A 61,822-nucleotide genomic window follows, 5' to 3' on the forward strand; every position below is an offset into this window, starting at 1 on the left:
TGCTTTAATGAGTGGTTGCGCTCTTCCTATTTATTACCATTAAATTCGGAAAGGCTTATTTGCGATAAAACCAGTCGATTAGCGATGTAGTCGACGGTTCTGTGCCTTCCCCCTCAAGTTGTCCGCTTGAGGGTACCAGTTTAAAACCCCATAGAAACTTTACTCTTTTAAATTGTGCATGCATCATTGTCAAATCTAGTCGGATCAGTTATGTTGTCCACATAATGATCCTTTAAGATAAGCCTTATCCAAAGTCCATCGGGTTTTCCATAATCCCAATAGACACAACCACGTTCTGTGCATTAATTTAGAGAACTAAATGTCGATATATTGATCATAAGTGTATAAATAGTCGAGTCTGGTGGGGGTAAGGTCTAACCCTTTTTGTTTTGTAGAAAATAAGGCACGAAGTCCCTGGATTCGGTATGGTTAGCAATATTCCTCCATTGTTGCTAAATTGGTGGGAAGATCTTTCCTCAAGTGACAAGAAGCATGTGAAGAAGCACCTGGGTAACTTGCCCTCCCTGCTAGACATTGAACCTAACAAGAAACTGATCGAGGCTGCCACCCTATTCTGGGACAGTGAAAGAGCCGTGTTCCGTTTTGGCGACATAGAAATGACACCGCTCCTAGAGGAAATAGGAGGACTTGCAAGGTTGACTTGGGATAGTCCTGGGCTTTTGGTGATGGAAAACCATACATGCAGGGGATTTTTGAAGATGATGGGGCTGAAAAAGAATGTTGACTTAGTGTGCTTGAAGGACTCCTACATACCTTTCGAATATCTTTATGAGAGGTATGTCCACAACAAGTCTTTCCGCACTTATCATGATGAGATCGCCCTCACTTCACTGGATCACATCCACTGCAGAGTGTTTGTGTTCATCGTGTGCTTATTGGGGATGATAGTGTTCCCAATGAAAAAGGGAAGAATCCACACCAGGTTGGCCATGGTCGCCAAAACTCTGATGGAGGGGATTAATGGGCAAACATATACCATAGTCCGCATGATCATAGCTGATATCTATAGGGCCCTGGAAGCTGTCAAAGAGGGTTCCAACATTTCGAGGGCTGTAACTTATTGTTGCAATTATGGTTGTTGGAGCATCTCCAAAAGGGTCGATATCGCCAAGAATTTCTGCGAAGGGCTTGGAACGACCACAGTGCTTTCCACCACCCTAAGCAGATGACCTACATTCCAGACAGATTTGCTCAGCCGGAAAGTGCCAGCAAATGGGTAGAATTCTTCGACAATCTGACCGAGGAACAGGTGCAGTGGATGGTTGAGTGGTTTCCAACAGACGAGTTCATTATCAGGTCCAAGAATGCCCCACATTTGGTGTTGATCGGGTTGAGAGGGATATATCCATATGTTCCTATATGAGTAATGAGGCAAGCAGGCAGAAAGCAGGTTATACCAAGGGTCGTCAAGATGAGCCATTTCAGGGAAGATTTCCAAGATGATGACATACCTTATAATTGCCAAGCTCAGCACATGTGGCACTGTAAAATCATTGTGGAGAAAAGCATGGTTGAGCCAGATAGATATCACGCAGGGTGCGAGCCTCTCTACCCTGCATGGTTGGAGGACAATCTGAAAGGAGCGGTGATACCAGGGACTGGTCGAGGGAACAGAATCATCGACGAGGAAGCTGAAGCCCAAGTCAAATACAACAGGCTGCACAAGAGAGTCCACGACTATGGGAATGAGCATCGGGAGATACATGAAAGGAACTTGAGGTTGATCGAGGAATGGAAAGATATGGCAGTCATTTCCAATAGGAAGCTGGAATACCTGGAGCGAGGAATAGTGGAGTTGGAGGGCAAAGTCATAAAAAAGATCGAAAACTGTCAGAATGTTGAAGGAGCCGAGGGAGGACATCTGGACCGAGCCTACTTACTGCTTGGATTGCGCGAGCTGGAAGACCTGTTTGATGGAGTCCGGAAGATCGAATCTAGGGAAGGTCCTTCTGGGACCAAATAGATTAGATTTACTTGTTTTTCTTAAATGTAATAAGGCCAAGTGCCAGTAGTGATTTGTCTTTTTTTTCATTATGTTAGTGCCATTTTGGATTCTCTATTTTATATGAAGAAATGAAGCATTTATTGGCATTTTTTTAGTCCTCCAAATTTATTTGTCGCTAGGCCTACCTTGGGCACAACGAGGCTCCCAAACTAGGATATGAGTTTATATCTCGCACAATGTGTTTAAATACTGCAAATATTTCAAGATCCCCACTAACTTGTCACCTTTTGTTTTTTTATTATTATTCCCACCCCCATAGGTTGGTTCATCTATACTGGCCTCATCAGCATATCATACCAAATCTAGAGGCCCTCCACCCCCTTCTCCTCCAAGCAACACAAAAAGTAGAGGGAAATCAAAGATGGACGACTTAAGTGGAATCTGAAAGGAAAATATTTAGAACGTAGAAACTTCCGATAGTCGTAGTACTCCGGCCCCGAATGACCTGGTTTTGAGACTCGAACAAAAGATACTAGAACTGCAAGGAGAACTTGAGCAGGTCCACAATTTGGCAAACTTGTCACTCACCCTCAATGTACCTGATATCCACCAACAGAACGCAAAGAACCCAACACCTTCTCAAAACACACAAAACCAACAGCCGCAAAATCCTACCATACCAAATCAATATGCAACTCCACCACAAAATATCAATCTATTGCCGATACCAACTCCGTGACAACAGCATCAACCAATTCCATACCCACCAACAACCACTTACCACACTCCCCAAAATATACCACCACTCATTCTAGATCCACAAAACTCCACCAATGACCATCACTATACCTAGGTTCCTGGCACCCATCAGAGCAACCCCATATACGTGGAAACTATACCACATTCTACCCAGCAAATCTCCTATACAACGGAACCCTCCAAAAGGGACCTGCTCATTAAGAACATGGCTGAAGAACTTAAGAAGTTAACAAGTCGGGTTCAAGGAGTCGAAGGCGATAGGGGAATAGAAGGTTTAAACTATGAAAATTTGTGCATACAGCCCGATGTGGAATTGCCAGAGGGGTACAAACCTCCTAAGTTCAAAATGTTTGATGGTACGGGTGATCCCAGGGTTCACTTAAGGACTTATTGTGACAAGCTTGTGGGGGTCAGAAAAGATGAAAAGATCTGGATGAAGCTCTTTATGAGGAGTATTACAGGGGACGCATTGTCTTGGTATATTATCTAGAACCCCAAGAAATGGTACAGTTGGGTAAGCATAGCATCAGATTTCATGGACCAATTCAGGTTTAACACAGAAAATGCACCTAATGTCTTCTACATCCAGAATCTCAAGAAGAAGCCCATTGAGACCTTCCGTGAATATGCTACTCGTTGGAGGTCGAAAGCTACCAAGGTCAGGCCCCCTTTGGACAAACGACAGATGAATAAGTGTTTCATCAGAGCACAAGATCTGCAATATTATGAAAGATTGATGGTCATCGAAAATCATAAATTCTCGGATATCATCAAGCTTGAGGAAAGGATCGAGGAAGGAATCAAGAACGGGATGGTAACAAATTTTGAGGCACTTTAAGCCATGAATAAGGCACTCCAATCAGGCAGCATATCGAAGAAGAGAGATGTTGGGGCATTAATGGTGGCCCAGGGCCCAAAAACTCCACTCACATTTCAAATACCTCCACCTACCTACCAAACCTCTACCTACATACCAAGCATCACCACCTACATATCAACCTTCATCTCCCAGATATTCCCAACCAGGCGCTGTCCATCATACCTATAATTCCCAACCATCCCATTTCCAATCACCATCAACTCGCCAAAATTATCCAAGACCAAGACCCAATTTCGTCCGCAAGCCACCCAGATAATACACCGCCATTGCTGAGCCCATCGACCAATTGTACGAAATGTTAAAAGGCCGCAGGTTATATCACTCTTATTCCCACTGTGGCACTAGAAAATTCATCCCAATGGGTCAATCCAAACAAAATTTGTGCATAGCACTTCGGCATGAAAGGGCACACCACTGCTGAGTGCCGAACATTGAAGAATAAGATTCATACACTCATTGACAACAAGGTCATACAAGGAAAGGAAGCCGCACCTAATGTCCGCAACAATCCCCTCCCTGATCATAAAGGTAACGGTGTACATGTCATATAAACAAATGATGAATGGGACCCTGAGGGGTCAATCGGGCTTATCCGAGAAGGCAATGCATTTATGGTTAGGTTGCAGTTACACTTACTCCCATTGTGGTTCAGACTCAGGTACCTATTGACGTTGAGGTAACGACATCAGTTCCATTCGAGGTAGAAGTAGCTCTGCCCGCAGCCACCCCCGATCTATTTGAAGTAGAAGTGGTCATACCTTTTACTGTGATTGTGTCAACCACACCCCCATTCAACTCAAAGGCGATACCCTAAGATTATGTCGCCGAGGCTCGGCGAAAAAGGAAGGCTAAGATAGAGAAATCTGACGCTGCACAAGGGATGACTAGAACTGGAAGAGTCTACATACCTGAATACTTGAGAGGTTCAAGTAAGGATGCCATTGCTAGGAAGCCTGTCATTGAGACCGGACCGGATGACTTGTGGAGAAAAGTATAGGTGAAAGAGTATTCTGTTGTTGATCATTTGAACAAAGTCCCTGCTAAGATATCTATCATGTCACTACTACAGAATTTAGAGGCACAAAAGAACGCCCTGATGAAGGTATTGAGTGAGGCTTATGTACCCAGTAATATCATTGGGGGAGAAATGGCCAACATGGTTGGACAGGTGCTGTAGAGCCACAAGATTATCTTCCACGAAGATGAGCTGCCGCCCGAAGGTCTGAATCACAATCGAGCATTGCACATTATGGTACAGTTTGAAGATAAATTCATTTCCAGGGTCCTGGTTGATGGAGTTTCAAGTCTGAATATTTTTCCACTAGATACCCTGAAAAGGTTGGACAAAGGTTTCCATGAAATACGGACTGAAAGCATGAATATGAAGGCTTTTGGTGGGTCCTAGAGGGACACGATCGGGGAGATCAACCTTTGCTTGTAGATGGGACCAACTTGGTTCAACGTTGAATTCCAAGTGCTTGACATACCCGCCTCATATAATCTTTTGTTGGGCCGCCCATGGATCCATGCTGCTAGAGCCGTGCCATCCACACTACACCAAGTTGTGAAATTTGAATGGAACCACCAGGAGGTAATCATTCATGGAGACGGGAGTAATCTCATCTACACCAGTCATACCATTCTGGCCATTGGACATAAAAAAGGTTGGGAGGGGAAACTTATCATCACATTGAACGGGTCAATGCCGTCGAGAAGGATAAGTGATGGAGTAACAAAATAGAAAGCATACTAGCATGGTCCGGATATGAACCCGACAAAGGGTTAGGAAAGAACCTCCAGGGTATCACCAAGCCAATACGGCTGAAAAATCATGGTACTACCTTTGGGCTCGGATACCAGTATGCATAGCAGGAGTATAGGGAATGGTCGCCTCCATGGAATGGACCGTATTACCTTCTTGAGCAACCAATACCCCATTTGAAACAAGTTTTCCATCAGGTAGACACAATATAGGGAACCGCTGAAGAAGAAGCACTAGCTGGGCTGAAGGACCTGTTATTGGAAGATAAGGATATGGACTGCAGTGCCATAATTGAGGAGGAGGGGGAGGAAGAAGGCCTCTCCATTCAGACCGTTGCAAAGGTAGCCGTTCTCAGGAACTAGACCGTTACACCATCTCGAGCCCATCGAGGCCCTGGGTAGTTTGGCAGAATTTATACCTGTTCTAGGCATTTAAAGTTTTTCAGCAATTTTGTTTAAGATTTCTTTGTTTCAAAATAAATGCTCGATCCACCAAGCCAAGCTTTGTTTGAACAATTTTCTTATTTTTAATCAAATGCATTTATCCTTTATCATTATTCATTACTATTTTATACTTTTCCCTTCTACAATGTTATTATTACTTTTCCTGATGAACCAATGATTGTGACATGTAATGAGGCAACACATTAGGAGAATAGTGACTCAGAGGAAGAATATGAGATACCCGAGGAAATTGTCAAAGAAGTTGAGAATTTTGAGAACAAGCCTAAATCCAACTTGGACGAAACAGAAGCAGTAAATTTGGGAGATGTCGAGGCCATCAAAGAGACTCGCATCAGTATTCATTTATCACCAACAGAAAAGGAAGAGTACATCCATTTTCTAAAGGAGTATGGGGATATCTTTGCATGGTCGTATGATGATATGACTGGTTTAAGCACATCTAGAGCAGCTCACAAGTTGCCTACCAATCCTCTATGTCCGCTAGTCAAGCAGAAACTTAGAAAATTCAAACGAGACATGAGTTTGAAGATCAAGGAGGAAGTTACCAAACATATCAAAGCCAAGGTTCTCAGGGTGGTTGAGTACCCGATATGCTTAGCTGATATTGTGCCAGTTCCAAAGAAAGACGGGAAGGTTCGAGTATGTGTTGATTATCGGGATTTAAATAGATCAAGCCCCAAAGACGATTTCCCACTACCAAATATACATATCCTGATCGATAAATGTGCCAAGCATGAACTCCAATCCTTCGTAGATTGCTTCACAGGTTATCACCAGATCTGGATGGATGAGGAAGATGCCGAGAAGACAACTTTCATTACACCTTCGGGAGTATACTATTACAAAATGATGCCTTTTAGCCTAAAGAACGCAGGGTCCACTTACATGAGGGCCATGACAACCATTTTACATGATATGATACACAAAGAAATAGAAGCGTATGTGGATGACATCATTATCAAATCCAAAACGACCATGGATCACATAGCAGACTTGAGGAAATTCTTCGACAGGATCAGGAGGTATAATTTGAAGTTGAACCCCGCAAAGTGTGCATTCGGGGTTCCGGCAGGAAAATTACTGGGATTCATTGTCAGTCACTAAGGGATCGAGCTAGATCCGACTAAAGTCAAAGCTATTCAGGAATTACCACCACCCAAAAGCAAGAAGGACATGATGAGCTTCCTGGGTCGGCTCAACTACATCAGCTGATTCATATCACAGTCCACAGTCATATGTGAACCCATCTTTAAGATGCTGAGGAAAGAGGCTGAGACAAGTTGGGCCGAGGATTGTCAAAAAGATTTGACAAGATCAAGGAGTATATGTCCACACCGCCAGTTCTGGTCTCGCCAGAACCAGGACGACCGTTGCTGCTTTATCTATTTGTTAGATGGAGCCTTTGGATGTGTTTAGGGGAAATATGACGAGATAGGAAGAAAGGAGCAAGCCATATATTACCTGAGTAAGAAATTCACACCTTATGAAGCGCGGTATTCCCTGATCGAACGCACTTGCTGTGCTTTGACCTGGACATCCCAGAAGTTGAGGCATTATTTCTGTGCCTACACTACATACCTCATATCCAAGATGGATCCTCTGAAGTACATATTTTAGAAGCCCATGCTTACTGGAAAGTTGGCTAAATGGCAGATACTACTGAGTAAGTTCGACAACATCTATGTAACTCAAAAAGCAGTCAAGGGACAAGCGTTGGTAGATCACCTTGCTGAAACTCCAGTGAGAGGAGAATACGAACACTTGAAAACGTATTTCCTGACGAAGAAGTCTCATTCGTGGGAGAAGACATTACGGAAGCATATGACGGTTAGAGGATGTTCTTTGACAGAGCCGCAGATTTCAAAGGAGTAGGCCTTGGAGTAGTTTTGGTATCCAAAATGGGTCAGCACTATCCGGTATCTGCCATACTCAGATTTCCCTGTACCAACAACATAGCGGAATATGAGGCCTGCGTACTAGGGCTCAACATGGCAGTCAACATGAACATTCAGGAGTTGATGGTGATCGACGATTCAGATTTACTTATGCACCAGGTGCAAGGAGAATGGGCTACTAAAAATTCCAAGATATTGTCGTATCTGCACCATGTGCAGGAATTGAAAAGGAGGTTCACGAAGATAGAATTCCGACATATGCCCAGAATTCAGAATGAGTTCGCCGACGCACTAGCCACTTTGTCATCAATGATACAACATCCAAATAAGAACTATATTGATCCCATTCCAGTGAGGATCCATAATCAGCCAGCATATTATGATCAGGAGGAAGCAAATCACATTAAAAAAAATGCACGCTCCGGAGATTGTCAAATCACTTCTTCCACAATGGAGGGAACTTGTACAGAAGAACCCAAGATTTGGGTTTGCTAAGGTGCGTCAACGCAAAGGAAGCTTCTAAGCTACTTGAGGATGTGCATGCTGGGACCTATGGTCTGTAGGTGAATGGCTTTGTTCTGGCCAAGAAAATACTCAGGGCAGGTTACTTTTTGAAAACTATGGAGATGGATTGTATTTAGTATGTACACAAATGCTTTCAATGTCAAGTACATGCCGACATGATAAAAGTTCCACCAAACGAGCTCAATGCAACAAGCTCACCTTGGCCATTCGTCGCCTGGGGAATGGATGTTATTGGTCCGATCGAGACCACTACTTCGAACAGACACCGGTTTATTCTGGTAGCCATTGATTACTTCACAAAATGGGTAGAAGATGCATCCTACAAAGCTGTAACCAAGAAGGTCATCGCAGATTTTGTCAAGGATCGTATCGTCTGCCGATTCGGGATTCCTGAGTCCATTATCACCGACAACGCCGCCAACTTCAACAGTGACTTGATGAAAGCTATATGTGAAACCTTCAAAATCAAGCACAAGAATTCCATCGCCTACAGACCTCAGATGAATGGAGCCTGGAAGCCGCCAACAAAAACATTAAGAAGATACTAAGGAAAATGGTAGAGAATCACAAGCAGTGGCATGGAAATTTACCCTTTGCTATTTTAGGGTACGGTACCATAGTTCGTACATCAACTAAGGCAACTCCCTACATGTTGGTTTATGGTACCGAGACTGTCATCCCGACCGAGGTAGAGATTCCTTCTCTAAGAGTCATACAGGAAGCCGAACTCAGCGATGCGGAGTGGATAAAAAGCTGCTATGAACTGTTTGCCCTTATCGATGGAAAACGAATGAACGCAGTGTGCCACGGTCAACTATATCAGAACAGGATATCCAGAGCTTTCAATAAAAGGGTCAAACCAAGACAGTTCGCACCAGGATAGCTGGCGTTGAAGAAGATTTTTCCACACCAAGATGAATCCAAAGGGAAATTCTCTCCCAACTGACAAGGTCCGTATATGGTTCACAGAGTACTAACAAGAGGAGCCTTCATACTTGCAGAGATGGATGGAGAGATCTGGCCAAAACCAATTAATTTAGACGCAGTCAAAAGATACTATGCCTAGATTACTTCACATCTTCTTTCCCGATGTAATTGAACTACGCTCGACATGATTCCCGTTTAAGAGGTTATACGTAGGCAGCCTTATGGGTTCGGTCATATCATAATAAAAATTTAATTTCCCCAAAATTAGAAACTGGGGCATAATTTTGAGGAGGGTCCTCAAAATTTCGGAGCAAGTCCAGCCAATGCCATCACATGCCAGGAAGTTAGTCATTAGTCAAGAACTGGGGCAGAATTTTGACAAAGATTCTTAAAATTCCGAAGAAGATTCAGCAAAGTCCGCCATCCGCAAACAGTTAAAAAATCATCTACCAAACTGGGGCAGAATTTTGAGGAGGACCCTCAAAATTCCAATTTGAGAAAGCTGCAATGCATTTGAAATGTGTCACAGTTGCTAGTTCATCAAAATTATTTAATATATCAATATGCTCCCAAAACAATTCTATTTTCTTTTTATCAACAAATGCATATTTTTTGAAAATTATATTTTTTATAACGGTCAGGTCTACCTAGGGAAACTCGAATGGGGCTTCCAGAGCGGAGCAGAGCAAGGACGGCAGACAAAGAAAGAACCAACCTCCCCTCATGAAACTTATGATTTTTCTTTGAACGTAAACATCTTTGACAATAGCATCCGTACACAAAGCACATTCACCATCCATCCGGCCATTAGACGCTGAACCTATCCCAGATAAGATATACTCTACCCTTATCGGCTATTTTCTCTTTGCATGAGTCTAATCTCTGACTCCATTTACATGAGTCTAATCTCTGACTCCATATTTACATGAGTCTAATCTCTGACTCCATATTTTCATGGGACTAAGCCCTATCCCGCACCTTGTATGAGTCTAACCTTTGACTCCATATTTGTATGGGACTAAGCCCTGTCCCGCACCCTGCATGAGTCTAATCTTTGACTCCCCATTTGCATGGGACTAATCCCTGTCCCAAATCTTGCATGAGGTAAGCTCTACCTCTATATTTGCATAAGGCTAAGCACGACCTTCTCTCTGCATGAGACTAAGCCTTGTCTCCAATCTTGCATGAGTCTAATCTCTGACTCCCTATTTGCATGGGACTAATCCCTGTCCCGACTCTTGCATGAGGTTAAGCATTTGCATAAGGCTAAACACTGCCTTCTTCCTGCATGAGTCTAATCTTTGACTCTACATTTGCATGAGACTAAGTTCTGTCTCCAATCTTGCATGAGTCTAATACCAGACTTCATATTTGCATGAGGCTAAGCAATGCCTTCTCTTTGCGTGAGGTTAAGCTCTACCTCCATATTTGCATAAGGCTAAGCATTGTCTTCCATTTGCATGGGACTAAGCCCTGTCCTGAATCTTGCATGAGGTTAAGCTCTACCTCCATATTTGCATAAGGCTAAGCACTGCCTTCCTTTAGCATAACTCTAATCTCTAACTCCCTATTTGCATGAGTCTAATCCTTGAGTCCATACTTGCATGAGTCTAAGCCCTGACTCCATATTTTTATGAGGCTAATACTTGCCTCCCTATTTGCATGAGTCTAGTCCTTGACTCCATATTTGCACGAGGCTAATCCTTGCCTCCACACTTGCATAAGGCTAATCCTTGCCTCCCCCACTTGTGTGGGACTAAACATTATCCCTCTTTGTACCAATGTTGCTCTATTTTGTACTACTGTTTACTTGCTTTTCAATCAGGCTAAGCTCTGCCCTCCATTTCGCAAGACTAAACCTTGTCTTGTTACATCATATTATTGCATATCATAAGCTGAAACATCGCCAATCTGTCCAAAGGCATCATAGTCTAAAGGCACCATCCTCACCGCCTGAAGACACCATGTCATGGCCTGAGGATCTCTCAAATTTGCATATCATTATTCAAAGGCATTATGGTTCGGAGGCACCATTTTCATGGCCCGAGAACATTATTTCATGGCCTGCGAATCCCTCATTAAAGAATTCATGTCCCAGGACTTCATGGTCCAAGGATGTCATCTTTAACCGTCCGAAGACAACTTTCATGGTCCAAAGGGAATCTGCATCATGTTTAAATTTTCGCAAATACGTTTGTAGCATCTCTTATCTGCAGGTAACCAGTAAGCAACCGCTATCCCGGCAGGAGTGATCTCGCTCCAGTTCCCTCCAACCGTGCCGAACCTCAACCACTCATCATAGCTGCTTCCACATCTCATGTCCGTTCTTGCAGTAGTTTCATCAGCATACTCCGCAAGTGAATCCGAAAGTACACATGACCTGATTCCTGCAAAACCAGGGATATGTAGGTAACTCGAAAATCAAAGCTTGGCCTCTGTCTTTCAAAACATCCCTTCCGGTCAAAATTGGTCGTCATGTCTTTACCCGAAAACTCTTTCATCCTTCCCGGGTAAAGAGGGGCAGCTGTTGATACCCAATTTTTTCTTATCTATTTTAAATAAGCATAAATACCTTTAAAATAGCATATATATGCATATATAAGTACCAGAAGGCTTTATTATTTTTCCCATAATTTTTAAGGGTTTAAATTGGTTTATTTTCTCCCTTTTTACCCATAAAATTCCCAAAAATTATTTCCAAAATTATTGTTTCGATAATTCATCTATTTAATTTCTATATTTATGCCAAAATATGGCTAATATAAATTTTATGTATTTTTACAATTACATTTGATATTTTTAAAGCTAAATTGCATATAATTGCAATGTTAGCCCATTTTTAAGATTTAATTATGTTTTATATGCATAAAATTAGATTTTGTATTTTTAGATTGTTAGTTATGTATTTTAAATCATTTTTTCACCTTAAATCATTTTCCAGAAATTATCTATTATTTTTATAAATTAAAATAGGGAAAACTAGCTATTTAAATTATAGCAAAATCGGACCCCTATTCCCAGCCCACTTTTACAATTAAAAAACCGACCCACGCCCTATTAACCCTTACCCAAACCCGGAACCCACCTACCCGTTCTAATCCTGACCGTTGATCTCCCAGATCAACGGTCCAAATAATTCCTTTCATTTTTAATTTCCAAACGACCCCCAACCCTAATTCATTTCTCCAAAGGTGCCGCCTTCAGATTCTCTCTCATCTCCACTCTTCTCTCAAACCTAACCCTAGACTCCTCTACTCCCCACCATCTCCGGTCATCTCCGGCGACTACCCTTTTCAGCCCAAGCCTCCAATGGGTCTCTCATCACTCTGCTCATCATCTCTAAGGCTTTCAAGGATCATAGGCCATGTCGATTTGGACCTAGGGTTTCTATTTCTTTTACTTATGGGTTCTCCGGTGTGATTTTGGGCAAAATCACACCTTATATGTCACGATCGATGAAATTTCAATAAGTTCTTTTTTATTTTACTTGGGTTTCTTTTTGAAATCCCGACTCTCTTCTGAATCTCTCAAATTTGTGTTATTTTTATTCTTTAAGCCTATTTCCTTTTGTGATTTGCTTATTCTCGAGTTTTTTTCTTTTCTGAAAGACCTTCTACTCTAAACTATTTTTTTCTCCCTTTGAAAACTAGGGTTTTTGGAATTCTTTTTATATATGTTTCGACTGATTTCTTTATGATTAAACCTTTTTCCTTGTTTATCTCGACCGATTCTAAGTTCTTACTGCTTTTTAACTCAACTCTGTTAAAAAGCCCTAATTTCTTAAAGATTTTCTTTACTTGTCTCTATATGTTAGCTTGATTTTCTTTACTCTGCTTCTGTGTGTTAGCATGATGTTCTCCACTTTGGTTCTGTGTGTTAGCATGACTCTCCTTTACTTTGTTTCTTTGTGTTAGCCTGTTTACCTAGTTCTTGTTAATCTCTTGTGGTCACCATGCTTCAAATACGTTCTGTTGAATCTCTAGCCTACTTACATCACCTCTACATGACTGTGTTTGCTCATCTTTTGTTTCTTTCTGCCTATATAATCGACTTTGTTTGTTTGCTACTTCTGTTCAATCGTCTCTATTTATATGTTGAGGTATGCAGAATCATGACTCCCCATTATTGATTCTGATTCTCCTTAACTTTTAGTAATTGAAAGATTTTCCTTTAAAGTCCTGGAATTCTACTCTTCTATTTGAATTAACTGATTACATTACCTTATTTACTATGGTACTTTGTTTTACTTAGTTTGTCCTTAATTAGGTCCTTTTGAGTTTGGTCCTAATTGACTACTTTATGCCTACTGAATCTTGACACTTTCCTTATTTAATCATGCACCGATTTCCCTTCCTCCCTTATATGGTACTGAATCTTCCCGTTTGGCCCTAACTCCCTTAACTCAAGGAAGTACTTCCTTGATTATCTGAAGTGATTGATTCTGAGTTCTTAAATTAGTATACTACTATGATTTTCATCTTATTCCACTACCTACTTTCAGCTATAAATACTCTAAAGCTTTCACAAAGGACACACACACTTGGCTTTCAATAAAAACCCCTCTCTTACATAAAATCTCTATGTTATTCTACTAGTATTAGCCGGCTGCAAGACAAGGCTAATCATCTATACTCTCTAGTTCTTTCATTCTGCTTACTTTTATCCTCACTGGTATGTCCTAGTTAATTTAAAGTCTCAACAACAACATATTTCTCTTCTTGTTTCAGTTTCTGTTATTTCTAGCCTACTTTTACTTATGGTTTTGTTGTGAAGTTTGTAGTTAAGCATGCTAATATGACCCCCTTCCCTCTTTTGAATTCATGTACCCCCTTGTGTAATTCAAGCATGCCTGAACAATTGCATTATGTCACCTACTGTGCACTTACCACTTTGTGAATCCCAAACCCCTATTCCCTCTATTTGTTCATGAATGAATTGTGATTATGCTAGTGTCAAACTATCTCTGAACATGTCCATACCAGTCCTAACACTCCTACTGGGGTCATGTGTCTGCAGTCAATGTCTATGTATCCCCAAACCCCCTTAACTTCTGTGTGATTACAGAATTCATTCACTTGTTGTGTGTGGTTTTATCTTGAAGTGTCTGATCTTTGTTTACCAGTCCAACTTCTTTTCAACAAACTCTGTTACTAATTGCTTTCAAAACAGACCTTTTGAGTCCAGTCTTTAATAAACTTCTTTCAAACATGAGTCCTGCACTTTCACTCTACTCCTAGTTAATAAGTTCTGCCCCCTCTTGTATGTGTACTGCCTTAGGATCCTCTTGAGAACCCTTGGAACTCTAGCATACTGAGGCTGGCTTTCCGTACTACACTGATTCAATGCTTGGCTATTAAGTATAGGTGTAAGCATTACCCGGGGTCCTTGAGACCCTTAGAAAACTTTGATACACCTAGACTCTGATTTGTCTATGGAAATGAGGCTTGAAAGACCATTGGAGGCTTTGGGTAACTGTGGCCTGATAGCAGGCTCTCTATAGAATAGCTTCTTAATTTTTCATTTCACTTATGTAATTCATTTGTTGGCATGTAATAATTTGTAAATAGATTTTTGGGGTATTTAGTGAAAGGGTGGGTAGATGTATACCTTGTAGGGTAACTTGGGTAGAAATCCTGCCTTAGAACTTATTTGCAAATCTGCATGCCTCACTCGATAGAAAACATGCCTATAGGGTTTTTATTCCTGTTGAATCTGATTGCTTTTGCATAATAGAAAACATGCCTATAGGGTTTTTATTCATGTTGAATTAGATTTCATAATAGAAATCATGCCTATAAGGACTTCACTTTTAATGTCACTTGCATTAGATACAAACCATGTTCATAAATCCTGCATTTGTCATGTTAGAGATCGTGTTTCTAGGTTCCAGGTCAACATGTTTTTAATCAACTCAAATATAGATATCATGCCTATATGACACAATTTCGATTCAGTAAGTTTTTCACATGTTACTACAAATTGCCTAAAACCAATAATATGCCTAGATATCATGTCTATAAGGATCTAATTTGCAATTCTGTCTCGTAATTCTAATTAGCCTAATAGATCAATTGTATCTCACCTAGTTTACTTCTCAAAACTGGCTTTGTTAAGCAGCGACATTTCCTGAAACTGGTTCTTTCAACATTTCTCTAATCTCATTAAATATCCTGCCTATAGGATTAAAAGGGACTATTTTAAAACTTGTCTGTTTCTGCATTAACATAAATATTAGTTCTGCATATAGGCAAGCCTTAGGGCATTTTCAAAACTTGCATATCTCTGAAGCTGTTCCTGTTACTCAACGTTTTGAATTCTTATGAGCCTTTTTCAAGAGATCTTAGGAAACTAATAGGTTGTGACTTCTATATCTGAAAGTGGTTTATTCCTGCATAATCATTTAGAAATCCTGTCTTAGGACTTTGATTAATAAAGACCTTACTTGTGGTTGAGTTGTGTTGCATGTATGCTCGTTTGTGGAGGAAACTATGAGCCTTTAATTGCTCCACTTATGTGAAAGTCCTAAATGCTTCTCTTTGACTGTCACCTTAGATTTTTGCCTTTAATACCTTAGGGGTATGTCTAGAACTACCTATAGGTAGAGGTCCTAACTCCCACCGGGACTATTAAGAAGGGACGGGTAGCAGCAAACAATAGGAATCAGTGACCAACACTCGCCTTACATGACCAATAAGGGGATGGGAAGGGTAGACATGGGATATGATGACTACGCGTTAATGTCACGTGTAGCTCATCGATGAGGAGTGTTTGCTGGACATTGCGTGGGGTAATCCTATAGGATAAACAACCTAGGACCCCTCTTTACCCCAAATCTTCTCTTTGTTTAAAGCTTTCTTTATAATTTGTTCAACCTTTATTTCACTACTTGACTTGTTTAAACGTGTTGTACTTATTTGATTCAACTATGGACTAATTTGTAAATATGAGTTTGGTCGGGACCTACAGTTGTGGACCAAGAGGTGTTCCTAACACGTTCCCCTCGAGGTTATCTCGAGCCCTTACCCTAATCTCTGGTAATGCAGACCAACCCAAGGGTTAATCACTCTAGGTGCCCTAATGCACCATAATCCGTTAGGTGGCGACTCTTCAAATACCTAATTCCCAAAAGGAAATGAGTCATTGCACCCTATAGAATGTCGAAACCCAGACCTCTCTCCGCGATGAGGGGAAAAATGGGGCACGACAAACACTTACCCCAATACTTGTGATGAAAATTTCTCTAAAATAGCCCTAATCTACACTTGGAAATTTTAAAATGAAGCCAAAATCGCGAACCCTTGTATTTATCATTCTACCCAGCACTTCGCTTCTGCGCCACATTAGCCGCTTCTACGGCGTCGCTTTTGCGACATGAGCTACGCTTCTGTGGACTCCACTAACCAACTGACCCCTCACACCTGTGAATCAACATACGATTATGCGCAACCAAACACGCTCATGCGTTAAATCTCGCTCCTGCACCCAAGCTTTCGCTTCTGGGGGGCCGCAGATGCACCCTTATTCTCGCTTCTGCAATCAATTTCAACCAGGCCTTCCTTCACTTCTGCGATCAACCATCTGCATCTATTGACTTGCATTTGCGTGCATTCTTCGGCAGATGCAAAAACACCAGAATCAACAGCCTTCAGCAATAACAACATAAAGAAGAATGATCCGAAATCAAATTCGAAACACACCTGAGCCCCGCGGGAGCCCGTCCAAACATACCAACAAGTCACATAACATCACATGGACATACTCAAAGCCTCAAAACACATATAATAATATCGAGACGATGAATCGCACCTCAATTCTAAATTATTGAGCTTTGAAACTTCAAATTCCACAATCGATGTCAAAACCTATCAAATCACGTCTCATTGACCTCAAATTTCGTACACAAGTCACATTTGACATTACAGACCTGCTTCAACTTCCGGAATCAAAATCCGACCCCGATATCAAAAAGTTCACTCCCGGTCAAACTTTTCAAAATTACAACGTTTGCTATTTCGAGCCAAATTCTACTACGGATCTCCACTTCACGATCCGAACACGCACCTAAGTCCAAAATCACCCAACTGAGCCAACAGAACAATCAGAAATCCAATCCTAGGTGAAAAACTTAAAAGTCAAACTTGGTCAAACCTTTCAAATTTAAAGCTTCTAGCTGAGAATCATTCTTCCAACTTGAATTCCAGATAACCTGAAAATCAAAACTGACGATCCACATAAATCATAATACTTCATACGGAGCTACTCATGCCCGCAAATAACCGAGCAAAGTGCAAATGCTCAAAACGTCTGGTCGGTCATTACACCCACCAAATTTAATAAAAACTTTAGATAAACCAGTAGCAACCATGCAGATGGACGAAACTCACAATATATGCAAACATTATGTAGAGAAATCACAAATTAGCTTTATAAATACATATTTAGATTTCTATAAACCTATTTACAAGGTAGATAAAATTTGGGTAAGAGATTTAAATATAAATGTAAATTTTGTATTGGGATTAAGTTTTATATTACATAACAATGGTAGTTGTTTACTCAACAGAGATGGAGTAATAGTTTTTAAAAATATTACACATACACCAGTACAAACAATAGAATCTGAAACCAAGATAAGAACCCGGTTGAAACTAGACCAGAAAAACCTGCAAGAAAATTAGAAAGAATGTACTAAGGAATGAAAGGATAAAAATACATGTTGTAAGATTAAAGAAGAAGCTAAAACTTTAATATTAGAAGAAAATGAGGACAAAGATATACTAGAAAAATAATATACCTTAATAGACGTTGAAATAATATTATATAATTTTAAAACAGGAATAGAAAAAATAGGAATAATAAAAAATCAAAAAGATCTAGATAATATAATAAAAATACTAGACGAAATACAAATAATAGGAGAAAGACCTCTAAAACATTGGCAAAATAATAAAATCATGTGTAAATTAGATATAATAAATCCAGGATACGAAATTAAAACAGCTTCAATAGAAGCTATGAATCAAGATTTAGAAGATTTTAAAACTCAAATCAAAGAACTCATGAACTTAGGTGTAATAAGGAAACCTACTTCTAAACATAGGTCAGCAGCCTTCACGGTAAATAAATCATAGTAATAATAAGAGAAAAAGCAAGAATGGTAGTAAACTATAAGAGACTTAACGATAATACTAGAACAAACGGATATAAGTTACCTGATAAAATAGAACTGATAAATAGAATACAGGAAAAAGGATATTCAGTAAGTTTGATTGTAAATCAAGATACTAGCAAGTAAACATGCATGAAGAAAGTATATAATGGACAACATTTACTTGTCCAGAAGGGCATTTCGAATGGTTAGTAATGCCATTTGGACTGAAAACAGCTCCACCGATTTTTTAACGAAAAATGGATAGTATATTTGGAGAATATAAGAGATTTGTTTTAGTATATGTCGATGATATATTAGTATTTAGTAAAGACATTAAAGAACATTTAGGACATATATAGACAATTTTTAGATTATTTGTAGATAATGGAATAATAATTTGTAAAAAGAAAATAAAATTATATAAATTTTTAGGAGTAGTCTTAAGAGAGGGAAGAATTAAATTACAACCCCATATGGCTAAAAAGGCTCTAGAAATGTCAGATGAATTAGCAATACCAAAGAACTACAAAAGTTTTTAGGCATAGTAAATTATGCAAGAAATTTTATAAAAGACTTACGAAAAACAGCAGGACCTCTATATGCTAAGACAGGCTCTACATGACAAAAATATTTCAATACGGAAGGTATTAAATTGGTACAAAAAGTTAAAGAAAAAATAAAAAATATTCCTGATTTAAATATGCCATTAGAAACGGATTACTTAGTCATAGAAACAGATGAAAGTTTTGAAGGATGGGGAGCAGTGTTAAAAGCGAAACAAAATAAATAAATTGATAAGAGTACAGAAAAAATATGTGCTTACCAAAGTAGAGAATATAACAAAAAAGGAAATATAAGTAACATAGATGCATAAATAATAGCTGTAATCTATGGAGTAAATAGTTTCATGCTGTATATATTAAATAAACCAGAAGTAACGATTAGAACTGACTGTGAGGCCATAGTTAAGTTTCACCAAAAGATAAATACAAAGAATAGTAGTAGACGAAGATGGTTAAACTTTATTGATACTATATCAATATATAATTTAGTTTTTGAACATATTAAAGGAAAAGTTAATAATCTCGCAGATCAGTTAAGTAGGCTGAAAATTACTGTCAATTAATAAAATATATTTTACATGGACAGCATGAGACCAACAGTTTCCAAGACTGAAGACAAGGGAAAGGGCATTCAAGCCTCACCCTCAGACAAATATTTGTAGACAGTATTAGGTAATCTTCATTTAAGCCACAATCTTTTGTAGAAAGACTAATATGGATAGGATAAGTTTTGGAAAACATAATTTAGTATTTTTTCCGCCATTAAACATGTCATTCAGAATTTTAACAGAATGTGTTATAGATAGACCTATAAGATGTTTAATAGATAGTTTATGGATAACATATAATAAGAAAGACGCAAAATATTTTATAGCAGCTCTTAATGCTTTAGGACAACATTTTATACACAAAAATCAAGAAAAAAGATTTAAATATTATGTAGTTATACATGGTAAGACAAATGGTACTTTTCAGACATGGTTAAAAATACTAGACTCTACCAAAGATTTAGGAAACCGCTTTTTAAAGGCTTTAACGACTTTATTAAAGCATTAGACTACACAACAGGTATACTAGGACCAAATTATTATATTTCCCCAGCACTCAGAAAAAACTCAGAAAAAACCCACAATATAACATTCAAAAGGACAGATAAGATAATTTTTTGTGACCATTGCTCATCAATGACGGAAGCCTTCAAAAGAATAAACTAGAAGAATGAACTCCCGTTTGTCACGACCCAAAAACCAATGCAGTCATGATGGCGCCTATCATGGAACTAGGCCAGCCAACACATTCCCAAAATAGTTCAACATTTCATTAAAATATAAATAACAACCTTTCCATACTGAAATCCTCATAAAACTATAAAGTCAAAAACCAAAACACAGAAAAATAAAGCCTGATCTCGGGTGTCACTAAGTCATGAGAAACCGACGGTAATAACCCGCCAAACCAAGAAAGCTGCAAATCTCTGTGGCTGAGGACGGTCTGGGCCAACTCTGAACCGCCTCTATCTTCTTCGGATCAACCCGAATACCCTCACTGGACACCACGTGCCCTAAGAACGCAACTGAATCGAGCCAAAACTCACACTTGGAGAACTTTGCATAAAGTTTCTCCTGCCTTAACCGCTGTAACACAACCCTCAAATGCTCAGCGTGCTCCTCCTGACTACGCGAGTACACCAGAATATCATCAATGAATACAATAATAAATGAGCCGAGATAAGGCTGAAACACGTTGTTCATCAAATGCATAAATGTTGCTGGGGTATTGGTCAGCCCAAAATACATCACAAAGAACTCATAATGGCCATATCGGGTCCTGAAAGTTGTCTTAAGAATATCCAAGTCCGTGATCTTCAGCTGGTAATACCCTGATCTAAGATCAATCTTGGAGAACACTCTCGCTCCCTGAAGCTGGTCAAATAAATCATCAATACAAGGCAAAGGATACTTGTTCTTGATTGTGACTTTGTTCAACTACCTGTAATCAATACACATCCTCATCGTGCCATCCTTCTTCTTCACAAACAGAACAGGCGCACCCCAAGGCGACACACTAGGCTGAATAAACCCCTTATCAAGGAGTTCCTGAAGTTGCTCCTTCAACACCTTCAACTCCGCTGGTGCCATACGGTACAGTGGAATAGAAATAGGCTGCGTGCCCGGCACCAAATCAATATCGAAGTCAATATCCCTGTCTGGCTGCATGCTCGGTAGGTCTGCAGGAAACACATCCGGAAAATCCCTCACTATCAGAACTGAATCAATGGAAGGAGTCTCTGAACTGACGTCCCTCACAAAGGCCAAATAAGAAAGACTACCATTCCTAACCATCCGTTGGGCTTTCAAGAATGAAATCACTCTACTGGGAACATAATCCATCAAACCTCACTACTCAATCTGTGGCACCCCTGGCATAGCCAACGTCACTGTCTTAGCATGACAGTCCAAAATAGCACGACACAGAGATAACCAATCCATGCCCAATATCACATCAAAATCAACCATTATAAGCAACAAAAGGTCCACTCGGGTCTCCAAACCCCCAATAGTCACCACACACGATCGATATACACGGTCCACAACAACAGTATCACCCACCGTAGTAGACACACGAACAGATAAAACAAGATACCCACGGGGCGTATCCAAATAATAAGCAGAATATGATGACACATAAAAAAGTGGAACCAAGATCAAATAACACAAAGGCATCTCTGTGGCAAACTGAGACAATACTTGTGATCACAACATCTGAAGCAATAGCATCTGGTCTGGCCGGAAGTGCATAGAAACAGGCCTGGCCACCACCTGATCGACCTGCCCCTCTAGGGCGACCCCTAGCTGACTGTCCCCTACCCCTAGCTGACTGGGTGGGTGGTGAAGTAATTGGTACTGAAGTTGATGGCTGACTCCTCTACTGAGGTGGACCCTTATGATGACGAGGGCACTATGTCCACATATGCCCCAACTCTCCACACTCATAATAACCCTTTGGTGCTGGTGACGAGGACTGAAGGGAACCTCTAGCACCGGGATGACTAGTAGAAGAACCTGGCATGGAAGGGCCCTGAACTGATGAAGCACGGGATGCACTCTGAGTTGGGAGGGCACTAAGTGATGAATGGCCCCGATGAGAACTATGAGAACCATGGCCCGATGATGCCCAACGGTGAACTCGGCGTACTGACTGAGCATGTCTGAATAGACGGCCTCTACCGTGCTGAAATTGACCCCCATGAGGAGCACCCACAAAACTACCAGATCCATGAGGTCTCTTGGCCTCTCTCTATACTCGCTCCTGACGGAGAATCGACTCTATCTACCGAGCAAAGTCAACAACCTCCTCAAAAGAGGCACCAGATACCCTCTCTCGGATCATAAGAATCCGCAAATGGTATAAAAGGCCATTCACGAACCTCTTGATCCTCTCTCTATCTGTGGGAACCAACCAAATAGCATGACGGGCTAACTTAGAAAACCTCATCTCGTATTGCTTCACAGTCATATCATCCTGACGCAATTATTCGAACTACCTGCACAGCTCCTCTATGCGAGACTATGGCACATACTTCTCTAGAAAGAGAACAAAGAATTGTTGCCAGGTGAGGGGCGCTGCACCAACAGGCCTACGCCTCTCATAAGCCTCCCACCAAGTAAAGGCAGCTCCAAAAAGCTGAAAAATAGTGAATGAGACCCCACTAGTCTCCAAAATACCTATTGTACGTAGAATCCTCTAACACTTGTCCAAGAAACCTTGGGCATCCTCGCCCTTTGTACCACTGAAAGTCGGAGGCCGAAGTCTATCAAACCTCTCCAATCTATGCTACTCATCACCAGGCATGACTGGTACCACATAATCCTAGGTAAGTGCAACCGGATGGGCTGGTGGTGCCTCTGGTGTCTGCAGTCCCTGAACAACCTACTCGGGTGTACGAGCGGCAGGAGCCTGAGTGCCTCCCCTAGCCTGAGAAGTAGCTGCTACAGTAGAAACAACGACTGTCTGAGCAAGACTGGTGCATACGGTCAAGATCTAAGCCAAGGTCTCCTGAAGACTTGGAATAATAATAGGCACGGCCAGTGCCTAAGCTGGTCATGCTGGAGCATCCACAACTGGGACCTGATCATGAACCAGGACGACTGGTGAATCTGCAGGTGCTGCCCTAGCTGATGTGCGGGTTATACCCCTGCCCTTACCTCGGCCTCTAGTGGCCCCAACTGGTGGTACTGGTGGTTGTTCGTCCTGATCGGTAGCATGTGTCCTCACCATTTGTATGAGAATAAACTAACAGAAGTTTAGTTACCAGAATCAACAGATTCGCACGACAAGAGTTCAAAAATGTGAAGTTTTTTCTAAAGTTTCTACAACCTCTTGAAGATAAGTACAGATGTCTCCATACCGACCCACGAGACTCTACTAAACCCGCTCATGACTCTTGAGATCTATGTAACCTAGGCTCTGATAGCAACTTGTCATGACCCCAAAAATAACCCAATCGTGATGGTGCCTATCATGGGCCAGCCCACACATTCCCAAAATAGTTCAACATTTCATTAAAATATAAATAAACACCTTTTCATACTGAAATCCTCATAAAAATATAAAGTCAAAAACCAAAACGCGGAAAAATAAAGCCCGACCTCGGGTGTCACTAAGTCATGAGCAATACTACAATGTTCCGATACATAACAAGACAAAAATAGTCTGGAAATCAACTACTAATATCTATAAGAAGATAGGAGGGAGAAGGGCAAGGCTGCAATCTCCATGCAGCTACCTTGCCAACTCCAAGTATCCGCGGAGTAATGTGCACACAAGGTAACTAAAGGTAAATAGAGACTGAGCAGTAAGTAACCCCTGGATCTGCACACAAGGTGCAGGGAGTAATGTGAGTACGCCAACTCAGTAAGTAATAAAGGTAAATAGAGACTGAGCAGTAAGAAACACATAGAAACCACGTCATAAAAACTCAGTAAGCACAACATGATTTCAAATCAGTATATGAGTCAAATCATCTAGTTAAAATCCAGTTTTCAGTAAAAATCGTTTGAAGATGCTTTTCAACAGTTTCAACAGAAGTTCAATGCAATTTAGAATAAAACTGATGAAAATCATAACAGCCCATCGGGGAAAAACATAGTTCGTAAACAGCCCCTCGGGCAACATGAATCATAAATCGCCCCTTGGGCATAACATCACTCAGAATCATTCCCTCGGGAAAACCTCATAGTCACTCGTAACTAGCCCCTCGGCCACAACATGAATCAAGAACAGCCCTCGGGCATAACATCATATCACTTACTCAGGGTACCCGCGCTCACTAGGGGTGTGCAGACTCCGGAGGGGCTCCTACAGCCCAAATGCTATAACAAGATACCTCGTGGAATAATAAATCAGGCCCTCGGCCTCTCATAATCACAAATTAGTAAAAACATTCTGCGGCACGCAGCCCGATCCCATAATCTCCTCACAACACAGGCCCTCGGCCTCACTCAGTCAGAAACCTCTAAAGCCACTCGGGTTATTAGTAAAATAGGGTGCTCGCCCAAAATATCATTTTATGCATCAAATCATAGTAGTAAAGACTGAGTTATGAAATCAATAAAACATAGCATGACTGAGTACAGATCTTAAGTAAAACAGTGAGAAAATAATAATAAAAGGCCCCTAAGGATCCAAACAGCTTGGCACGAGGCCCAAATATGACATTCAACCCAAATCATAGAAATTCTTTCTAAAGCACATAAGTATCAAATAGTTTTCAGTCAAATACGCAACTTAATAGTTACTACGGGACTGACCAAGTCACAATCCCCAATGGTGCACATCCACACGCTCTTCATCTAGCATGTGCGTCACCTAAAATAGTGAAACAATGTGAAATCTGGGGCTTCATACCATCAGGACAAGATTTACAATCATTACTTACCTCAAACCGGTCAAATCCCTATTCCACGATGCCCTTGCCTCTGAAATCAGCCTCCAAATGTCCCGAGTTTGACCAAAAGCAATACAATGCAATTAATATAGGCCAATGAATCAATTCCATACGAAAAAATATCAAATTATACCAAAATGTCGAAGTTCACCCAAACCCGACCCTCGGACCCACGTTTTAGAATCCGACAAAAATTGCAAAACTAGAAACTCCTTTCAGTCCCGAGTCTATACATACCAAAATCATCAAAATCCGACCTCAAATGGTCCCTCAAATCCTCAATTTAAACTCTCCAATTCCAAGCCCTAATCCCTTCAATTTCACCCTAAATTACCACTAATTTCATGATTAAATAGTAGGAAAATTATCATAAACACAAGTAATAAGGTCCAAGTAACTTACCCAACTGATAACCCTCGATTCCTCTTGAAAATCACTGCCCAAAGCTCAAAACCCGGCCAATAATAGTGAAGAATGGGCAAAAATTCACGAAAGAACATTTATATACATTCTGCCCAGTAATTTTCGCATCTGCGGTCCTTCTACCGCACCTGCGCAACCGCTTCTGCGGTCCAATTAACCGCACCTGCGGTTTTCACTTAAACACTCAGGACCACATCTGCGCCCCAGGCACTGCACCTGCGGTCCCGCAGATGCGTCCAGCACACCGCATCTACGGTTTCTCTTCTTGGACCTCAAGTCCGCTTCTTCGGCTTCCACACCGCATTTGCGAACTTTCACCTAAGGTCCCCTATCCGCAGGTGCGGAAATAACAGAAGAAGCAACTTCAGCTGCACCAACTAAATTCCAACTCTTCCGCTAACCATCCAAATTCATCCCCAGGCCCTCGGGACCTCAACCAAACATACCAACAAGTCACATAGCACCATTCAAACTTATTCAAACCTTCAGAACGCTCAAAACAACATCAAAACACCAAATCACTCTCGGATTCAAGCCTAAGAACCTCCAAACTTCGGAATTTTGCAAACGATGTCGAAACCTACCAAATCACCTCCGAATGACCTGAAATTTTGCAAACACATCACAAATGACATTACGGACCTACTCCAATTTTTAGAATTTTATTCCGACCCTGATATCAAAATTTCCACTACCAACCGAGAAACGCCAAATTTTCAATTTCGCCAATTCAAGCCTAAATCAACCACGGACCTCCAAATCACATTCCGGACGCGCTCCCAAGTCCAAAATCCCCTAACAAAGCTAACCGAACCATCGGAGTTCCCATCCTAGGATAATTTACATATAAGTCAACATCCGATTGACTTTTCCAACTAAAGCATACTCAAAAGAGACTATGTGTTTCAATTCACTCCAAAACCACTTCGAACCCAAACAAAGCAACACGATACAATGAAATACAGCTGAAGAACACATAAAGAAGCAGAAATGGGGACTATAACTCATGAAATTATCGGCCATGTCGTTACACCGATACATGAAAAAACAAGACTGATGGAGCAAATGAAGGTACTAGAACATGGAATACAGGCATTAAAGTTTAAATTAGCACAATCCCAGACTCAAGTTATTTCTCAACAAGATAGGAGATGAGTAGTCCAAAACAAAATTCTCCATCTCAAGAAAAAATGGATAAGAAGGGTGTGTATTCCCCAATGAATGCAGCAAAACTGTATCGGATAAAGATACAACTACTCCGGTTCAAATGGTGACCGGTAAAGACACATCAAATTCGTTTATGGTTATCACTTTGCCAAAAAGTGAAGATGAAGGCTCATCAAGAAGAAGATTACCTAGAACACTAACACAGAGAAGCATTAAAAAGGAAGAGTACAATTTTAAAAAAAGAAAAAAAATGAGAAAATAGAAGACATAATTAAACAGACATTAGAGAACTTCTTTCAAGAAAAAGAAAAACAAGACAAACATATGATTAACAATTCTAGTCCTATTTCAAGTCCAGAAAGGTCCAAAAGCTCAGAAGAAGATGATAATTATGAAGACGAAAATTAAATTATTGAGATGCTCAAGATCCATACAAAGATGATTCAGGAATGAGCTTTGATTCAATAGCCTTACATAATTTGGTCACGTTAAAATAAGCAAGATCTCAGTCAGAAATAATTAAACAAGACAAAGACAAAAGTAATATCAATACAATAATGTAGATAACATGTTAAAAAGAAGAAAACAACAGACAAAGTGACATAAAGTAATGCTGAAAGACAATTTGAGTGGAAAAATAATTGTAAAACAACATACAAAAGGGAATCTCTCCTCAAGCCATGTGACGATGGGTCCCAATGGAGTACCCGACAAGGCTCGAAAAGAAAGGTTTCTGGAAATATTTGAAGTCCATTTTTAGATCCGCTTCAAAGACTTGGCTATATAAAGGGGAAGAAGGAAGAAGAAAAACACAACAAGAGAAGAAGAAAAACCAAACCGTCTGCAGAAAAACACCTTCAACCACCATTCCTAAAAATACTTCCGACCACCATTCCCCAAAAATAATTTGTAATATATTTCTTATGTATGATTTAGTAGAGTTTACCTCAAACTTGTAAAATAAATAAAGGTTTATGTTCCACTGTGTTTATTTTCTAATTGCCAAAGTCTAGTAAAAATCCTTAGGGTTTCCCGAAAGAGAAATCTCTCTCCTGTAAACATGTAAGTTACTGTTTTTATGAAATTATATTTCTGGATATTAACCCTGATTTATTTATGGCTTTATGTTCATATATAACTTTACATTTATGTGTACTATTTCATTACTTAGTTTGTAAATAATTAAAAAATCACTCTCAGTATATGGTTAGCTTTCCAACTTCTTAATATTTTTAATGGATTAACCTATAAATTTCTAGGAGAAACAAGCTAAGTTAAGCCCAATAAATTACCAGAAAGTAGTTAAAATGGGTACATATGTTTGGCTGTGGCCAGGGTGTGGTTAAAGAAAAAGGTGTTAAGAGGAAGATTTAGATCTATAAAAGGTTGGCAAGAAGAGATGAACAAAGTAGCATAAAAAAAGAAGTATAAAACAATATAAGGGGTAAGTTCAGTTTCATAATTTGATTAAAATAGAAATTACACAAGTCTAGAGATTAAGAGAGAGAGAGAGTACCAAGTAGGACTTTACAATATATAGTTTAAATGCAAAGAATTTATTAAAATATTACAAATCCCTATTTCATATATATATATATATATATATATATATATATATATTCAAAAGGCAGCAAAATGGGTTCAAATAATTCAAATATTACATGATAAAGTCCTAAGTCTGCCCGAACATAAATATACTTTAGCTACGTACAGACTCTCGTCACCTCATGCATACGTAGCACCCACAACTAGTAGCACATAACAATTACATCACTTAGGGGGTAGTTTCCCCCTCACAAGGTTAGACATAAAACTTACCTCACTCTAAAATCCGATAACCGGCTTCAACGCCTTTCTAACACCTCAAACCGATGTCAAACCATCCGAAACTAATCAAACAACGTGCAAACCAATCAAAATATACTCTAATACTCGTAATTTAACAATTAGAAATAAATTCTCAACTCCTCTAGAAAAGTCAACAAAGTTAACCCCCGGGATCACGCATCCGGATTTCAAAAATTATCAAAAATAATTATTACCCATAACTTATATAATTTATATTCCAAAAATCATCCAATTTCGTCCATGAATTGACCCACAAATCAAGGATTTACCATCACATAACTTTGGGGCTCAAAATCCCAACTTTTTACAATCTAAACATGGATTAAAATGATAACCAACGAAACTTATCATGGAAAAACATCAAAATAAAGGTGATATATTTACCCCCTTGTTGAGACGAGAACAACGTCGCCAAAATCACCTCAAACAAAGTTCTTGAACTCAAGATATGCTCAAAATACTCAAATGCTCGGTCTGTCCATTTAAAACACTATCCGAGCGATTTTTATTCTTCACATTCACATTTGCGAAGAGAAATTTTTCACGTTGACCGGTCAACCAAAATTTCCTTTTTCGCATTCGTGGGACCTCCCTCGCATTCGCGAAGTACAAAGTCCGCACCAGAAACCAACAGTCTTTTCCGACAAGAAAATGGGCATAACTCTTTCATACGACCTCGGAATTCGACGATTCTTGTTGTCATGGTTTCGTAATTACTATACGGATCTAATAGTTCAACCCAATAATAAATCAAAGGTTGTTTTCTTAATATAGTACCCTTTATGTCTGTCACGCCCCAAAATCGAGGAGCGCGACCGGCGCTCAACCGAGTAAACCCGACTGAGCAAGCCTGTTAGGTTTCATTCTACCCAAACTAATTCATGAATAAATAGCAGATGGACTCCATTAATCACACTTAGTAAGTATTTCATTAACAACTTCCATTTCATTTCCATTAGCAGCTTAAATTGTAATTATCAAAATATTACAAGTTTTATACATCATTGCGAAACATCAATATTTCTACTTTAATTTTAATACCCGACACTACCCACAACCTGTCTACGAAGCCTTTAAATACAAATGAAGAGTAATATGGCGGCAACAAGGCTCCGGCTATACCTCAAATACAATGTACATGATAAACAGATGAAACAGGACCCCAAAACAAACTGGGGCCCACCAAGTCAGCTGAAAGAATGATGCGGCACTAGTTGCGACCAACACTGATTGCTATAGAAACACCTACATCCATTTAAAGACATAGCGCCCCCGGCAAAACGGACGTTAGTGCCATCGAATAGCACTAGTATGTATAACTAAACACCATCTAATTAGAAAGAACTTTCATACAAGGGTAAAGAGGAAATCATAAAGACAACAAAGTTTCAAATAAGCACCATGTCAACAATATAAGCAGGTTCACATGATTTTTACATAGTTTCTGAAATTTTAGATTGGAGCATCCCACACTATTGCATCATTATCCACTTTGCCACCGCTTCTTTGTGCGGAGTCTGATCACGGCCCGATCAGCTAAGCCGTCTCCTGGAGACGTTACCATTATTTCATTCACACATTCCAGTTTCAATCATCAATACATTACCACCATGTGTATATATCATGGCGTCTGATCATGGACCAATCGGCTAAGCCGCCTCCCCGAGACATTACCATTTCCATCAATCATCTCATTTCAATCTTTCTTTCCCATAAATTATTTCATAGGAACTTGGGGCCACAGCTGTCACATCATATATTTGGCACTAGGTCACATCTCACATCATTCCCAATTTCAATGTTAGATTTGCCATTTAGGACAGTAGGTGCACACAAGAGCAATTTAAATTGTGAGCATAGATAAGACTTCACATAGATGGCACATTATATGCAGCTTCAATCTCAATTTAAGGTCTAAGCATTTTAATACCTAATTCATATCTTTTGCCCCTTTCAAGTTATCAAGATAGCACGTTGATCATGTTGAGGCACATTTTTCACGCATATAAGGTTACAACACCAATTCATGTAAAATAACAATTGATGCAACAATTCAACTTTAATCTTACCATATTCACACAAATATCGATGAAGCTCGATTTCTAAAATACGGGGTTTTAGCCATATATACCTTGTTTAAGCTTTCCTTAAGTTACTACGACGTTCCGAAAATTCTAGCAATCTCAATCTACTTGAGACATAACAAAATTGAACACAAATTAGGCAGGTATTCATGGTTTCAGCTCATTTGAGCATTTTATCAAACATTAGTTGAGCATCTTGATTTCAATTCTCTTTTACAAGATTTCCTTCATTCCTCAACCCAATCTTTACTTATTTATGTTCAACAATCTTTCCACAAACCTAATTTGTACATGCATGTATACATAATACTATTACACCCAAGAATCATACCTCAATAACCCATCTCACAATCTCTATAACACCAACACAACCTAGGTTAGGCACTATAAGTTCCAATCACCATCCCATGAGTTTTAACGTATATACCACACATAAATGATCACCATAGAGTAGTTAGAGATGATAGACATACCTCTTGTAGTAAGAATCTTGAAAATCCCCACTTGTAGTGTTCTTGATCAATTTAGGGATTTGAATGGGAATCTTTGAATTTTCAAGATCAATCCTTGTTAATATAGGTGTTTAGGAGTAGTAATCAACTCAAAATACTCCAAAAATATTACCTTGGATCATAGGAGGGAAGTATGGGACAGATTCCCCTTGATAGAGCAAGCCTTAGCTCAAAAAATAACTTAGAGACTCTCCATACTCGATCTTGGGGTATTTAGAGATCTTCTACTAGCGCGCCCGCGCTAATGGCCGCGCTAAGGTCGCGCTCAGAGGTAGAATACTTTCCAATATGCGCGGTCGCACTTCCGCCGCGCACCTGGGCGCGCATATGAGACATTCCCAGTAAAATGGTTGTAACTTTCTGTATACACCTCCAAATGTCGAACTGTTTGATGCATAGGAAACTAGATGAAAAGAGCTTTAATTTGATAGGCTGTGCATCACACAACTCCTTATATAACTGGAGATATGATTGTCCAAAGTGAGGTCTTGTGCGTACTTATTCACAACTTTAGTCCATTATGTTTTTCCAACTTGGCTTAGACTTAGGCCTCTCCTTAGACCCCAAATCACTTATAATATGACTTATACGCTTATTAACATATCCAATTGATATCCATTATATCATGAATCCCCACTTGCACACAAAATAAAATAATTAGCCTACCTTGGCTCCATGAAATCTTAAATTACTTAGCAAAATTTTCTGGGGTTTTACAATGTCCAAAAAAATGCTGCTGAAACATCAAATAAGAGCGCGATACTACCCAAACACATCTGAAACACACCCGAGGCCCCGGGACCGCATCCAATTACACAAACTAGTCCCAAAATATAACACAAACCTACTCGAGGCCTCAAATCACACCAAACAACATCAAAACCATGAATCGACGATCCAATCCTCCTTTTAACTCTCAAACATTAAAACTTCGACGAGCGCGTCCGAATTACACTTAAACATTCCGGAATGACAACAAACTTTACGCACAAGTCATAAATCACAATACGAACCTACTCCAAAGCTCGAAACCTGAAACGAATATCGGTAACACTAAAGTCCTCTTCAAATCAAACTTAAGAAATTCTTACACTTTTAAAATGCCAAATTTTCATAATAAGTGCCAAAATATTCCCCGATCACCTGATACTCAACCCGAACATATGCCCAAGTCTGAACTCATCATACGAACCTATTGGAACCTTCAAACCCTAATTCCGAGGTTATTTACTCAAAAGTCAAACCTTAGTCAACTCTTCCAACTTAAAGCTTCCGAATTTAGAATTTTCCTTTCGAAACAACTCTGAACTTCCCGAAATTCAATTCCGACCATACGTACAAGTCATAAAACATGAAGTGAAGTTACTCACGGCTTCAAAACACTGAACGACGCACTAGGTACAATAACTTTAGTACATGAGTTAGCGTTATTTATGTATAGTCCTTGGCTTTTGTGTTTACTTTTTGTTGCTTTCGATTTGTCCTTCCGATTATAATACTGAGTTCTAGTTGTATCTTTGTATTTTTGCTTCAATTTTCTAATTGGTGTGCTTGTTGTTGCCCTTATTTTCATTTTTCCTAAGCCAAAGGTCTTCTGAAAACAGCTTCTCTACCTTCTTGAAGGTAGGGATAAGGTCTGCGTACACATTACCCTCCCAGATCCCACTTGTGGGATTACATTGAGTTTATTGTTGTTGTTGCTAGATATGCCCAATCAAACTACTATCACATAAAATAAAAGGAATAACAAACTTTTAAACTAAAGTAGAGCTGAGATTTTGTATATGTATAGGTTTCTAGTGTCCGGAACCTAAATATTATTTTTTTGACTCAAATTATGTTAATAGGTGTTAAAATAAATACATATCTATATATAGCATGCAATTACAAAACGCTATACCTTAACGGTAACATTTGCCGTTAAGGTATATCGTGTTATAATTGCACGCTATATCGCCTGACGATTTGACTGCCAACGTCTTGTTATTGTACGATATATATAGCGTTTTCTTTTCATATGCTATACCCGATTTAAATACTGCCCTTCGTCTTCTTCCCCGACCAGAACCTTTTCCCCCATTTTTTTTAAAATCCCCCTGCTTCTGGTCCCCCCCACTGCTCGATCTTTAAAAAAAATTGTGGGCCCCCCTCACACAAAAGGTTAAGAACGTAGGTCCTACATCGTAGTAGAGCAATGTATTATTGTGGTTTAACTCCTTCGTCTTCAAATTTTCACACAAAACACTCACTACATCGAGGTATTTCGATTTATTTTATGTCCAAACTTATATAATAATATATATCACTGCCTATTGAATGTGTTTTCATGTCGTTTTGTGTTTTATTTTGCGAAACTAGTATGTTATATTTATCTGGACTTAGATATTAGTGTTCTAAAAAAATGTAAAATTGAGATTTAATTTTTTATATTAATATCTGAATTTAGATATTAGTGTTTTCATGTCGTTTTGTGTTTTATTTGCGAAACTAGTATGTTATATGTATTTTTGTGAATTTTATGTGATTAAAATGTATTTGTTGTTTATATTTAGTTTATTTATTACCGTAGTAAAATGTAGAAACTTTTAGCGTAGTAAACTGTATAGTATTTTAGCGTAGAATCCCTATAGTTTAAGTATTTTTTATACTGGTAGATGAAAATATATACTTGGTACAATTAAATAATCAAAATATTAAATTTGACACACATAATTATTCGTGATAGTTTGGTGCTACTGAGCCTCAAATATCGAGCCTGGAACCCAATAGTTATATGTACTTTGTACAATCAAATAATTAAAAATTAAGAATTTAAATTATAAAACAAACACACACAAAATAATCAAAAAATTGAATTTGACACGCATAAATTATTAATGATAGTTTGGTGCTACTGAGCCTCAAATATCGAGCCTGGAACCCAATTGCTATATATACTTTGTACAATCAAATAATTAAAAATAGAATTAATGTTGTTTAATTTACAGTTGATGACATGGACGCGCCTATATTAATTTACAGTTGATCAAATAATCAAATATTAGTGCTTCAGGGCGATCATAAGTCCGCCCATATATGGGAGGGAGAGTTACTGTCCCAGACTCTCCGCGCTAGGAGAGTGGACGACCTGTGGGATTTTCTGAGGCACAACGAACTCCACGAGCATGTAGTCCATCACCTCTAGGATACGGGATTCTATAGGATTATTGAGATCGGGCGGATACAGGTTGATTGGGCTTTGATCACGGCGTTGATTGAGCGGTGGTGACCGGAGACGCACACTTTTCACCTGCCCATTGGCGAGGTTACCATCACGCTGCAGGACGTAGAGGTTTTATATAGCCTCCTCGTTGATGGCATAGCCGTTTCACTGCCTATTGCTATGAGATATATGTCGTGTGATGCTTATTTGGACATGCTACAGCAGCTCACGGGTTTCAGGCCATAGGATGAGACTGCATCGTCGGGTGCTAGTCGGTTGACTTTGACCCCTATTAGACAATACCTAGAGTTACTCCACCCCGATATCACCGATGATACAAAGGAGGTACATATCACCCGGCATACGAGGTTGTTGTTGCTTCTTCTATTTAGAGGGGTCTTGTTCCCGAACACTTCGGGGAACCTAGTCAGCCTGAGATTTTTGCATCATCTTCAGCTGCTAGATGAGTTACCCTATTACAGCTAGGGTGTTGCTGTTCTCGGCTACATGTATAGGCAGATGTGTCGGGCGAGCATGGGCACTCAGAGAGATGTTTGTGGTTTTATGCCGCTTCTACAGGTGACAACATATTTAAATAATCATTTCATCATTTCCAATCTACCTAGTTAGAATTTATCTTAAACCTTATGTCAACTTTGTATGTTAGGTTTGGGACTGGGAGCGTTTCTTGCAGTTTCAACCACCTCGATCACAATTACCTCCTATGTAGCACCTCCGTTTCTCCCTCTAGCCAGGAGGTGGGTTCTCCACCGTACACTTTAACGAGAGTATGGTGCTCATCATAATCTTCCCCTCTGCAGGGATATGTTGGATCTGTTGGAGGGCACACATGTAAATATGTACCTAAACTTACCTGGTGTAGATTAACTTAGTGTTGCGCATACTCACGTTTCATGTTCTTATTTTATAGTTCATCTGGACGCTATACAGCGACGATTTGATAGCTTCCCTGCCAGCTTATTGCTCGGCCGGTCGATTGATTTGGAGCACTTCTGCCCCACTCATATGCCTCGATATTGTGGAGCATCATGCCTCGGAGCGGGTACTTCGGTAGTTTGGCCGCCCGCAGTATATACCGAGGGGGCCTATATGGGAGCCTACACATTATCAGAGGGATGATCGTTTCAGGGTGGACGATGCATTTATGGCATGGTTAGCGGCGCAGATCCATATTTGGGACCATCGAGATCAGATGATTCAACCCCCACCTACACAGATTCAAGAGGTGGCTATTCAGAGGTATATGTCCTGGTACCGGCATGTCACCCAAATTTTTATCGGGAGCCCTATTCATCAGGCTGGCAGTCGGTACGTTCCATACGTCGGGCGACACGAGACGCTGGTATGTTTTCTGTTATTATTCATTATAATATGTTTTATTTAGTGCAGTATATGTAGTTTATATGTTATACGTTGTGTAGGCTATTGGACTACATATAGTGTATCAGATGGGACTGCAGATGTAGGATGGACGCCTTACAGGATTACAGCCGTCGATTTGTAGAGTTGGCAGCCCGGACACTGCAGCGAGCTCGGGAGGATCAGCATTTGGCACACATGCCTGATTATGTAGAGCCAAAGCAGTATGAGCGAGGCCCTGGTGTGGCACGAGGTGGTGGTGCCCGACGAAGTGGAGGTGCCCGACGAAGTGGAGGTGCCCGACGAGGTGGTGGTGCCCGACGAGGCAGGGGTGCCGGACGACGTGGCGGTGGGCGGAGAGGAGGTGGTCCCCATCAAGGGGGCGTTGAGGCCCCTGCTGATTATGTTGTTTCCGATTTGCTGGGTGGCCTACATGAGACGGACATGTCGTCATACAACCTTGGGATGAATCTCACTCTAGGGACTTCGCAGGTGACCCCGTCAGGTCAATTATTGATCATGGGCACGCACCTTTCTGGAGTGGATTAGGATACATACTTTTCAAGCCCGTCTACTGTTGCTGAGGATTGGCCGACCCGAGATTTACATAGTGGGTGCCGGTTGAGTTATGGTTCATCATCACAGGTGCATATATGGTTTTTATAGTATTGAATTAGAATTTGTCTTTATTTTTCATAACTTTGTTAATTTCATTTTTAAGGCTGAACGCGATGTTGACATGGCTGCGACAGATGATTACATTCAGGAGCCCGACGAGATAGTGGTACGACAATTTAAATTGTTGTGATTTATTATATACTTTGCTATACTGAGTTTTTTATTTTTATGTAGGTTTTTACTGGACTGACGGCCCCTTCTATTGATCATGTCAGCACCACTAATGATCATGCAGCGGCGCATCCGGCTAAAGGATGCGACTTGATGATGACGATCCCGATTGCGTACCCAGGAGGGATGCGATGCGCCTCAGGCACCACTGTTCACTTCTTCACTCTGTGCATATGCCAGATCCCGATTTAATACATCGTCTTCGGGCAATTGAGTGAGTACATTTGGTTCAACTTGCTCGTTTTCACTGCACAATCAACAAAATAATAAGATACTGGATTTAATAAATACTTTCCATATAGCTGTATAACTTCACTTACAAGTCGTAATGTGATGAAATTCCATGATGGACATTTTCATTTAGGTGATGGCTCCCGGATAGACCACCATGATCCAACACACCAAAACTATGCTTGGGTTCATAATTTGTAAAATTCATATCCGGCCTGTACCCCTATTAAATATATGAGCGTTAATACAATTCAATACAACAAAAATGTACATCGCAACACAAAGGAAAATTGAAGCTTACCATTCGTCTTGTGAATTATGTAAAGCAGACGGAGATAAGTTTAAATCAAGGAAAACTCTTTCATCCGGAATCTGTCCGGCAAAAACTCCTCCAGAATAGCCACCCGATGACCGGGGGTTATCCGGAACCTGTCTGGCAACCTCATTGTTTGGAACGTCTTCGACCTTGACGTACATATCCAACATTTTGATTACAAGATATTCTCGGTATTCATCCGGAGTCCTCAGAAAATCCCTCAAAGTTTCATCATCGTAGATGTTTAACTCCAGTAAAAAGTAGCCCCTTGCGGAGTGACGGAATACGGATATCTTCCGGTTACTTTAAATATCACTGAACGTTTCCGCACATTTTTTTTTTTGCATAAAACCGATATCAATTTATCATACTCTATTGTAAGTGATAATTTAACATGACCCTGTGGAGATAAACTATACCTCACAGAGTTATTCTCCATCACAACCTCACCCCCCAATATAATGAAACTCTTATTCTACGCTCTTCAGACATTACGAAAAAAATGCTTCAGAATTTAACAACAAGAAAAAATTGAATGGGAGTTAGAATTTTATGTGAACGAATTTTCCTAAAATCCTAACCATTTTATATAGGAAATGGCTAGCCCGGGATATGAAACTTTTTTGACGTATATCGTTCTTTAATTACACGCTATACACAATTAAATTATTGTTATGTCAGTCAATTATTGGTGGGTCCATAATCAGGGTATAGCGTTTTTTTCGCTATATGTATAGCGTATGAATACAAGATGCTATATCTTAATGGCAAACGTTACCGTTAAGCTATATCGTTTTTTAATTGCACGCTATATATAGATATGTATTTTTTTTAACACCTATTAACGTAATTTGAGTAAAAAAAATAATATGTAGGTTCCGGACTCTAGGTTTCTAGGCGTCTTGAGCCTGCAATGAGGTAAGGGACTGTTAGGTTGTGAGGTAAAGAAAGGTGAATGTCACGAATAAAAATACTCCATCAGAGTTACTGCAGACTTTTTACTTCTTTGTGTGCAGTAGTGATGAAGGTCACGAGCTAGTACAGATATACAAATCAAATCAACCATATTGATGACATTACCTTATTTATTTCTATTTAAAATGTATGCAAGAAGCCTGTTGATTTGATTGATTTGATGGATACATCAACACTAAACCTAATTTTCATATGCCATGAACCTACCATCACTTGGCCCAGAATGAAGTATGGTCCAAGCTCCGTTATTCGCAGGTAAAGTTAATAAATAGCCATTAATCAATTTTTTCGAATCTTATAAAATAAAATTCAATGATAAATATTCTGGATAGACTTTTACTTGCTTAAGTTTGAAATCCATGTTACTGTCACGGTATCTCTGCATTAATAGTGATTACTTTTAAATAAATTTCCTAATACTGGCTAATTTTGAAAATCGATCTAAAAAATGGCTAACCCATACAATTTTTACATTATTCACTTTTCACAAATATCCCGTTTGAAGGATGGCCCATGTTCCATTATGTACATGTAAATTGTATGGGTCGAAATCCGGCCAAGGAAATTCGGCATGAAGAGATGACTAAGTGTGAGAACTGTGCTCCATCGTGAATGACTAGGCCGAGGTTGATCCGGGCTTAATAATATGGAGCCGCCGAGTAAGCTCCTAAGGTCGAGGGAGAGCAGCAAGAAAAGGAATAACGACTAATATAGTTTTGGAACTTTCAAAGGGAATATTCCATTGAATATTCCCTCTGCTGTACTTTTTTAGGATTTTGAAAATATCACATATAAATAGTAGAAGAGAGAAGGAAAAAGGTATGTAATATTGAATCTGATAAGCACTCTGATGAAAAGTTGACTCCAAAAAGAGATAGTCCGAAATATTACCTTTCCATAAGAATTCAAGTTGATGTTCGTTCCACTTTTCTCATATATTCCAATACCCATTTGTCTTATTGTATACGGTAAAATCGGAGGGTCCAATTTTCCGTCGTTACGTCACCTCGTAAGCACATCTCGAAGGCTCGAGACTACGGTCGAGTTTCATCCCTCGAGGGCTATCAACGCTCGACCTCGGGGTAGTACAGACCGACAGTTACGGGGAGAAAGTGGGGAGTTTCCAAGGCGCATAAATAGAGCTGACAAAGTCTAGTTGACTAGTCCAAAAAAAAACAAATCAAGGCATTAACTAGCTGTATCATCTCCATATCTTTGTAATAAATACATTTGTACTATGTTGGGATTCCCCCTCATTTATAAAGGGGATCCGTGCCATTTTGTAAACATCTGTTGCTCAATACGAAATACACAAGAACATTCTCTCTGCTCTCTAACATATTCTCTTGATCTCATCACTTCATTTATTGCTTATACTTATTGTGTTCTATTATTGTTCATCATTTATTGCTTATTATTGTCCATAAAGAGTCATCATTGATTTTATTATCACTGTTAGTCTACATCGACTACCCTCAGCAGGACATTAGACTCGACCCCGAGGCCCCGAATAAACAAGCTCGAGGCCCCGATCGACAGCCATTCGGTATTTCGGTTTGGTTAACATCTTTTTTTAAGCTCTCATCTTGATTCCAAATACCTCACTTAGCATCTATTGCCCTAACAACTAGCATAAAAATAGATCACATATTTTTAAAACCACAAAATCAAATTTAATTGTTATTATCCTTTTTACGATAAACAGTTTGGCGCCCACTGTGGGTCTAAAAATAATAGTGATTATTTTCTTGTTGGTTTTACTATACAAGACAAGTTATCTTTCACACTTTTTCTTGCCCATGATCTTTGATTTCAGGTTAAAATATCTGACTCAGTGAACAACAATCTTGAGAACCATGGAGAGAATGATGTGGATGTTCCAGGTGTTGGTGTACCACCACGAAACGCTGAGAACGCACCAGAACCAATTCCCGTGGACACGGTCTCACACGATGCCCAACACATCGATATAAGCTCCCACACTAATAGGAGCGTGCACCAAGGAGACCAAAAAGAAGCACAAAAAAACCCAACTAGGGAAGAACGAGAGGTTAGTCTTCATGTTATTTTTGAAATGTTACAGGCACAATAGTTGGCGATTGCTCAGCTACAAAGTCACCAGAAAACTCTCAACACGGTAGCACCGAGGATGGCCCCCCAGCCGAGCAGGTACCAGAGAGATCAAGCAACAACGGGTCGGCAGCCAACCCTACTATCGTAAAGATGCTCGAGGACCTCACAAAGAGGGTCGAGTCGGGCGAGAAAAAGATAGAAGCCAACAATAAGAAGGTAGAGACCTACAATTCCAGGGTCGATCAAATTCCAGGCACACCCCCGATTCTAAAAGGGTAGACTCGAAGAAGTTCGTGCAAAAGCCATTCCCGTAGGAAGCGTCCCCAAAACCCATTCCAAAGAAGTTCAGAATGCCCGAGCTTCCGAAGTACAACGGAACCTCGGACCTAACGAGCAAGTCACTGCATACACTTTCACAGTGAAGGGCAACGACCTAAAGGACGATGAGATTGAGTCTGTCTTGCTAAGAAATTCGGGGAAACACTCTAGAAAGGGGGCATGATGTGGTATCACAACCTAGCTCCTAACTCTATAGATTTATTTGCTATGCTGGCAGATTCTTTCATAAAGGCACATGTCGGGGCCATCAAGGTGGCCACAAGTAAATCTGAAGTCTTCAAAATCAAGCAAAGGGAGAACGAGATGTTGTGAGAGTTCGTATCTCGCTTTCAAATGAAATGAATGGAACTACCACCAGTCTCTGACGATTGGGCAGTACAGGCCTTCACTCAAGGTCTGAATGAACGAAGCTCGGTGGCTTCGAAGTAGCTGAAACAGAATCTGGTTGAATACCCCATCGTGAACTGGTCAAACGTTCACAATCGATATCAATCGAAAATCAGGGGTGAGGACGACCAACTAGGATCCCCCTCGGGCTCGGTATATCCCAGCAGGCTTCCGGCAAAAGAGCCAAAGCCAAACAAGGAAAGATACCAACCTTACACTGAAGATAGAAGAAATGCCGTGAGGCGCAACATACCCCGCAATGATCGAAGGATGGACCGAGGCTAGAATCCTCGGGGACTCATCAACAGAGCTGGATTCGACAGGCACACAGGGCCAACGGAGGCACCTTGCTTGTCGAAATACAACTTCAATGTCGACGTATCAGACATCGTCTTCGCCATCAGTAAAATCAGAGAACTCCAGGTGGCCTAGGCCTGTGCAATCAGATCCTTCGCAAAGAAATCATAACTTAGAGTGTGAATTTCACAATACACACGGCCACAGGACCGAGGATTGCACTAGCTCCGAGAAGAAGTAGCCCGACTACTCAGTAAAGGTCACCATCGAGAATTCCTCAGCGACCGGGCCAAAAATCAGTTCCAGGAAAGAGAGGCGGCCAAGAAGAATGAAACGAATGAGCCACAACATGTCATCCACATGATCTTGGAAGGCATCGATGCCCCCACAAAAGCCCATGATGAGAAGAACAAAAACATCCATCACTAGAGAAAAGCGAACTCGGGTTTACATACCCAAAGATGCTCTCACATTCAATGACAAGGACATCGAGACTTGTCTCAGCCTCATAACGACACACTAGTAATCGTTTTCCTTGTAAATACATTTCAAATTAGACGTGTACTTGTGGATCCAGGTAGCTCGGCCAACATTATTAGGTCGAGGGTGGTAGAGCAGCTCGGAATGCTTGACCAAATCGTACCTGCCTTTCGAGTCCTCAACGGATTCAACATGGCAAGCGAAACAACGAAAGGGGAAATCACCCTCCTAGTCAACGTGGCCGGCACAACCCAAAATGCAAAATTCCATGTCATCGAAGGAGACATGAGGTACAACGCCTTGCTCGGAAGGCCATGGATACACTGCATGAGAGCAGTACCATCCACCCTCCATCAAATGATGAAATTCCCGACAAAGGATGGGATTAAAACTGTCTACGGGGAACAGCATGCAGCAAGAGAAATATTCGCGATGCACGATGTGATGCCGACACCAGTACCTTCACCTTTGAAGGAGCCGAAGGATAAGAAAATAGTAAAATAGTGGTAACAAGCTACACTCTCGGCTACCCCCAACTAAACAAAGCAGAGGACCATACCGCTTTCTCATCACAAGCGATTGAAACATATCAGGGCTCGAAACACTACCGACACATTTTATACTAAGGTATGACCGTCTCCTTTTTATTTCAATTACATTCTACACTAACCTGAGTGCAGGTATCCAATTGAAATGGCCAAAGCACTCTCGAACTCGAAGGCCTTAGGTTTCAAAAACATGTGTTGCACTCTTTTCCTTCGACCGGGTTTTTATCAAAAAAAGGTTTTACCGGCAAGGTTTTTAACGAGGCAACATCCATATGCTACCTAAGAAAGACTCAACAATTATTCAAGGCTTCTTTTGTAATCAACCTCAAATACTGGGGGGGCATCCCCCCGGAAGGTCACCTACTCGGAGAAGCCAAGATACGTCAAATAGGGTCTCGATAGGAAAATGATGTACCGGGCCAAACGGTCGAACGAATTGTGTCCGTATAGAATAGCCAGGCCCCTGATAGGGAATACTTGTATTCTTGTACCAAGTAATCGAAGAATACTTTCCATCAAAGCATTTCACGCTTCAAAAGAAACTCGGTTATTTTGCAAAAGCGGTTCCTCTATCAAAAACATCCCAAAAACTCGGGGATTGGCATCAACAACTCGAAACAATGTGACCCCTGGGTCAAAGCTCCTAACTCGTTAGCCCTCAATGAGGCAACATCAAGATCACAAAACAGCTCCAGAGCCAAAAACATCCCAAACACTCAGGGACTGGTGTCGAAAACTCAAGGCCACATGACCTCCGGATCGGAAACTCCAAAATCGCAAGCCCTCAATGAGGCAATACCAAGTTTACGAGTAATGGCTCGCGAGCCAAGAAACCCTCGATGACTAGGGGACTGCCGCCAATCACCACCCCCATCTACTTATCAAAACCCGAGGCCATAAGACCATATGCTGACAGCCTCAGTCTCGTAAGACCTATATAAGGCAACAACAATATCTGTAAGACCTCAAGCAAGGCATGAACCACACTTGTACCCAGTGACAATATATGTAAGACCTCATGCCTTACCTCAAGCAAGGCATGAATCATACTTGTACCAAGTATCCAAAACTGTAACACCTCAAAGGCATGTAAAATTTGTATGACATTACTAAAGGCATAAACCAGATCTCAAAGTTAAGGCTATATATCGAACTTGTAAGGCCCTAAAAAGGCAAACCCTCGATATAGACGCCGAAACTACTTCACTCGGGACTAAAAGGCTCCGGCCAAACACAAATGACTAGGTCACAAGGCTGTACCAGCCAAACTAATGCGACCCGAGGATGCCCGACCGTCGCTATAAAATCACAAGCCTTAAATTACTTCGAATATACTTCGAAAAGAACCGGTTAAACATGCTACCCTTGACATAGGCAAAAGAGCTTTGACCATGTCAGCTTCTAAACACAGGCTTCGAGATACTCAACCACCAAGCCAAACCTCCCGAGGTGCTCGATCATCGCCATATAACGACTCACAATCGAGGTTTTTATCAAACCGTCGAAGAGTCAGGCAAACATTATTTCAAAAAATCCTTATCGAGGGAAAAATAAAGCCTATATTAGAGCGCATCGACCCAAAACATAAGAGCCACTGATGCCAGCTCATATAAAAGGTCGCATCGACCCAAAGCGTAAGAGCCACCATCGCCAGCTCATATAAAAGGTCGCATCGACCCAAATCATAAGAGCCACTATCGCCAGCCCATATAAAAGGTCGCATCGACCCAAAGCATAAGAGCCACTATCGCTAGCTTGAAATCCAAAAAACTTGAGGGTCGAATGAGCTTGAGTTGATACCCGACTCAGAAACTGAACCTTAAACAGTTGACTAAATATGCCTCAGAGCAAAAGCATAAGAGCTCAAAACGTCAGCTTACACTAAAAGGTCGTACTGACCAAGTGCGTAAGAGCATGCGGGCTAGCCCAATGAGCCCCAGGGCCATAACATGGATATGAGGGTTCCCTTTTAACTTGAAGACTAGTTCATCTGGCTAAAATCAAAACAAAGAGGAATGCATGAAAAATAAAACCGCAAGGCTTCCTTTCGTACATATATGCGAAAAAATACAATCTCCATTTATAAGAGCTCTTTAAAAGCACTATACACAGAAAAGGAAGGCCTAATCTACATCCCCCTCAGGGACTATGGCTCGTCGGCCTCTTTCTCGCTATCTTCGGCATCAAACAGAAGGAGCTTAACATCATATTTTTCCGCCTTCGCCTACTTTATCTCTTCCAAGAGATCGAAGACCCTATTCCTTGAGGGTTTCCCTTCGAGATTAACACTGAGCATATTCCTTGCTCCTACCCCCGCAGTCAAGAGTCCTTCTCAGCTCAACTTGAGCATCGGCATCGTCCTTTAAATAGACTGCCACTTTCTTGTCAGCCTTAGTTCGGCTCATTACGGCTTCAGCCCGGGCATCCACAACCTCGGCCTTTATCTTTAAAAGCTCAGACTCGAGCTTTCTAATCATATATGTTCGAACCAAGCTATTATCACGAGCTAAGCAAAGTTGAACCTCAAAGGCGGAGGCTTTAGCCAGAGCACCCTTCCCCGCTGATGCCTGAACATCCGCCTAAGCCTTTAACTCATCGTACTCGTGCTTGGCTCGGCCAGCTTCATTCTGAAGGCACTCCAGGTCCTCCGTCTATTTCTGCAACTGAAATAAACAAAATGTTAGCCTCGGGATCTAGAAGAAGGAACACGCACTCCCTCGGAACAAAACTACATGCTCCTTTAGGAAGCTCTCATAATTCGAGCTTTGACTCGCCTTATACCGTAAACGCGCCAACTCATCTTCCCTTTTATCGCAAAGAAGCCTAAGGGATTTCTCCTCATCCATGGATTTTCGCTATCTGGCCTCACGACGAAGCAGCACAGATTTAAGCTTATTAAAAGCCTGTAGAAGAGAAACATGGTAAGAAAGTGAAAATTACAAAGCTATAAAACTAGTACGAACGGCCTGAACCTACCTCCAAGTAGAACCGCTGAGCTTCCTCAAGAGTTGAGAGTACATCTACTAGTGTGGCTCCATATACCCCGATAAAACCGCCCTGGTTTGGGACACGGTCGCCCGATATACGCGCCCCTTGGCGTCAAACATCCCTTGAAGTACCTTTGACAGGAGAAGAAGCCAACGGCAGAGAACCCTCGGGTGCTGCAAGTTCGGCTGAAACGCCCTCTCTAAGCCTTTGAGCCGGACTCATATTGCTACAATCACTATCGTCCTGCAAAGGCCTCTCCTGCTTATTGTTATTATTTTAATCCCCCAGTCCTGAAGCCGACAGGCCTTCTCTCTCTTCTAAAGGGCACGACCTCTCTTTAAGGGACTCCCCAATACCTACAATAACAGAGTTAGTATGCAGAAAGAAAAAGCGCCCTTCCGAGAGAAAGGGGGAAGCAAATCACATAGCACGTACTGTGGTATTTTGCCTCCCACCTATCCTTAGTTAAAGCTCATCACTTACGCTCATTGCAAGTCGAGTGGGTCGCCAACTTCCAAATCTAATCCGGCATATCGGGGACCTCACCCAGCATCCATGAAATCGCTGCAGAAAAGGAAAAGAAGGCGCATTTACGGAGCCCGCCTTCGCCATAAACAAAACTATGAAGGCACGAGTGTACCACTTACATGTAAAATTCCATTCCTTAGGAAATGGCAGAAACTCCACTGGAATAATATCGACAGTCCGTAATCGGACGAATCGGCTCATCCACCCCCGATCTCCATCTTCTTCATCATTAACAATGAAAGGCGTGGTAGATCGGCATCATAGGGTTAACAGACCTCGATAGTGAAAAGGCCGATACAACCTGATGAGATGGCTAAGAGTGAATTCGAGCCCTGCTTTCTCCATAAAGAACCTCATCAACAATACTATCCACTAAAATGATAATGCCCAGAGGAGGAACTCCCTTCTCCTTGCCAAGCGGACCCCGACGTAGCAGCCATGACTGTAGTAAAACTAGAGAATTGGAGCGGGAATTTGAGCAAGAGCGTCAAAATTTAAATGATTAAGGACCTAATACAGGAAAGGAGACCTCTATAAAAGAGGATAACTACTCAGAGTAGTGGATCCAAAAGGGCAAAGACAACCATATATATATATACATGGAAAAAGCGGTGACCACCCGCCTGCCTCGAAGGCCGATTAAAAATACTGGCTAAAGTGTTTATCGCTTTAGGAAGATGTGCTTGCGGGATCGCCTTGATCATTTCGTAACCATGTCATACACTCAATGCCTCCATGCGATGTTTTGGGGTCAAAAACCCATGCATCAACCGAGCCTCGAGATAGTACCCGATCTCAAGGACCTCCACCAAAAAGAAGATAGGCTCTAGAAAGCTATTGGCATCATTGCAAGTCCCGAGATGGTACCCGATCTCGTGGACCTCTACAAAAAAGAAGATAGGCTCCAGGAAGCCATTGGCATCATTGCAAGACCCGAGATGGTACCCGATCTTGAGGACCTCCACCAAAAAGAAAATAGACTCCAGGGGCCATTAATATCATTACGAGACTCGAGATGGTACCCGATCTCGAGGGCTTCGCTCAAGAAGAAGATAAGCGCTAAAACTCTACTCATATGGGCTTGGCCTCGAGGTATCATCTAAACCCGGGGTAAGCCCTCATCCAGAATTTGTCTACAACTCCTTAAGGCAATCTACACTAATTTCAAAACAAGTCTCCAAGTAGCCCGAGCTTGAGCAAACTTCCACTCGGGGACTACTCCCGAAAGCCCCAAGGCTATCTTTATCCTCAGGCATTCAAGAAAATCTCCCCATTGAGGGATATCACGGGGTCTAAAAGGCTAAGTCTCGTACTGAAAGTTTGAAGCCCTACTCTCATTCAACTCAAAGTCGGGGATCCTGATGACCCGAGTTTATCAAATCCATCCGGGGCCGGTCTAAGGAACGACAAATGGTTCTACGGGGAATCGTTTTAATCAATCGAGGGCCAAAAGAAATACTTGCACCCGGGATCGATACTTGCACCAATCGGTGGAGTCGTGCATTCAGATTCTTCACAAACGCAGATAAAAAGAAATATAGCATAAATCAGAGGCAAATTGAAGAAACATCTTTGTATTCATAAGCACACGATTACAAAAGCCCATGAAGGGTCCTTACATATGATTACAAAAGCCCACGAGGGGTCCTTACACAGAAACAAAGAAGCAAAAAAGCATACATATAGTAAAAGCCAAGAGCCTAATCTATTCTCGGGGATGCATCCTCGGCGGCAATATCTTCGAGCGCCATCTCCTCGGGGGTCTCATCTCGGTCTTCCAAAATGGTATCTCCAAGGGAGAAGATGAAGAAGAGGAATGTGAGAAGATGTAGAAGAGGAAAGTGAAGAAGCAGAAAAAGATGAAGAAAAAGTCATAGCCCGCCAACGAGCAAAAGCTTTTATCAGGCCGAGAAACCCACGGCCCAATAAGAGACTTGGAAAGTGCCGGCCTTACCTGTACAGCTACTTTGAGTCCACTTCTTGGAACATTGTGCCGTGAAAGTTCGTGGCCGATAGTGCCACTTCACCCCACGGAAAGCAAAAGGGATGAAGTGCCACACCAGGCTGGAGTAGGGAGGTGAGCAGCGGTGTATAGTCCGAACACCCTCCTGAGCAGCGGTGTAGAGTCCAAATATCTTCTCGAGTTAGAAGAAATCGTCCCCCTATTCATCACCTCGAGCCAACAACAATAGCAGTAACAATAACAACAACAATGACAAGTCAGTGTAATCTCGCTCGGCAAGGGAAAGCCCAGGAAAAAGGCCATGACGTGGCTGGCGAGAACGCTGTCATGTAACCTTAAGGTCGCGGGCCTCAAACATAAGGTATAACGATGGATGAAGATGAGGAGAAGAAAAGGGTGGAAGGATATTGGAGGACACTTGAGTGAAAAGTTGGTTCCAGGAGGCTCCCATTTATATAGTGTGGCAGTGTAACCAACAACGCCATCAATATCTTTGAAAGACGTATCGGCAGGCGCAATCAATGCATTTTTGGGAACTGAATCGGCGGCTATATTGTTGCTTTGGAGAATGAGAATCGGCAGTACATTGAATGGCGCTGAAAAGACTAGCCAACGGGACATCTCAGTTATCGCAAAGGCTTGCGTCATAAGTATGACATCATAGAGGGAATTTCGAAGAGATGGGTATCAAAGTCATTTCTTATCGTTCCACTCTAAGAAATGCGGGGACTATCTATAAACGGTAAAATCGCAGGGTCCAATTTTTTGTCGTTACGATGCCTCGTAAGCACAACTCGAAGGCTCGAGACTACGGTCGAGTTTCATCCCTCGAGGGCTATTGACGCTCGACCTTGAGGTAGTACAGACCGTTGATTATGGAGAGAAAGTGGGGAGTTCCCAAGGCACATAAATAGGGCTGACAAAGTCTAGTGGACTAGTCCAAAAAACGAATCAAGGCATTAACTAGTTCTACCATCTCCATATCTTTGTAATAAATGCATTTCTACTATGTTGGGATTTCCCCTCATATATAAAGGGGATCCTTGCCATTTTGTAAACATCTGTTACTCAATACTAAATAGATAAGAACATTCTCTCTGCTCTCTAATATATTCTCTTGATCTCACCACTTCATGTATTGCTTACACTTATTGTGTTCTATTTATTGTTCATCATTTATTGCTTATTATTAGCCATAAAGAGCCGTCATTGATTTTATTATAATTGTTAGTCTCCATCGACTACCCTCGGCGAGACATTAGACTTGACCCCGAGGCCCCGAATAAACAAGCTCGACGCCCCGATCGATAGCCATTCGGTTTGGTTAACATCTTGTTTTAAGCTCTCATCTTGATTCCAAATACCTCACTTAGCATCTATTTCCCTAACAACTAGCATAAAAATAGATCACGTATTTTTAGAACCACAAAATCAAATTTAATTATTATTACCATTTTCACGGCACACACTTATATAATTGTCAGATAAGAGAATCATCCACCTCATTCAACATTTGGGTGAATCATTCTCTCTATTTACACTTCTTGCGATTTAGTATAGTTATTGCTCATTATTGTTCCTCCATTCATTCTATATAGCATCATTTAATACCATTTGTATTAAATTGACTCAAACGATTATTCTATACTATTCATACAAGCACGTGTTAGATCTAGAATTTATTATATTTAACTAGGATTTACCCATCATCTTTTATTTAATTGGTTTAACAAAAGGTCTCGTACTTTTTGATCAAACAATTTGGTGCCGTTTGTGGGGAGTCTTCTAGTCAAAGTCATAGTTTTTCTAGATCTAAACAAAAACGACAACCGTAAAACACAAAAATTTCTTTTTCCTACTTGCACAGCCTAACATGGTAGGTAATGGAGAGGAAAGATTGAAAGAAGTAGCAGTCCTTAATGCTAACCTTCTAAACACCATCAATGAGGTTGATGGAGAAGACGAGGAGAACGTGACACCAAACGCTTCCCCTAGACGAAGTGGTTCACCTCTTCATCATGGCAGCATTACCACCTCCTATGGGAAAGGAGCCTCTTTGTCCACAACAGAAAAAGCACTACCAGCAGTAAGAAAACTACTAGAAGCATGGCTAATGAGTACACTAACCAGCATACTCGACAAACCCGCCCAAAGCACGAGCAGGGAAGATGCACGAGTCGACATCACAATAATAGCCATAAAGCAGCACGTCCCTCCTCCTTCAACATGTATCACTCACACTATTAAAGATGTAGGTAACGACACCCTTACAGCTATTCTAAGAAAAATGGAAGAGATGGAGAACGAGAACAAATCACTCCGCAACCAAATAAGGGAGCACCAGGAAAGGGTAGATAAGATACCAGGTGCCCCAAAGCTCTACCAAAATGGGACACCGACCGGTTTCTTAGAACAACCATACAGCGACGAGGCCGCACCCCAAAACATTCAAGATGCTGCCATACTTGAAGATATATGACAGCACAACGGACCTTGAGGATCTGTCACCCACTATGTCACCGCAATAAAGGGCATCAACCTCGCCAAAGAGCATGTATCATCCATATTGCTGAAAATATTTGGTGAAACCCTAACCGGGGGAGCGCTGACGCCGTACTCACAACTGCCAGCATGGTCCATCGGAATATTTGAGGAAATGGCCGGCAAGTTCGTCACCGCACATGTCGGGGCCAAGAAAGCGGAGGCGAGGGTAAACGATATATTTGCCATTAAATAATCATCCGGCGAAAGGCTTAGGGACTTTCTCGCCCGGTTCAACTGTGTTAGAATGACTCTTCTAAATGTGTTAGAATGACTCTTCTAAATGTGTTAGAAGGAATGAAGGTAGCAACATTCCAAAATGGGCTAAACATAAGCGGTTCGAGGGCAACCAAAAAATTGTTAAGTCGGCTCATGAAATATAACCCTACCACTTGGGATGAAATACACATTGCCTATTACGCCGAGGTGAGAGCAGATAAGGATGACCTCAACAGACCGACCTAACGGTTGACATCAGTCCAAATGAAGGCGAGAAAAGATCGCAGAAATGATAACAGAAGGCACCATGCAGGTCAACGCCCCAACCGTGAAAGACACTATCCATATGTCAAAGCTGCCGTCATACCACCCCCAGCCACGGCGCTGGTCCATCCAGGCCACCATCGGGGATTCGAAATGAGAGAGGTATGCCTCCAGTACTATCTGCTCACAATTTTTGTGTTTCTCCTTTAGAGATAGTCTATGCCCTAGAGAAGCTCGGCCCAAAGGTGAAATAGCCACAAAAGATGAAGTCCGATCCAAACACAAGAAAGTTGAATGCCTTTTGTGAATTCCACCAGGAAAGAGGTCACAAGATCGAGGACTGCATCGCCTTGAAGTAAGAGGTAGTGAACATGCTCCACCAAGGGCATTTGAGAGAATTAATGAGTGACCGAGGAAGAGTGAACTTCACTCGAGGAAGAGGACGAGAATAGAATCAAGGACCGCCAAAGCAACCCTCCCCAACCCGCACCATCCAAATGATCATTGTTGGAGTTGACGAGGTGTCAATAAACAATGTAAAGTTCACAACCACCTATAAGCTGAAGCGTCAATCACCCATGAACAGTATGACGACCTCAAAGAAAGTATCATTATCGACAAGTCGGATATCCACAATTTGACCTTTCCTAACAATGATGCTCTTGTTATTACTTTGCATATTTCAGATACTGATGTACAATGGATTATGGTAGATGACAAAAGCGGCGCGTGCGTTATCCCCCTCGAGTCCTCACACAAATGAGGCTTGAAGATAAGATAGTACCACGCTGCATCACACTAATGGATTTTAACAATACAGTTGATAGGACTTCCGGAGAAATCACACTACCCATTCTGGATGGTGGTATCACCTTGGAAACAACGTTCCACATTATAGATCAAGATACAGAATACAACACCATCATAGGACGGCCATGGATACACGCTATGAGGGCTCTCCCATCCAGCTTGTATCAGGTCATCAAGTTTCCCACCCCATGGGGAGTATTCAGTATCTGCGGTGAGCAACACACTAGCCAAGAATGCTACTGCATCGCTCAAGACTGCACCTACACTCAACAGTTAAAGGGCAAAAGTGCAGAAGCATAGCAATTAACGAGGTCGAGGTCGAACGCAGACGAAGGGAAAGATGTCATCAAAGAACCCGATGTCGTAGAAGCTACAAGATCAACTGTGGAAGACCTCAACCCCGTTCAGCTCGACAAGAGCTACCACAACAAAAAGCCCTATATCGGGCACAAATTACAAGAACCAAGTAAATTCCATCAATTTCTAACTAACAATATAGACTTGTTTGCTTTCTCTCATGCAGATATTTCGGGCATCCCGAAGGACATAGCAACACACAAATTGAATGTCGACCCATTTTACCCCCGGGTACGGAAGGTTAGACGAAAATTCAATGTTGTAATAAATGAGGTCATCCGCAAAGAAGTGGAAAAGTTACTTGAAAACGGCTCTATCAGGGAGTCTAACTACCCCCAATGGGTCGCCAACGTGGTCATGGTAAAAAAGAAAAATGGGAAATAGTGAATGTGCATAGACTTCACATATCTGAACAAGGCATGCCCGAAAGACTCATTCCCACTGCCTCACATCGATCAGCTCATCGACGCAACAACAGGGCACAAGCTACTCAGTTTCCTAGATGCCTATTCAGGTTACAACAAGATCCTCATGGAGGAGGAAGACCAGTAAAAACCCACTTTCATCACCCACCAAGGGACGTACTACTATAGAGTTATGCCGTTTGGACTAAAAAATGCAGGGGCGACATACCAAAGGCTAGTAACCAAAATGTTCAAAGAGCATTCCGGCAAAACAATGGAAGTATATATTGACGACATGTTGGTCAAGTCGAAAACAAAGGAAGACCACATCGACCATTTAAGGGAAGCCTTCAACATACTTAGGCGGTACGCCATGAAATTGAACCCCGAGAAATGCGCCTTCGACATAACTGCAGGAAAATTCCTCGGTTTTTTGGTGTCACAAAGAGGCATCGAGGTTAACCTCGACAAAATCAAGGCCATATAAGGAACACCAGAAAACTTGACTAGCAAGAAGTAGCTGCAGAAGTTGACCGGCCGTACAGCCACCTTGTCGAGGTTCATCTCACGATCCTCTGATAGATGCCACAAATTCTTCGGCGTTCTCAAAAAGGAAAATGGACTCCAATGGAATTCTGGGTGTGTCGACACCCTGAGAGAGCTAAAGGCGTACTTATCTTTGCCCCCACTGCTTGCTAAGATAGAACCCAGGAATGCCTTCTAATATACCTGGCCGTGTCTAACGTTGTAGTAAGTGCATTCTTGGTTCGGGAAAATAAAGGTATGCAATCTCAAATCTACTACATTAGCAAGGCATTGGTCGACGCTGAAACGAGATACCCCCACCTCGAAAAGTTATCTTTGGCTTTAGTCGTAGCTTTATGAAAGCTTAGACCTTATTTCCAGTGCCACCCCATCTTAGCGGTCACGACATTTCCTCTAAGGAGCATCCTACACAAACCCAAGCTGTTAGGTAGGTTGGCCAAATGGTCCATTGAGTTGAGCGAGCATGATATAAACTATTAGCCGCAAACAACGATAAAGTCGCAAGTACTTGCTGAATTCATCGCCGACTTCAGCACTAAAATAATGCCCGAGGTCAAAAGGGAAGCCACTGATACTTCCCCCAAGAAACACGACCTATGTATTCTGTACACCGATGGTGCCTCCAACGTGTCAGGATCTAGACTGGGACTCGTACTCAAAGTCCCGATAGGCGAGAAAATTTGCCATTCCATACAGTGTCCCGATATGACTAATAATGAGACCGAGTATGAGGCCGTAATTGCAGGGTTAAAACTGGCACTCAAGTATAGAGCACGACGGATAGTCCTTCGATGCCACTCACAACTCGTCATGAATCAAGTCACATGGACTTTCCAAATCAAGGAACAGAGGCTACAAAAATATCAGGCCGAGATCTGCAAGTTACTGCCCGAGTTCGACAAATACCAGCTCGGCCAAATACCTAGAGTGCAGAACATCGAGGCGGATGACCTCGCCAAATTGGCGGCCGCCACTAAAAGCATAACCGGAAAAGAGAATGTTGTCACTCTCCTCTACTCGACCATCGACCAAATTGAGGTACGCACCATTAACCTAACTTGGGAATGGTGCAGCCATATTGTAGCCTACCTGCAGGACGGCGTACTCCCAAACGACAAAAAAGAATCCAAAAAGCTTCAAATGCAAGCAACCAGGTATAGCATCATCAACAACAATCTATACAAAAGGATGTATGGTAGCCCTCTAGCAAAATGTCTAGGACCAAACCAGACACGGCGCGTCCTAGAAGAGGTCCACGAGGGTCACTGCGGGGCTCACAAAGGAAATCGATCCCTAGTCAGATATCTTATATGAGCAGGCTACTACTGGCCCACAATAAAAAAGGAAGTAGCTGACTTTCTTAAAAAATGTGAGTTGTGCCAAAAGTACCCCTCTATGATCCACCAAGCGGGCGAACACCTCCACTCAGTCACTTCGCCTTGGCCTTTCATTAAATGGGGAATGGATATCGTCAGCCCCTTACCGCAGGATGAGGTAATGTACTATTTCTTTTGGTTTTGACTAACTATTTTTCTAAATGGTTGGAAGCAGGTGCGTACGCCCAAATACGTGAGAAAGAAGTGATCGCCTTCATATGGAGGAACATCATAGGCGACTTCGGCATCCCCTAAGAAATTAGTTGTGATAACAGACCCCAATTCACAGGGAAGAAGGTCGCAGAGTTCTTCGAGAAATGGCACATCAAAAGAATACTCTCCATGACATATCACAACGCAAGCAACGAACAAGCTGAGTCCTCCAACAAAACGATATTGAATATAATGAAAAAGAAACTCGAAATTGCTAAGGGATTGTGGCCAGAGATGCTGCCAGAAGTGTTGTGGGAATACCGCACCACACCAAAGACAAGCATAGGGGAAATGACATACTCACTAGTCTATGGGACTGATGCAGTGATACCAATCAAAGTCGGAGAACCGAGTCTAAGATATTCAAATGATAGTGGGCCAAGCAACGATAAAAGCAAAACACAATACCTCGACGAGGCCAAAGGACGAAGAGACATGGCTTACATAAAAATGGTAGCCAAAAAACAACAAGCAGAGTAGTACTACAACAAAAAAGCAAAGGTCAGGCCACTCACAGTCGGGGACTATGTACTCAAAGCCAAAACTCAGGCGAGCAAGGATCCACGGGAAGGCAAGCTGAGGACCAATTGGGATGGCCCATACAAAATCACGGCTGCATTAAACAAAGGGTCGTTCCAGCTAGAAACAATGGAGGGAAAATTACTACCAAACAATTGGAATGTCACCCACCTCAAATACTTCAACTTCTAAGGATAGACGTCCCCTAAGTCGTACTCTTTTTCCCTCACCCGAGTTTTGTCCCAATTGGGTTTTTTCGCGGAGTTTTTTAATGAGGTGACGAAGAGGGCATCTCGAAGCTAAGTATAAGTTCATCGCTCAATCTCTCAACTACTTCTCCGGGTCGACCAATGAAGGGACTAAATAGATGGGGACTTCTCCATTGTATGAATGAACAGAGCAAAAACATGTAAATTTCTCCAATGAATGTATAAACAAAGCGAAATACGCAAACACATGATGTTAACATTTCTCCACCAAGTTTATACATTACGCCAATCGGGGAAACTACATTCGACCTCGTTCGAATTAATTTTAAAGTCAACATTTGACCTTGCTCAAATCGACTTATATTCGACCTCGCTCGAATCGACTTACATTCGACCTTGCTCGAATTAATTTTAAAGTCAACATTCGAACTCATTTCGAATGAATTTTAAAGTCAACATTCGACATCGCTCGAATCGACTTACATTCAACCTCACTTAAATCGACCTACATTCGATCTCATTCGAATTAATTTTAAAGTCAACATTCAACCTTGCTCGAATCAACTTACATTCGACCTCGCTCGAATCGACCTACATTCGATCTCGTTCAAATTAATTTTGAAGTCAACATTCGACCTCGCTTGAATCAACTTACATTCAACCTCGTTCGAATAAATTATAAAGTCAATATTCGACCTTGCTCGAATCGATTTACATTCGACCTCGTTCGAATTAATTTTAAAGTCAATATTCGTCCTCGGCCGAATCGACTTACATTCGACCTCGTTCGAATTAATTTTAAAAGTCAACATTTGACCTCACTTGAATCGTCTTATATTCGACCCCGTTCGAATCAAATCTTATTTGACCTCGCTCGAATTAATTAAGACACTTACATACATACAACTCGGCTCGAACTAATTAATAAATGATCCGACCTCGCACGAGCTCAACTTACAGTCAGCCTAATTAAATTGCCATCAAAGTAGTCAATCAAGAAAAACATTCAAAGGAAAAATAAGAAACTCAGAAGTAGATAGCAAAAGTATCATTCCAAAAGACATCTTACAAAGGCCAAACGGATGCTCGCAAAACAAAAAAGAAAAAAACACAACAAAAGTACAAAACGAGTACACTACTCGACAACTTCACCCCCATCTCCATCATCACCAGCATCCTCGACATCGAAGTATTTGTCATTATACCAAGCACCTGGATCGAGACCGCCTACGTTATTTTCATCATCACCCTCCCCAGGCGTACCAGGATCATAGCTACAAGCTTCCCGAGCCGCACATGACTTAACACGAGAAGCCTCAAATTCTGCCTCATAAGGTTTACCAGCCATCATCAAGGCCCTGAATATGTCTGGATGAGCCTCAACATGAACCCACTTCTCGTATAAATCACGTGGAGCATCGGGATAAGTGGAAGCATGGGAGGAAGGTGGTTGAGCCAGCAGCTGCGCCTTCTCAGCCTTTAGGACAGCAATCTACTTGTTCAGGTCCAAAACCTTTGTCTCTAAGCCACTAATCCATTCCTCGAGTCTCGCCTCCTTAAGCGCAAACGTCTCTACTTCATTTGCCTGCTCAGATCTGAGGACACAGATGGAACCCGCTAATGTCTTCATCCTGGCTTTCTTGGCTCTCTCCAACTTTGCCGCTTTTATGGACAACTCACCATTTAAGCCATCGGCTCTAGCTTTACTCTGCTCAAGCTCGGCCGCTAAGAATGCCACCTGAGCCTGAAGGTCAATGCACTCGGCCACAACCCCCTTGCTCATCTCAAGATCGTCCTTTTTGGCTCCTAATGTTCCTTCGAGCTCACTACACCTACCGATGACTCTCACAAGCTCATCATCCTTATGCTTCAGCTCATTGTCCTTCCACTTCAGCTTGTCTCAGAGTCTCTAGAACTGACCATCCTCGCAAAGTATGCTGCTCAATGCACAATGCTTGGTATGATACTCCCTATACTTAGACTCCGTTCTTTTATAGAGAGCCTTCCTTTTCTCTTCTCAATAGGGGCACACTCAATCTCCAGGATGAGAGTCTGATAAATGGGTTGGAAATAATCAGCAAAGACGAACAAGGTAAAGAAAGAAAAAGATATGAGGACACTAAAAAGATAAAAGACTTACTCGAAGTGACATCTGGGAGATGCCTAATGACAAGTCGGCATCCTTGAATATCTGCAAGGTCCTATTCTCGCCGCCAGCGCAGAGGGGAATCAAAGCCGGGACCACGCTCTCCAAGTTGGTTAACATATTGTAGTCCAAGGGAATTGTATTGGAAAAAATCTGAATCTAAATATTGAAGATGATGTGTCATGACACATGGACTGGTCAAAAGGTCAAAATGCAATAAATAGCCAAGAGGCATGGGAGACAACAGATATGAGGAGAAGAAAACAACATAGGTGTGGACCATTACTTAAATAGGTACGAGTCTCGTACCTATTCGAGTCACTAAAAGACCGAATATCGGAAGAAGTTGAAGATACGAATCTGATGACGTAAAAGAGTCTAAATACAACATTAAATATCAAATACGTTAGAGAATTTGAATTAAATAGAAATGATTGTGTAATGTTTCTTTTAATGTCATTTATTTCTCATAATTGCCTCATTAAGACAAAGGCATTACATCTTCTCCTAGAATCAACTATAAAAGGAGAAGGACTCAACATCTGTAAGGACAAGAAATATTATTGAGATTACACTGAAATACAAAATTACTTATTACTTAATTATTCTTAAAAGCCTTTTATTATTTTCGTCTCCAGATTATCAGTAACCCAAGTTTCTCTATATTTCTAAGCTCTGACCAAAAACTCAGATTTTTGGTTAAACAAATTGGTTTCGTTACCGGGAATTTGATAATATTCTCTTTTAAGCTACATTCCAGTCGTTGTTATCATCATGTCAAACAACAATAACAGTGAAAACACCTTGGGAAACCATGAAAATCAAATCCATCAAAATCAAGGATATTTACAAAACATTTACGTGGTTTCCTCCCCTCAAAATTCACCACGTCAATCTCGTGAAGGCACTCCTGCTCCTGAATATCGTGCTGATCAACAAGAGTAATCTGAACATTTTGAAGGGGTAGATGAAGCTTTACAAAAAGTAATTGATGCACGGGTTAACAAAGCTCTTCAGGCTCTAGTTAGTCGATTACCTGTTGCATCACCCACACCTACAACTAATAATAATAATACATTGGAGAATCCTCGTTCTGGCCTTGTTAATTCTGGAAATGGAGGAACCCCCAGTGAACCACAGGAAGGAGAACCAGGTAATTCAAATAATTCTCATTTGCAAAATTTAGTATTAACTTTGCAGAAACAGCTTAAGGAACAAAATGAGCGCATCGAGCAAATCCCTGGAGTTCCCCCTGTAATTAAAGGAGTGGATGTGGATAAATACTCACAACAACCTTGGAAACCAAGTGTTGCTCCCCTTCCAATCCCTAAAAAGTTCAAAATGCCTGACATCTCGAAATATGATGGAACAACAGACCCACGTGATCACGTAACTGCATTTACAACAGGTATGAAAGGCAATGACTTGACCAAACAAGAAATTGAATCAGTACTGGTCAAGAAATTTGGAGAAACACTCACCAAGGGCGCATTAACCTGGTATTCTCTTTTACCCGAAAATTCTATTAATTCTTTTGCTGAGCTTGCAGATTCTTTTATTAAAGCACACTCGGGAGCTCAAAAGGTTGAGAAAAGAATGGAGGATATTTTCAAAATCAAGCAAGGGGACTCCGAGTTGCTCAGGGATTTTGTTGATAGATTCCAACGTGAAAGAATGACTTTACCTCGTGTACCTGATAACTGGGCTGCAATAGCTTTTGCAAGCAACTTAAATGACAAAAGCTCAGAAGCCACGAGAAGACTTAAAGAAAGCCTTTGAGAGTTTCCTGCAACCACGTGGAATGACATTTATAACAGGTATTGTACGAAGTTGCGAATTGAGGAAGATATCGTACCTCAGTTTCGTCATGAAGAAAGGAGCAATTCCAGGAGATCAGAAACCGAAAAAAGATCAGGTAAAAATAGGTACGATCCATATATGGGACCTGCAGGGAAAAACTCACGGTCAAAGCAGGATAGTCAACGATATGATCAAAAATCGAGGAACATGGAATCTTGTTCTTCATCAAGGTTCAGAAATGACCGAAATAGACAAGAGTCACGAGATAATGACAGAAGTTTAAAAGCAAGGTTTGGCGGATATAACTTTAATGTCACTACCTCCGAGCTCGTAGCTGTTTTGAGGAGCATGGGAGATAAGGTACGATGGCCAAAAGAGATGCGGTCAAATCCAAATAGACGCAATCCAAACCATTGGTGCAAATTCCACAATGATCACGGGCACAAAATTTCAGAATGTAGATTCTTACAAAGTGAAGTGGATCATCTATTGAAACAAGGGTATCTCACTGAGTTATTTAGTGAGAAAGGTAAGCAAGCCTATTTGAAAAATAGGCAGGAGCCACCAAAGCCCCCTTCAACCAAGAGAACCGTGAATGTTATAAGTGGGGGAGAAGATATTCACGGTGTAACATATACGGCTTCCAACAAGGTTTCTAAAGTAACGATAACACACGGGAAACGGGTACGACAGGTTTTAGAAAATGAAAGTATTTCTTTCGATGATGCAGATACCGAAGGAGTAATGACCCCACATAACGACGCACTGGTAAGATCTTTACTTGTATATGATACTAATGTAAAACGAGTTTTGATTGATCCAGGAAGTTCCGTGAATATTATACTATTAAGGGTATTACGTGAAATGCAAGTTGAAGACAAAATGATACCTAAGGCGCATACCCTATCCGTGTTCGACAATTCAAGTGTGGTAACAAAAGAAGAGGTAATTCTAACAACTTTTGCTTTAGGTGTTGTTAAAGAAACTAAATTTCAGGTAGTAGATATGGAAATGGCTTACAATATGATCATGGGGAGACCTTGGATCCATAACATGGATGCTATCCCATCAACTCTACATCAAGTTATTAAATTCCCATCACCGTGGGGAATTTTCCAAATTCGTGGGGATCAGCAGACAGCCAGGAGTATCAACGCTGTAACAGATACGAGCACCGTAAATAAAGAAAAATAACAATTACAGGAAAAAGTTGAAGGTATCAAGGATCAAACCTCAACCGAACAAGAAAAGACAGATTTAGACTTGAGACCTGATACAATTCAGGAACCTGAAGAGAATGAAAATATCAAAACAACAATTGAAGAGCTCGAGGCTGTGATATTATTTGAGCAATGGCCTGAACGGAAGGTTTATGTTGGAGCCAATTTAAGCTCAGACATGCGAGATATGTTGATTGAATGTTTAAAAGCTAACGTGGATTGTTTTGCTTGGTTCCATGCTGATATGACAGGGATACCACCGGATGTGATGACTCACAAACTAAATGAAGACCCATCCTTCACACCAGTAAAGCAAAAGAAAAGAAAGCAAGGAGCTTTCAAAAATCAGGTGATTCAAGATGAGGTCCAAAAGCTATTAAAAATTGGGTCAATACGCGAGGTAAAGTATCCTAATTGGTTAGCAAACACAGTTGTTGTACCTAAGAAAAATGGTAAGTGGCGGATTTGCGTGGATTATACAGATCTTAACAAAGCCTGCCCAAAAGATTATTTCCCTTTACCGCATATAGATCAGTTAATTGATGCAACTGCAGGACATGAACTTTTGAGTTTTTTAGATGCATATTCGGGGTACAACCAAATTAAAATGGACCCCAGTGACGAAGAAAAAACTTCTTTCATCACAGATAGGGGGACTTACTGTTATAAAGTAATGCCCTTTGGTCTCAAAAATGCTGGAGCAACCTATCAAAGGTTGGTCACCAAATGTTCCAAGAACATTTAGGAAAAACCATGGAGGTATATATAGACGATATGCTCGTCAAAACCCAGCATTCTCATGATCATATTTCTCATTTATCTATTACATTTGAAATTTTTCGAAAATTTAATATGAAACTCAATCCAGAAAAATGTGCATTTGGGGTTGCCTCAGGCAAATTTTTGGGATTTCTCGTTTCTAACCGTGGTATTGAGGTAAATCCTTCTCAGATCAAAGCAATAGAGGAGATCCATGATATCCTTACGAGTAAAAAAGAAGTCCAAAGGCTAACGGGAAGAATTGCAGCCTTGAGGAGATTTATTCCCAAATCTTCAGAAAAATGCTTTAAATTTTTCTCCGCACTCAAAAAGCAAGATCATTTTGAATAGAACGAAGATTGTCAACAAGCCCTTAGAAATTTAAAAGCTTACTTGTCAAATCCATCATTATTGGCAAAACCAAAAGAAGGAGAAAAGCTACTCATTTATTTGGCCGTGTCAGAAGTTGCGGTAAGTGATGTTTTAGTCCGTGAGGACCAAGGTAAACAATCTCCTATCTATTATGTAAGCAAGTCTTTATTAGATGCTGAAACACGATATCCACAACTAGAAAAATTAGCATTAGCTTTGATCATGACATCTAGAAAATTAAGACCTTATTTTCAATGTCATCCCATTATTGTAGTTACTGCTTTTCCATTACGAAACATTTTGCATAAACATGAATTGTCAGGGAGGTTAGCAAAATGGGCTATAGAATTAAGTGAATACGAAATCATTTATCAACCTAGGACTGCTATAAAATCTCAAGTATTAGCCGATTTCGTAGCTGATTTTAGCCAGGGGATGCATTTAGAAGCAGAAAAAGAATTACAAGTTTTTAATGGTGCAAACCCGGGGACTTGGATTTTATTCACTGATGGTTCGTCTAATGTAAAAGGAGCAGGCCTAGGGATAGTTCTCATACCACCTACGGGTGAGACTATTAGACAGGCTATAAAATGTCATTATATAACTAACAATGAAGCAGAGTATGAGGCTGTAATTGC

The 61,822-nt window shown here is 41.0% G+C and overlaps 2 protein-coding genes across 2 annotated transcripts; both read left to right on the forward strand.

Annotated features, from left to right (window-relative positions):
* The first annotated feature begins 35,653 nt into the window (after nt 1-35,653).
* On the forward strand, nt 35,654-36,263 carry LOC138873787 (uncharacterized). Its single transcript, XM_070152265.1, has 2 exons — nt 35,654-35,947; nt 36,177-36,263. Exons 1-2 carry the CDS (start codon nt 35,654-35,656, stop codon nt 36,261-36,263), a joined length of 381 nt encoding a protein of 126 aa, XP_070008366.1.
* Nucleotides 36,264-58,971: 22,708 nt separating this feature from the next.
* Nucleotides 58,972-60,027, forward strand: LOC138873788 (uncharacterized). The gene has a single exon (XM_070152266.1). The coding sequence runs from the start codon at nt 58,972-58,974 to the stop codon at nt 60,025-60,027; it is 1,056 nt and encodes a 351-aa protein (XP_070008367.1).
* Nucleotides 60,028-61,822: the final 1,795 nt, after the last annotated feature.

The sequence above is a fragment of the Nicotiana sylvestris genome, chromosome 7 (genome assembly GCF_000393655.2).
Source record: "Nicotiana sylvestris chromosome 7, ASM39365v2, whole genome shotgun sequence".
Classification (NCBI taxonomy): Eukaryota; Viridiplantae; Streptophyta; class Magnoliopsida; order Solanales; family Solanaceae; genus Nicotiana; species Nicotiana sylvestris.

Excerpts from the sequence above, each read along its gene's own strand:
- LOC138873788 (XM_070152266.1), top strand. The coding sequence starts at position 58,972 with ATGGGACCTGCAGGGAAAAACTCACGGTCAAAGCAGGATAGTCAACGA.
- LOC138873787 (XM_070152265.1), top strand. The coding sequence starts at position 35,654 with ATGCCTGATTATGTAGAGCCAAAGCAGTATGAGCGAGGCCCTGGTGTG. Across the intron at positions 35,948-36,176 it reads TCACTCTAGGGACTTCGCAG|GCTGAACGCGATGTTGACAT; the intron begins GTGACCCCGTCA and ends TTCATTTTTAAG.